Source organism: Rutidosis leptorrhynchoides, chromosome 3, assembly GCF_046630445.1.
Source record: "Rutidosis leptorrhynchoides isolate AG116_Rl617_1_P2 chromosome 3, CSIRO_AGI_Rlap_v1, whole genome shotgun sequence".
Taxonomy (NCBI): Eukaryota; Viridiplantae; Streptophyta; class Magnoliopsida; order Asterales; family Asteraceae; genus Rutidosis; species Rutidosis leptorrhynchoides.
The window spans coordinates 607,914,702-607,986,790 of record NC_092335.1 but is presented as its reverse complement, the minus strand read 5'-3'; the positions used below and the strand labels follow the sequence as shown (position 1 = coordinate 607,986,790).

Sequence of the window (72,089 nt, the reverse complement as noted above, 5' to 3'; positions counted from 1 at the left end):
ATCTACTTTAGCTCTATCCACTTCAATTCCTTTTTTTGAAATTTTATGTCCAAGAACGATGCCTTCTTTAACCATGAAATGGCATTTCTCCCAATTAAGTACTAGATTTGATTTTTCGCATCTAATTAGCATTCGTTCCAGATTAACTAGACATGATTCAAATGTATCACCGAAGACTGAAAAGTCATCCATGAAAACTTCCATGCATTCTTCTATCATGTCGTGAAAAATCGCCATCATACACCTTTGAAAGGTTGCAGGGGCGTTGCAAAGTCCAAATGGCATGCGTTTGTAAGCAAAAGTACCATAAGGGCACGTGAATGTGGTTTTCTCTTGATCTTCGGGTGCTATTGGAATTTGAAAATATCCGGAAAATCCATCTAGAAAACAATAGTAACTATTTCCGGCTAATCTTTCCAACATTTGATCTATGAAAGGTAAGGGAAAGTGATCTTTTCTGGTGGCGTCATTTAATTTTCTATAATCAATACACACACGCCATCCTGTTACAGTCCTAGTAGGAATAAGCTCATTTTTCTCATTTGTAATGACAGTCATGCCACCCTTCTTAGGCACGCATTGAACTGGGCTTACCCATGGACTATCAGAAATTGGATATATCAAACCTGCATCTAGCAGTTTAATAATCTCTTTCTTAACTACATCTTGCATATTAGGATTTAGTCTTCGTTGGCGTTGCACATACGTTTTATGACCTTCTTCCATAAGGATTTTATGTGTGCAATACGAAGGACTTATTCCTTTAATATCATGAATCTTCCATGCAATGGCTGGTTTATGAGCTTTCAACACAGAAATGAGTTGAGATTTTTCATCATTTGTGAGAGAAGACGATATTATTACAGGTAATTCAGATTCACCATGTAAATAAGCGTATTCCAAATGGGTTGGAAGTGGCTTTAACTCTAATATCGGCGGTTCTTCTATCGATGATTTGTATCGATATCGGTCTTCCTCTTTTAACATTTGATGTTCTTCTGTTGTTGGTTCATATCCATTATCCATAAGTGTAGCTAACATTTCAGCTTCACCAATTGGTTCATTACCTTCTCCTAAAGAACATTCTCCTGTTCCTTGTAATTCTGGAAATTCTTCTAATAATTCTGCATGTGCATCTATAGTTTGAATATAATAACATGTATCATCTGCAGATTGTGGTTGTTGCATTGCTCTATCAACTGAAAAGGTAACACTCTCATCCTCTATACTTAGGGTCAGTTTCTTACCGACAAGGTTGGAGAATTCGGATCTCGGGGAGATCTCGTTTGGAATTTTTAGGGAGATCTCGGCATCTCGGAATAATCTCGGGGAGATCTCGGACGTTGACTTACGTTGACTTTATAGTTTTTTTAATAAAAATATACATGAAAACATAAATATATGTATATTTATATACGTTATTACGAGATTTTACAAAAATATTCGAGAAATGAGCGAGAAAATCATAGAAATTACGAATTTTACAAAAAAAATCTTACAAATTAGCAAAAAAATCCGAGAAATTGTGGCTTTGACTAAGTTTGACCCCGTTGACCGAGAAATCTCGGGAGATGAACATCTCGTCTAGGTTGCCTTCTAAAAACGAGATCTCGGGAGAGATCTCAGAGAGATCTCGGGAGATTTACAACACTGCTTACCGAACACGTCTATCATTGCTTTAGCCGTGTTTAAGAATGGTCTTCCTAATATGAGAGGAACTTGAGAATCTTCTTCCATGTCCAGAACAACAAAATCTACTGGAAATACTAAAGTACCAACTTTAACTAGCATGTTCTCCATTATCCCTCTAGGATATTTTATTGATCTATCGGCTAGTTGTATGCTTATTCTGGTTGGTTTCAATTCTCCAAGGTCTAGTTTAGTGTATAGTGAATACGGCATTAGATTTATACTAGCACCTAAGTCTGCCAATGCTTCTATTGAACTAAGACTACCCAGAAAACATGGAATTGTGAAACTTCCTGGATCAGATAATTTTTCTGGTATCTTATTCAACAGCACTGCTGAACAATTAGCATTCATAGTAACAGCCGAGAGTTCTTCCATTTTCTTTCTATTTGAGATTAGATCTTTCAAGAATTTAGCATATCTAGGCATTCCTGAAATCACATCAATGAAAGGAAGATTTACATTTATCTGTTTAAACATATCCAAGAATTTGGATTGCTCGGCTTCAAGTTTTTCTTTCTTCATTTTACTCGGGTAAGGAAGTGGTGGTTGGTATGGTTTAACATAAGGTTTATCCTTAACTGTGTTATCTTCATTAACCTTCTCAACTACCGGTTCTTTTTCCTTATCTTGATCAGGTTGTGGTTCTTGTGGAGTAGGAATAGTTTCATCAGAAGTTACAGGTATTTCCGGTGGTTTAAGTGTTGTACCACTTCTTGTGGTAATGGCTTTAGCTGTTTCATTTCGGGGGTTAGCATTTGTATCACTAGGTAGACTTCCCGGTTTTCTTTCACCTATTAACCTTGCTAGGTTACTCACTTCTTGTTCCAGATTTTGAATAGAAGCTTGTTGATTTCTAAATGCTTGAGCATTTTGTTCATTGGTTTGTTTCTGAGATGTGAAAAACTGCGTTTGAGACTCAACTAGCTTTGATATCATATCTTCTAAATTTGGCTTTTTCTCGTCGGTTTGTTGTGGTTTAATCGGAAAAATAGGTCTTTGCTGATTGTAAGTATTGTTAGATACTTGTTGATTGCTAGGACCTTGTTGGTTGTTGTATGGAACATTTCGGTTATAATTTTGGTTTTGATTGTAAATCGGTCTTGGCGGTTGATAATTATTCTGATAATTATTTCCAGGCCTTTGGTTTATGTATGAAATATTCTCTCTTTGTTCCATTGTTAATTCAATACTGAGACAATCTTTTGTCAAATGTGGTCCTCCACACTGCTCACAACTAATTCGTATAGCATGAATATCTTTAGTCATCTTTTCCATTCGTCTCTCGAAAGCATCTATCTTTGCCGAAATGGAATCTAAGTCATGGCTAGAATCGGCTCTAGCTGCTTTAGATGATCTAACGATGTCTTTTTCTTGATGCCACTCATGTGAGTGGGAAGCAGTATTATCAATAATTTTGTAAGCATCAGTTTCGGTTTTCTTCATAATAGAACCACCAGCTGCTATATCTATGTCTTTTCTTGTAGTGATGTCACATCCTTGGTAGAATATTTGTACTATTTGACAGGTGTCTAAACCATATTGCGGACATCCTCTTAATAACTTTCCATATCTTGTCCACGCCTCATATAGAGTTTCATTTGGTTTCTGTGTGAACGTAACAATTTCTGCTTGAAGTCTTACGGCTTTAGATGCAGGAAAGAATTGTTTAAGAAATTTGTCAACTAAAACGTCCCATGTATCGATCGCCCCTTCAGGTAACGATTCCAACCAATCTTTGGCTTCTCCCTTTAAAGTCCAGGGAAATAACATGAGATATATCTGTTCATCCTCCACTTCTCGGATTTTAAATAGTGTGCAGATCCTATTAAAGGTACGTAGATGTTCATTTGGATCTTCCTTCGGCGCACCACTAAATTGGCATTGATTAGTCACCATGTGTAGAATTTGTCCTTTGATTTCATAATCTGGCGCATTAATGTCTGGATGAGTAATTGCGTGACCTTGGCCAGTGCGTTTAGCTCTCATTCGGTCTTCCATACTTAAAGGTTCCAGATTCTCCATAATTGAATTTGTTGAATCGGTATCACTAGATGATTCTGATTTAATAGTTCGTTCCTCAACAATCTCTGTTTGAATGATTGGTGGTTCCGGAGGAAAGTTTAATGGTTCAGGATCTACGAACCGTTCCTGAATATTCTCCGGATTCTCAATTGTGAGGTTGGGTTCAAAAAATGGATTATCGGAAATTTGAGTTGGAGTTCTTGGTTGACTAGATGATGATTCTAAAGAAAAATCAGCGGCGACAATATTGGCTAGATGTCTTGATCTAGTTACAGGTGGTGAACGTACAAAAGGTGGTGAACGTCTTGCTCGGTGCATTCACTGAATATCCTATTAGTTTTTAAAAAGGAAAGAAAAATTATAATAAGTTATCCAATCAATAGACTTTTCTGATTTTGCCCACGTTTCGAATAGCCAAAAGATGCAGCAGAGGGGCAGGATTCGTTTGGTCTCAATATAATTGAGGACTGTTTGGCTCCAATAACCCGGTCCACGTACAAATCCAACTATTACTACGAACCAGAAAATTTTGATGTCTATTAATTTAACCACTTAAAATAAATTTTCGTAATTTTAAGAAATTTAGATAAGAAGTAGAAAAAATTCTAAGTCCTAAAAACTAGAATGGCGAGAAATAAGAGAGAAAAAGAGTTCGTCGCAAAAGGTCGAAAAAGAAAAATGGTTGAAAAATAAAAGGTGACGGAAAAATAAAAGAAACTTATAAAAACTTAAAAATACTTGACTAACCTAACCTTATTACTACAACTAACTTAAAATTATAATCGCAAATTGAAATTACTAATTGGAATGATAATTGATACATAGTAAAAGGTGTCTAAAAATATTAAAGCTTACAGGAAAAACTAAATCCCAAATGGAAATAACTTAAAAAAAAAACTAAAACTTAAAAAGGCGTCGCAAAATTCTAAAGCACCTAATACTTAATATAAGGAATAAGCACTTAAGAGAGTTTACGGCAAAGCCTAAAAATCTAAAATTACTACGGTAAATACTATGTCTAAAAACTAAGTACGAATAATAAAAATATAAAAATTACGCTAAAACAATTAAAAGATACAAAAATATAAAAGTTATAAAAAGTTATAAAAATATTAGATTTTATAAAAATATTATTTTTATATTTTTTTATATTATAGTATTAAGTAAATAAATAATAAAACTAAACAAAAGTAAAAATAACTAAATAAATTAAAAAATTAATTATAATAATAATAATAGTTTTAGGGTTTAAATAATAATAATTAAATAATATCCGTAATTAATACGGAATTAGGGTTCGTTTGTGGCCTGGTCAACCCCTTCATGCGAGTCGCATGGAATAAGGGGGTGGGTCATGCGAGTCGCATGACCTGCCTTGCAGGTTCAAATCAGGGGGTCAAATGACCAGATATACCTTATAAATGTCTTTTTCCTAAGAAATAATATTCCAATAAGTGAATACAATATTATATCAATAACAACTATTTAAAGTTTACGCGTCTTTTGAGATGATCCTTAACTTACTAATTACTATACTGCCTTTATCGAATTTTTTTGCTCGTAAGGGTGTTAAAGTGAAAAGTAATTACGATAATATAAATTTAAATGTTGAAACAAAACTAAGCACTACAAGCACACACTTTCACACATCATGAATGATTATTTAATCATTCATCACTCGTTTTAATGAACAAATATTCCTTCTGGATAAGGTCTTTGTGGAAGTTTTAAATCGCTAGTTTCGTCAACAAGGTTACAATCTCTTCTCCCAAAATGCTTGGCCTTCCCAGCACCAGCATTAGCCCGAGATCAGTTTCGAACAGAGGTCCAATCATCACCAATGATATTTTCATCAACAAAAAAGAATGGTACTTTCCAATCATGCAGGGAAGATTCCTTCACTCCAACAAAGGTTTTCGTGTTTTTACAATCAAATGTATACCAACATTTGTAATACAACGGGTACGAAAGAGGGCATGAGATCTTTTATACCTTACATGTTTGTTGATGACAATTAAAATACATCTCGAAAAGAATTATTTTTTGGAGACCATGTGGATGGATTTGAATTAGGCCAATATTATAGTATGCTAAAACATTCAAAAGAAAAGTTGAAATTGGAATTCGAAGATTCCCGATGGTTAGTTGAAGAGCATAAAGGGTAATTTTCTCCTTATGGGGTTATTAGCTCTACCAGATGAAGATAGAACTATTAGATGGAAATTATCAAGATTTTTAAATGACGATCGTAGGGAATCTAACCGCGTCTTAGTAGTACAAATTGTGCCTACATCTTTGCTATCATTTCTGTAAACAGTACTCGAAGGCTCGGCCATGGTAAAATCTTAGGGAAAATATTAAAAACGCGAGAACGTAAGGTACTAACCTTGAAGTGGCAAGGATGAAACCTAAAAGCTTAAAAAGTATGTTGCAGGGAAAATGATGATGAAATCACACACAAGGTAAAAGGTAAAAAATTGTGAAAATCACTATCAAACAAATATATGGGAAATTTATAAGGTCGGTGAAAACGCATAAATGATTTAGATGAGGACAAGCAGATAGTTAAGATTAACAAGAAATTTTTGCAAAATAAAACTTGAAATCCAATTTATTTGTTTAAAAGTGAAATGTTTTAAATAATCTAATCAACCACCAAAAGTCATCATTGGTGGTCAAATCAGTTCAGTAAAAAACGACGCCAACAAAAATCCCTTCCCAAGGCAAAAATACTTTAATTCTTTTTTAAAGTTTAATGTCTTTATTTTTACAAGAAGAATGTGACCCGTGTCTGCAGGGATTCTTTCCCGAGCTTAAACATCAATCGAAAAACTCATTCCCCATCACGCCAAGTAGTTCTAGACTTGTATTGGTACTTGTTAGCCGCAAGCCGAAAATCGGTATCCTCAATACCCTTTGGCAAGCTCCAATTAAACGAGTACAAGAGCGAAGCCAAGATGAGCATTGTCATTTTCTCAACTAATGGAATACCCGCACACATTCTTCTTCCCGATCCAAACGGGAAAAACTTTATATTATTTCCATTGTAATCATATTTTATTCGTTAAGAACCTCTCAAGATTGAACTTTAATGGATTATCTCAATACAGAGGATCTCGATGGATTGACTAAACATTCAAAAATATAGAACAACCCTTTGGGACGGTGTATCCGCCTACTATGCAATCCTCGCTTCGCGTTCGAGGCAATAAGAAAAGGGATCATGGGGTGCAAGTAAACTTAGGTGCGTAATTGCATATGATCAAAATTGTAAATCTCGCTACTCGGGGAGTACTCGGTTGGGACTTTTTATGGAGTACTCGGCAACTCGGAAATACTCGGATGTTGACCAAGTTTGTTTTCGCTTCTGATGAGCGTTGACCAATTTTGACTGATTACCGAGTAATTCCTGAGTTTTGGCTGAGTACTCTCTAAGTTGCAAAAACTGAGTACTCGCCGTATAATTCCGAGTTGTGCAACACTGTAAGATGATGTTAGTTATACTGCACCAACAATCAATGCATTGCACCAACCATCAATGCGTTGATGGTTCATTCTAAGATAAAAGGAGTTTGTAGGGATCATTGCATTTGAAATGACGTATAAATTGTGGGTTGCTGATCTGCTAAAAGAGAACAATGACCTGAAGGAGATATTGCAAAGTCATGTTAGCGAGCTAGAGCTTCGTATATTTGTAGACAGTTGATTGAATCATTACTACGAGCATTTTCGAGTGAAAGCAAATGTTGCAAAATCGGATGCGTTTTATTTGATGAACGGTTCGTGGAGAACCCCTATGGAAAGCTTTTTTAGTGGCTCGGAGGATCGCAGCCATGAGAGCTCCTATATGTAAGATCAAGTTCCCCATTTTTACCATATACGAGCATTTCTAATTTCTTCTTTTAAAATTAATTAAAATAATAAAATAACTCTATAAAATAAAATTCCTGAGTACTATGTGTTTGCAACAGAAACTGTTGGTGCATAATCCCGAGTTCTATATTGTAATAAGTTCTATTTGTATTGTCATTTACATTTCAGTCATGTATGAACATTGTCATTGATATTTTTTGTTTGGATTGATTAAGCAATGACGTGAAATGATATAGAGCTGATTGGTTGGCAGCTCAGACCATCGAAAGATGGTAGGGACCATCGGTCGAGGGACAAACACCATCGGCCGAAGGTCAGAGACCACCGGCCGATGGACACTGTAAGTATATATAAATAGGGAAGTAGGGTTTCATTCATATGTTACAAACCCTACACCCATTAGCCGACGTTTTTTGTTCTTGCAGTTGTCTTAGACCAAACCTCAACCGAATACACGTTCCTAGGCGTCGATTCCATCAACATTAGTTGGTATTATTGATCCCGAAGAGTCTAAGTATTCGTTAACCTTATAGATTAGTGATTTCCGCCTCTAATCTTGCTAGTACGATTAATCTAAGATCCTATTACGTCTACAAAGTGGTATCAGAGCTGTGGATTGCTGATTCAATCGTTTTTAAATCGTTTAAAGTGTTTTGGTTTTTAGGGTTTTTAGTCAAAATGGGTTTTGCATCAATAGTTATAATCTTTACATGTTTCTTTCGAGTTTTTGTGTCTTTTTAGCATCTGCGTGTGTTTTCCAAGCTTTCAAATCAATTGTTTGTGTTTTGGATGTCAAAATAGTGTTAAATTCGAAGTTTAGGTGAAAACCCTAGGTTTTTCTGCCCAGATCACGTAAGAACAACCCTCGGCTGAGTGTCAGTGACCCTCGACCGCTCGTCAGAGTCAATCGCCCGATCGTCTCATCTAGAACCGGAGGAGTGTTTGTCATAACCTTGAGCCGTTTGTCTTTACTTTCGGCCGTTCGTCTATAGACCATCAACCGTTCGTCATCACCATCGGCCGACTGTACATTCCATCGACCGAAGGACTTAGAACTTACTGCTACTTAAGTACTCACCATCGGCCATTAGTCAACGACCTCCGACCGACAGTCAAGGACCATCGACCGATTGTCTCACCTTCGACCGACACTCTTTGTGACAGAATTTTCAAGCTTTACTTAATCAAACTTAATTAACTAAAATGTCGGAAACTAATGAACAAGTAGCTAATGAGTACAGTGCTTTAGTTATTACTCATGGACTTCATAAATTAATCCTTTCCGAAAGTGAGTCAGGAACTACCAATAAGGTTCCAAAACTTGATAATCTGAAAGACTTTTTGGACCGGAAGGCCCGGTTTATGATATATCTGAATGGTATTAACTCTAGACTATGGGATTTTATTGAGACGGAATATGCGTGGCCAAATGGAGTAGACGGTGAACCAAAGGAAACCTCACAATTTAATCCTGCTGAGCGTGAACAATATAACTTGGAATGTAAGTGTTATGCACAGCTTACACAAGCACTATCTAAGGAAATCTTTTCACAGTTCAAAAACAGGAACAAAACTTCGTATACCCTTTGGCTTGCTGTTCAATCAGCCACAGAGGGTACAGCAACTTACCGTGCCACTAATGGTAAGGTTTTAAAGGATGAATGGAGAGTGTTTGAGGATCTTCCTTCCGAAACTCTTGGATAGACTTTAGAGAGATATCGCCTACTAGTTGCTGAAATGGCAGATTATGGAATAGAAGTGTCTGATGACAAGGCAGTAAGAGTTTCGAAAGATGGTCTTTCTGAAAAATGGGACAACGAAATTAAAAAGATTCAGAGCAGGTACATTGCATCAGGTCGTACGTTAACCTTGACGGCTTTTACATCCAAGCTGATGGAAAAGGATATTCAGGTTGAAGCTAAAAGAAAGAGACTTGGTACTGTAGCTGCATCTTCCACTATTGGGTCATCTTCAGGAGGTCATGCACCTTTGCAAACGGCTTACATTTCAACCAAGGCATCACAGACCTCGGCACCACAGTCAGAGTCAGGTATTTCAATGCTAAGTCGCAAGCACAGAACTCAACTGCTAAACTGATTAAGTCCTGCACTATTCAACAGACTCAATCACCAATGATCAAGACAGAGAACATCAAGAAGAGGCCGCTAGAATTGATTCAGGAGGATATGGCATTAGCAGCTATCATTGTTAACTCTTACAATGACATGATAAGTGGGCAGATAATTAATGGTCATCTAGAGAATGAAGACTATGATCAGATTGATGAGGATGAGATTGAGAGAATGGACATCTTGTATGCAATGGGTAGTGTTGTGAGACGTGCAAGAAAGTATTTGAAAAGGACAGGTCAGAGTACATTGAGTTTGAATCGTAATACTAAGTTTGGTTTTGATATGTCCAAGGTGAGATGCCATAATTGTGATGAACTTGGTCACTTCAAGAGGACATGTACAAGACCTCCAAAGCCTGGTTTTCATAATCCTTTTCATACTACTTCAATTGATGTGACTCCCGGACATGCTGGTCCAACTGTGAACAAGGATGCTACAACTAGTGGTCAATCTAAAGTCTTGACTACTACTTATGTCGATGAAGTGTGTGATTGGTCGATCTCTGTTGATGCTGAGAAAGCTAATGTAGTTTTTGTGGGTAAGAGTGAAACTGAGATAGAGGAGGAAAGGGTTGTCAGAATGAATGCTGGTTGTATTGGTAAGGATAATCCGAATTGCTATTATTATGTGTGAAAATGTGATGCTAGAATGAAAAGGGTAGAAGAGGTTATGAAGATGTGCCTTAAGAAGAGAATCAAGGATCGGGTGTATGCACGGTTGCAAAACTCGGCCAACTCGGCTGATTTATCAACGATAACTCATCAAAATTCTCCAAGCGAAAAATCGGTGTCTAACTCGCCTAAAACTCGGTCAATTGCCGGTCAATGGCGTCGAAAAAATCAGATTTTGCCGAAAACGAGAAAATATCAGGCAAGAAAGGAAAAGAAGATGAGAGAGGAATCAATAATGTGAAACAATTTGTGTTCTTTGATTTTGTATGTTTTTAACTTGCAAGTGAGAAAGAAAGAGGTAGGTAGAGAGAGGCGCATGTTTAAAGTTGCAGTAGTTGCAGTCACGTTCAAAAAGTAGGGTTTAAAATAGGATATTCAGGGCTCTATTGAAAATTAAAATAAATGGACTTGGACTAAAATATATAAATGGGCCAAGACTTTGATATATAAATAAATAAATAAATGGTCTGGACTCAATAATTTAATTTAACAAAGGTAACTATTATACACTGCAAAATATAGATAGATGTATGTACATATATGTGTGCGTATATATGTATGTATTTATATATCATTTATTTAAAAAAAATTATATTTATAGATATACTCCATATTTTATAAAAAATATATTTATATTATAAGGGTCAATGAAAGTCAACGTCTGAGTTCTCCCCGAGTCACCGATAACTCCTCAAAAACCTCCTGCCGAGAACTCCCCGAGTCACGAGTTTTACAACCTTGGGTGTATGATAAATTCCGTAAAGCTAAGGATTTGTCAGATCTTGAGTTTACCACTGATTCTTCCGATGATGATGAATCCTTGGGAATGAGCTATCATATGGGTACCTGGTTTAGAAAAGAGCTTGAGCATTTGATCAACGGTGATGTGAAAGGTACTGATGAGAAGACAGTTACGGTGCAGAGTTCTGATAGTTCTACTAAAGTTGAGGGCAAAGAAGGTTATGATGCTAATTATTCGGACAGTACAAGTTCAGAGTCTGAACCAGAATCAGATGCAGATTCTCAGGTTTGTAGAAATGATTACGCATTCATGGCTGACACATCCGGTAATGACAAGGTATGTAATGATTCAGCTTCTACTTGTTCTAAATGCATTGACATTGAACAGGAGATAGATAGACTCGAATGTGTAGTTTCTAAGCTTAATGAAATCTCTGCTACTTGTGAGACCTGTCCTAAACTTAGACTTGAACTTAAGAACCTGAGTCGAGAAAATCAGACCAATAAGATTAACTATGATGATGCTCTTTTCTATCTTAATAAGCAGAAAAAGTATGTTGATGTCATTAAGTCTTTAGAGAATCAGGTTGGTCACTTAAAATCAACTATTGTAGATGATGAGAAAGTGATTAATCTGTATTTGAGCCGATAGAAACACTTAAGGCAGAAAAAGATTCATATAAGTTAAAATATGAATCAGAAAAGGCTAGGATTGATAATTTGCAGAGGATGTCATACGTGACACAAACTTTTAATCATCCTAAGAAGCAAGGGTTAGGTTATGATCAGGTTGCCCCACCTCTTATGAATTAATATGTTAATACGCCTGTTGAGAAGAGTAAGAATCATGTTGTAGAATTGCAGTAAAGTAGATCTGAGGAAACACCTGTTAAGAGTACAAGTAAGGTTGTTGAGAGTAAGAAACCCTTAGAGGTTGTCTACGAGACGGAGTCCAACACCGATGTCGACATCGAAAAGGACATCAAACCTTTTGTACTAGTGATTAAACCCATTACGATTTTAAAGAATCCAAAGAACGAGGAGAATAGGAGTGAGAGTTAGAAGACTCCGATAAAGAGTGCAGAAAAGTCAAAACAAATTAGGAAGAAGATCACTTTGTCCATTCCTGTTAAGTTTGTTAAGGAAATCACAGGTTGTTGATCCTAAAGCTGAACATCCACCTAAAGGTGAGAGTTCCAATTCTGAAAGCGTGTCTAAATATGTTCCGCCTAGTCATCGACAGAATGTTAAACAACAAGTCTCGTCACCCCCTACGACTAGAAAACAACCTACACCACCTAGGAGACAGTTTTCATCTACTAGACATTAATTGTTTAATGCTAATAATTTTGATAATGTTAACTGTTTCAATTGTGGGATGTTGGGACACAGGGCTGTGAATTGTAAACCCATTAGACAGACACCACACAGGAAGATTGATCTTAGTCCTAAACATGTTTTCAACAGAAGATCATCTTCACCTGTGTTTAACTCTACTTTTGTTCCATCAAATGGAACTAAAGTTTTTCAAACAAATGATTATTACCATAAACCTTTACCGAAAAATACTGTTTGGAAACGTAAAAGTGAAGTTAAAGGTGTCCAAAATTCTGAAGGTCCTTCTGGATCTAAGGGACAATGGGTGGAATTGCCAGTGGTTGGCATTGATTGGAAACTCACTGCCATTAGGGCATGGGTGACCCTTTCTAACTAATCTCCTTATTTTAATGTGCAGATTGCCTACAATCCTCACTGTAGTACATGGATTGTTGATAGTGGGGTGTCCAGGCACATGACAGGGAACTTGTCCTTGCTTTCAAATGTTAAAACGGTGAATGGAGGACCAGTTTCTTTTGCAGATAGTGAAGGAGGTTTTTATACTACACAAGGGGTGATAGCAAATGAGAATGTCAGTTTTGATAAAGTCAATTTTGTGGAGCAGATGTCGAACAATCTGCTTTCAGTTTCACATGTTGCTAACAAAAAGTATACGGTTGCCTTTGATGACAAATTGTGTTATATTTTGAGGAAAGATTTTGTAATTCTGGAAGACATGATTTTGATGACCGCTCCAAGATGCAAGGATCTATATATTCTTGATATGCGTAAGGCTCATGTTAAAGCAGCAACAGGCCATTAGGCTTTTATTTCCAAGGCTACTGAACAGGAGTCTATTATTTGGCACAAGCGTATGGGTCATCTGAGTCTAAGGAAGATGAATAACCTAGTCCACAACGGACTGGTTGATGGTGTGAATGTTAAATGTTTTCATATTCCTGAGGGGTGTCTTCCGTGTAAGAAAGGGAAACAGACGAAGAAGTCTCATGCTACCAAAAAAACATCATTCTGTTAATATTCCTTTGGAGTTGTTGCATATGGATCTCTTTGGTCCAGTTAATTGCAAGACTATCACTGGAGAGTCATATTGCTTGGTGGTTACGGATGAGTATTCACATTTCTCTTGGGTTGTGATGCTGAAGCATAAATCAGATACTTTCGAGCACATTAAAGTTTTGATTCTGAAGCTTGAAAGTTTGTATAAGTTGAAAGTTAGAAAGATTCGTACTGACAATGGTACGGAGTTCAAGAATAATCAGATGCTGCTGTTTTGTAATGAAAAGGGGATATAGCAACAGTTCAGTCCTGCTTATACGCCACAGTCAAATGGTGTAGCTGAAAGAAAGAATAGGACGTTAATTGAGACCGCAAGAATTATGCTAGCTGATTCGTATTTACCTATTGTTTTCTAGGGTGAATCCGTGAGCACAACGTGCTATGTGATGAACAAAGTTCTAGTGGTGAAAAGACATGTCAAAACCTGTTATGAACTGTTACATAAGAGAAAGCCTAACATTAAACATCTTGAACCCTTTGGCGCTCCTTGTACTATTCTGGTACGAGACATTGGAGGGAAATTTAATTCAAAGGTTGTCTCTGGTATCTTCTTAGGATATGGGAATCTGAATAAGCGAGTGTATAATACTGAATCTAAGTGTGTTGAAGAATGTTTCGAGGTTGATATTTAGCGTAACACTCTGGCTCGTGTTAGTAAAGGGTTCGCATGGCAATTTGAATATGATAAACTTTTTGACTCTTTTAACCTTCCACCGGATGCTACCGACGATGAGGTACTTACTCAGATGTTGTATGATGTTCAGAATTACACAGAGAATGTCATTTCGATTCCTAGTCACACTCAGAAGTAGATTCAAAGTACTCATCAGAGTCCGATTTCGAGTCCGCGGCGAAGTTCCCAAAGTGATCATTCTAATGCAGATCCTAATGTGGAAATAGTGTATGAGACAGATTAAGACAGATAGTCAGAAGAAGATGAGGGAGTTAATCAGACACGATTGATAGAGGAACATCTTAATTCTCTTTATAATCAACCACCAACTGTTACAGTGCCTGACCAGTCGACTGAAGCAGGAGGTATACGTAGATCAAACCGTGTTATCATGCCTCCAAAACGTCTAGATAATTATTTTGTAGATACAAGGGGCATCCCTCATATTGGCATTCCTCATGCCAAGAATAATGAAGCATCTACGTCTGAAGTTCCTACTACATCTGATGTTCCTGTGGTAAGTGAAAGTCCAACGACAGCAGAAGATGTTGAAACAGAGAGTGCAAATGTGGTGACAGCTTTTTATTCCTCGTTAAATAAGACAGGGAGAGTATTTGTGCATGCTCACTCATGCTATGTGTGTCAGATTGAACCAAACGATGCGTTTGAGGCATTGAAATATGATAAGTGGGTTAGTGCCATGCAGGAAGAGTTGTTACAGTTAAAACATTTGAAGGTTTGGAGACTAGTCAATCCACCACATGGTTGTGAACCCTATGGTCTTCGATGGGTGTTGAAGAATAAGAAAGATGAACAGGGTATTGTTATTAGAAACAAAGCTAGGTTGGTGGTAAGGGGATATCAACAAATCCCTGAGATTGACTACGATGAGGTATTTGCTCTGGTAGCCAGACTGAAAGCAATTAGAATTTTCTTGGCTTTTGTGTCCTTCATGGGATTTAAAGTATATCATATGGATGTTAAAAGTGCATTTTTGTATGGAGAGATTAATGAGAAGGTTTATGTTGAACAACCACCTGGTTTCGAAGATCCTCATTTCTCAGAAAAGGTTTATCGACTCGAAAAGGCACTTTATGGTATTCACCAAGCTCCTAGAGCATGGTATGCCATGTTGTCCAACTATATGCTTGAAAATGCTTTTCGGAGAGGTGTCATTGATCAGACACTTTTCATCAAGAAAAAGGGACAACATCTTATGCTAGTGTAGGTTTATGTTGATGATATCATCTTCGGGTCAACGGATCAGGGAATGGTTGATGAGTTTGAGAAGGTCATGCAGCGGAAGTTCAAAATGAGTTCCATGGGAACTATAAAGTTTTTCTTAGGTTTGCAGGTAGCTCAGACGGATAAAGGCATCTTCTTGCATCAGACCAAGTATATTGCTGATATCCTGAAGCGCTTTCAAGTGGAAGCAGATTGACCAGCTAAGACTATGTTGTCAGTGAATCATGGGATCTCTCCTGATTGTGAGGGTGCTAAAGTGGATCCTACGTTATACATGGCAATCATCGATTCTCTAATGTATCTGACAGCTTCTCGACTAGACATTATGTTTGCAGTTTGCCTGTGTGCTCATTATCAGGCGAATCCTAATGTTCATCATATGTTTGTGGTTAAGAAGAATCTTAGGTATTTGAAAGATACACCGAGTTTAGGGTTATGGTATCCATGTGAGGATGATTTTGATCTCACAGCTTATAGTGATTCTGACTATGGTGGTTGCAAGAAAGATTTTAAGTCAACATCTGGGGGTTGTCAATTCCTTGGTAGCAAACTAGTTACCTGGCAGTGTAAGAAGCAGACAGTAGTGGCTCAGTCCACTTGTGAAGCAGAATATATTGATGCGGCCAGCTGTACATCACAGGTTATCTGGATTTAACAGCAACTACGTGACTACGGTTTGCATATTTCTAACACTCCTATTTATGTTGATAATACTGCTGCTATAGCTGTCACTAAAAATCCCGTAAATCATTCTAAAACAAAACATATAGGAATTAAATACCATTTCATTAGAGATTGTTATGAGAAAAAGTTAATAGATGTAGTGCAGATCGACACTACAACCCAACGGGCTGATCTCTTCACTAAAGCTTTTGATAAACCACGCTTTGAGTACTTGTTAAAAGAGATAGGTATTAAATTGTTTACTGATGTGGTTCCTGAAACTAAGGTTCCTAACACAGAGGAACCTGACAAAGAGACTGAGTTGTGAATGTCTTAAATCTACTTGTATAGTTTGTGTAGTTTTGTATAGTAGTTTGTAGGTCATTTGCATGATTAATTTTCATTTGCATGATAGATAATTGTTTTCTGATGGTACTGCATGCTTCTTTATGTTTATTAGTTTTTATGCTTTTGTATAGAGAAAATCGAAAAGCCATAAAAAATCATAAAACCAGATAATCAAATAAAAGTTGAAAAATAGAAAATCCATAAAAATTGGAAAATCCAGAAAATGAGTTGCTTATTATGTTTATGGGGAAGTGATTTCAATACTGAACTGACATGTAAATGGTAAAAAACAAGTAGTACTAAATGATTGATAATGCATTGTTAGACTTTATTGACCTAATTCTAGATAGAGATGATCACACTAATAACGCGTAAATATCATGATGAGGAAATCATGGAAAGGTTTATAGCGGTTGAGGGTAGTCACCTACTTATCACTGAATATGTACTGAGAAATGATTGTTCAGAAACTCAACAGACGGTTGAGGTCTCCCCTATTACGATTTATACTCTGTAGCAAAGGATAATTTTGTGAGTCCCCAAGGTGAGCATACTTTGTCTAGGATGCATACTTGTTTCTATTTACCTTTAATGCTTGGACCGAAAATCAACAACATACATGTCGGGTATCCAAAGGGAGGTGTTCTCTCTAGACGGGTTGAGAAGTGCAATCTTGTATCACAGACAGAGAATGATTAATACAACACAACGTCATCGGGTTATAGATTTCAACATCAGAAGATTGGTTTTGCGTGCAGATACAGCAAAAGTCAAAGACAGTGGTGCATCATCATGTATAGTTTTATTTATTTTATTTGTTTTGTTTATGTTTTGTAATCTAGCATAGAGAAAAGTTCTACATCAGAAAATCAAAAGAAAAAAAAATTGATGCACCACAGTACTGCAAGAGAATCATGGATCAAGAATTGAACAAAGTTTTCAAGGATTCCTAAGTTATCTAAGTCTGAGACAACAGATGTTTCAATCAGAGAACTGTTTGATGATTTAGTTATCTACATCTGAGGGGGAGAGGTTTATCAGATCATCAGATACAGAGAACTTAAATCATTCAGTCCATATCACTAATTTGGTGGACTTTACATCTTTTGTCTGTGGTATGAGATTGTACCTATTGGCCTGGATAGCAGGGGGTATCTCCTGGAGGATATCTTAGCATTCCATCACTCAAGTATATATCACTACCATCCATCCAACATCATACATCATACGATTTCCATTCAAGTATGGGGTTTATAGCGGCCGGTATACGTCTTTTCAAAGTATGCAATAAATTTGAGATAATCAATGTTATCTGAAACGAAAAGTGTAAGTTTAAGGTAGAAGCTCATGGCTGACAGGGTTGCTAGAAACATCGTGAGATGGTTATGTTCAATCAAATTGAAAGTACATTGATGTGATAAGAGGACAGCATCAATAGATTTGTGCTCAATTGTTCTACCTGAAACATCGTGCGATCTCAAATGAGGACTGATTCTTGTTAAAGTAATTAATTCAACGTGGTCATCGAAGTCTAGGGTGAAAGTTGGTAAATGTTTATCGATATATTTGAAAGTTGTTCTGTATATGTTTTATCAAACTTGAAAATGTGTGAATCGTGAAATAGCATGTCAACATAGTTCAGTTCTGATCCCCGAATCAAAAGATTAAATCAATATGGTATGTCAACTTACAAAAACATGAATTATGTTCTTTTTAGTGTTGTTCGTGATAAACAGTATCATTTGTTCTTATGATAATAACATCAAATTCCTGATTATGCTTTTGATTAATGAAACTGATGTTAGATGTTGAATGATTGCAGACCTGTAGGGTTAAAGATTTACTGAATATGTCTGTTATAATATTGTTGATCATGACACACTGGATCTTGTACAGTATTTTGCTTTGTTGATTTGCATGTGCTTATATATCTGAAAAATCTAAAAATATTTGCATTATTTGTTAGTTGCATGTGCATTTATGTTTTAATTATTAAGCTTGGCAACTCAGCTCTCTGAAAGGATCACTGTGTAAGGAATCCTGTGTATTTTTTTAAATCTGGAAAATAAGTTGTTTAGAGCTTAAAGGAACAAAGCGTGTTTAATTTTATAATGTAGAGATCAGTCCCAGGGGGAGTGGACATGAAAAAGAATGTAAATGTTGAAAATGAAAAGCATTAAGTTTAAAATTTTTCAAAACCAAGACTACCGGTCGAGAGTCCAGACCTCCGGCCTTAGGAAAAGATGATCGCCCGATTGTCTAGACCATTGGGCCGTAGGACTAGACCATCGGTCGATGGTCACTGAAAGGGTATAAAAAGGCCCAGACTCTATCGGGTCAGTCCCTTGGTGTTTTTGGAGTGATATTTCAATCGATTTTCAAGCTAAGGCGATAGGAATTTTCGACCGATTATTGTGTGCATCTTTTCATCGTGATCACAGCGCTATAATTAAGGTATTCTAATTCGATCCCGTTTGTTAGTTATCGTTGATTTTAGGTTTGAAAAGGTTAAAACCTTTAGTGCCTAATTCGTTGATATTTGAGTTGTTTTGTTTAAATTGATTGATATGTTTATGTTAATCGGCATTGTCCGATGCCTATCCGCATGTTTTTGATCGATATAACATTGATTTGGTGGAAAAGTGTCGATTATTTGGGTTAAGATCTAATGAACTACCCTCGGCCGACGGTCTCTGACCCTCGACCGATTGAGTCTTACTTTCGGCCGTAGGTCTTCACCTTCAGCCGTAGGTCCCCAAGTAGAACAGATGGTGAAATTTATGAGTTTGTCTAGTCTAACTTCCGAAGGTCTACACCATCGGACTGATGGTCAACTCCATCGACTGATGGTCAACTCCATCGACCGATGGTCATTGGTTTGGACCGATGGTGCAGTTTTATACTTTGTTTGTGAAATTCTTAGATTTCTGATTGGTTTGTTAATGCTTATCTAATGTTAGTACTCGTAGTTTGTCTAAGAATGTCAGGTGGTTCATTTGTTAGGCAATGGATGTTTACCATCAACAGTAGGAGAATCTTAGCTAGGGAACGATCTATCCGAGTGGAACAAAAGGTTATTGCAACTCACAATACCTATGATCTTTGGGAACAGATTGGGTGTCAGGCATTTCTAGACATCGGGGATTATTATTGTCCCCAATTGGTGCGTGAGTTCTATGCTAATGTGGCTTTAGAAGATGGTAAAAAGAAATATGTTCACTCAGGCCTATTTGATCAACAGTATAAGTGAACTATGGAGGAATTTTCAGACCTCTTGAATGTTTCTCACTCTGGTGTTAAACTGTTATATCCTAGTAAAGATCTAAGAAAGCTTCCCAACAAATTCAATCTGTCTGATATAATTACAAAGATATGCAAACCATGACGAGTAGCTAGTGTTGGTAGGGTTGAAATAAGTGACGACGATGTGTTAAATCACCTTGAACTTCGCCTAAGGATAATCAAACGAAATGTGACTTTTAGGATTGACGGGGATAATGTTTTGAGTGGCACTGAGGCTTTGTTATTGTATTTTCTTCTTGATGGCATTAAGGTTAACATGGGTCACTTTCTAATCATTGTGATTAAAGACTTTCTTGAGTCGGAAGAACCATTTCCTTATGCGGCCCTATTGCATAACATGTTTGAGAAATTCGGCGTGGTGCAATACGTCAAGAAGCTAGTGCCAGAAGATCCCATTGTGGGATAAGTAATTCTGAGTTAATGGTTATGTATTTGTTCTTGTTTAAATGTATTTTCAGCTTGGTGTGTAAGTTGATAATGCTAGCCTGTTAGCATTAATACATTATTCTGAATCTGTAATAACTCTATTTAGGACATGTAATCGTGTGTTCGAGACATTAATATACTATGAATAACGATGTAATATTGACATGTGTGTTCGGGATTGGACATGTCTAGAGTGATGGGTGAGGCGGTGTAGTCTCATAAAGAATCCTATAATTGAAGAGTCGCATACTTCAATTGGTCTTCTGGTGTTAGAAGATGGTGGCGATAGAAACCGAGATGGCCCAAGATAGTAACTATGAGATTGGATTATCACTCAGCGGTAATTTTTGGTGTCGAAAGACTTCACTTGCTCGTAGGCTAACGAGTGAAGTGCAGCGTGATTCGGGTGTCTCATCTGACGATATCAAAAGGAGTTGGTAATCGGCTAGTCTAGAGTTTGTGGGTTTGTTTAAACATAGTGACGGGTTGGTGAAGGTTGTTTAATGTCTCCTTCGAGTGAGAGATTGTTGGAGTGTGAAGTTCGAATTAAACAAGGTTTGTTGAATTTGTGAAACTGATGACCGCGAATTTAGAGTTATGGTCGCAAGAATCACATCTCTGCTGAGAAAACAAAACTCGCGATCACCAGAAATTCATTGCGGTAGCGAAAATGGTGCTGACGGGAGGAAACTTCCAGAATCGTGTTTTCTTTCTCGTTAAGTTGTTTCCTTGTTGCGTTTTGCAGATTTAAACACCATATTGTAACCCTAACATGTGTGCACGAAAATAATAGTGAAAATCCACTGGTTTGCGCCCGTGGACTAAACCCTTCTCCGTGTTTTAGAGTTGGGATATAAATATTGATCAAGCATAAAATGGTCCAGAGAGTTCGGTTCATGCGAGATCAACGATAAAGGGGGATTTAAGGGTTTTTTTGAGTTTAACTCTCCAGTCCGGAGTACCGTGAATAACCCTCATACGAGATGATGATCTCAGAAAGGGTGGTTAAACGTAACCCACCATCATTCGGGTTAACCGGAGTTGATGGCCTAAGGGCGATGTTAGGATTTACGTAGTGTGTGCTACCTGAAATCATTAAATGTTCGAGGGAGCTATTCCGGTTGCGCGGGTTTGCTGGAGTGTGATATAATTGAGAGTATTCTTGTAGGTGAAGTGGAATGTAATTCCGGAGTTGTTGTCTTTTTCTTGCCCAAGTTGCTTATATTTATACATGTGAGCTTTTGTCCCTTAGTGCCACATAAGGGGACAAAAGGGATATGTTGATGCCACGTTGTATTGTCTTTGTCCATTTGTTCCAAACAGCTGTAAAAGTGCTGCAATTATTTTAGTGTTGTCGCCTATATACCCTTCTGTCCTTTTCTGGCCGTTATGCTATGGCAGGATTGTACCGTCCTACCACAGGTGTCCTTTCTACTTTAGTGTCGCCATAGTACATTTCTAGCCTTGTTCGTTTCCCAAATATGGCGCTTTGTTCAAACCGCGTGACCAATGTTTGCGAGCTCTTTATTAAAGCGTGATGAGATTGCGCGCTAGCCGGTGTAAGATATGAGCCTGCGATTATATGGGGTGACGCGCGCTGATCTAATGTAGCGCAAACAGATGTGCAGCTATGCGCATCATTAATCACGTTCAATCCTTGTGTCGTTTTATGTTTTTATTTATCGTTCTTATGCTTTAATTATTCGTTTATCGTTCGTAGGTTTGGTGATTGGTTTAAATCACCTGTCTTGTTGGGTCTCAAATTCCTCATAGGGTGCATTACACCATCTTCGGATTTTGACCATAAAAAATTCTCGGGTAGAACTTGATTTTCAATTTTAAAGATTGAACACACCCTAAACAAGTTAGGGTGCGAACACACTTTCTCTCTCGGGTAGACTCATTGGTCATCACTTTATATCATCTACGCCCTTGTGGAAGAGAACACACTTTCTCTCTCACACAGTATCTTCTCACTCTATGATCTTAACACTTAGCCAGGAAGCGCTAAATGAACCAATTTACAGTTTAGTTCCGGAAGATTGATAAAGCCACCACACGGCATCCTGGCCTTGAACCGGGTCTGCAGGGATTCTTTCCCGAGAGTAAACATCAATCAACAAACTCATTCCTCATCACGCTAAGTAGTTCTGGACTTGTACTGATACTTGTTACCCGCAAGCCGAAAATATGTATCAACAATACCCTTTGCCAAGCTCCAATTAAACGAGTGCAAGAGCGAAGTCAAGATGAGCATTGTCATTTTTTCAACTAATGGAATACCCGCACACATCACACATTCTTTTTCCCGATCAAAATGGGAAAAACTTTAAATTATTTCCATTGTAATCATATTTGTTAGTTATACTGCACCAACCATCAATGCGTTGATAGTTCATTCTAAGTTAAAAGGACTTTGTAGGGATCATTGCATTTGAAATGGCGTATGATTTGTGGGTTGGTGATCTGCAAAATAAAAAAATAAAAAAAAAGAACTATGACCTGAAGCAAATGATATCGCAAAGTCATGTTAGCGAACTAGAGCTTGGTATATTTGTAGACAATGGATTGAATCATTACTACGAACTTTTTCGAATGAAAGCAAATGATGCAAAATTTGATGCATTTTATTTGATGAACAGTTCTGAAGAACCCCTATGGAAAGGTTCTTTCAGTGCTTGGAGGACCACGACCATCAGAGCTCCTATATGAAAGATCAAGTTCTCAATTTTTACCATATAGGAGCATTTCTAATTTATTCTTATATATTTATTTAAAAAAATATAATACTCAGTAAAATAAAATTCCTGGCTACTATGCGTTTGTTACTGAAACAATGCATGTTTCAACAATGCGAAACGATAGTTATGGTGTCATACCACGTTGGATAGAGAAAAAAACTGTCAGTTAAAGTAATGATTAATTAATATCTCTCCTATAGTATTTAACTGAACCTGAAAATATTTGGTTAGTTTATTATTTAACTTTGGGGAACATGACATTAGGTCTATATATCCAAGTCTATTATTATTTTAATATGCCAATATCATTTATCCTCTACAACATTAGAGACGGTAACCAAATAATTCGATTAGTTCGCGTATATCTAACGAAAAATACACCTAAACATAAATATCCTCGTATCCCTTGTATGTTTACCAATTCACCCTTTACAACACCATTTATTTATGCATAAAAGGTATATTTGTTATTAATAAAAGGTAACTCTAACACAAAACAGGCAAATGGTAGTAACTTCTATTGTTCAAGTTATTACAAAGCTAAAACTTTTAACTAAAAATTTTTTCCATTTACATTTTGAATGTTTGAATGTCAACACCCATTTGTGTTCTAATGCGCTTGAATAAAGGTATAATATCTGTTAAATTGACTCTGTTTTCTGTTTTTGCTCATGGGTAAATGCTAATGGCACATCTTGTAGACAACCTGAGGATACATTGACTATGGGAATGTAAAAGCTTCAACAGACGTTAACACAAGGCATTACAATCGACGTAACTCGAGTAAACCAAATTTACAGCGGTCGTGTTGTGACGATCGCTCCAAATTCATATGGACAATACGTCATTCATTGATTTCATTGCGAGGTATTTGACCTCTATATGATACGTTTTGTAAACATTGTATTCTTTTGAAAAGGCACACCATAAATGAATATTTAAATCAAAGGTTTTCGACATCTGATGATTTCTACATATAGACAATCACCGTAAATAATAGTTTACAATAGTACTTCCGTTGACAATGCAGTCAAAATAATATACATGGTGATGATTTAGTGAATGCAACGTTTCCTTGATAAGTATGTCATATAAGACTCCATGCACATAGCTTGTCTAACATATAAGCAACAGCGGAAGACTTCTAGTAAACCTGAGAATAAACATGCTAACAAGTGTCAACACAAAGGTTGGTGAGTTCATAGTTTTATTGTTTCGTATAATCTGTATGTAAAGGTGAATCACAAGTTTTCAGTTGTTTCATCCAGAAACGTTTATCAAAATATTCTACAAGATTGAGCACCCTGGTAACTAAACTTTAACGTTATAATAAGTACCCCTGTTTTAACATACATGCAACCAACATGTACAATACACGCAAACCAACGTGTACTAAACTCAAATAGCTTACGTCTGTATTATAGTTCAGGCTAGGGTTTCTATACCTGGAACAGACGGGGATGTCAAGCCCTATGGATCCATATACTACTACTCGCGCCCACCAGTTCTTATAACCGGCAGTTACTAGTTACCAAAGCTAAGGGATTTTCGGTTCAAACTCAGTATAGAATTTATTATGTACTTGTGTCCATTGTTTAAAATAAAGTGCATGTATTCTCAGCCCAAAAATATATATTGCAAAAGCATTTAAAAAGGGAGCAAATGAAACTCACCTTAGCAGCACATAAAGTTGTTCAGCGTAATGTGACCGAAACTCGGTATATCAAATAATCGTAGATCTCAACCTAGAGAACATATGTTGGTCAATAAATGTCTATCAAGCTAGGTCAGGTCATAGTGTATCACAATCCTAATGCTCAAAATTGACATACAAAAGTTATTCAAAGTTGTTTCAAAAAGTCAATTTTGACAATAGTTCAATAAACGAGACGTACCTTATATAAGGATTCATTTACTCGGTTGGTAATATTCAAAAATCCATTTTATCAATCTCGTAAACAAGTTGTTTAAGTATTAATTGCAGATTCAAAAAGCAATTCCAATTAATGTCAATTATAATTCAGTTAACCATATCTTTTGATTCGTTCCTCGAAACTATTCGATATCTAAATGAAAAGTTATTGATTTTTCGCCAGCTTTCCGAAAACATGTATATCATATACCTTTTACCCGTCATATATGTATTTAATTCGTGATTTACTATAAACTGTTTAACAACGAAATTTAGTATACAAGCATGTATAAATATATATACTCGAGCACTAGACATGTATACACTATTAATTTATAAAAGATAAAATATAAATGCTTACGTATCAATATTGTGATTCAATATTTCAGAAAAGTACGTAGACGTAACGGAGATGATAAACACTAGGTTAAATATACCCCCGAACATTACCCATAACCTCCTTGGCAATAACCCATAATTTCCTTAGTTCTATCCCGCTCGAAAAACCATTTTGAAAGTGATACGCTCAAGACCTCGTCGTAGTATTTTATGTATAATATTAATACTACTAATAATAATAATATTAATAATAATATTAATCTTAATAATAATTATAATTATAATTATAATAATAATAATAATAATAATAATAATAATAATAATAATAATAATAATAATAATAATAATAATAATAATAATAATATAAATATAAAAAATAATACAGAGGAATGTGGAAACCAGCTCGAGCTTTTATAGGATTCTGGCCTGCTACAGTACCCCATGCGATCGCATGAGGTTTCAGTGTTTTTGCCATGCGATCGCATGGCCGCCTTATCCTGTTTTTGTTTGCTAGTTCGTCGACATCAAATAGTGTTACTGTAGCAAATAGTGTTTACTGTAGTAAATAGTGTACTGTAGCAAATAGTGTTTACTGTAGCAAATAGTGTTTACTGTAGCAAATCACCGTAGCAAGTCGTTTTCACTGTAGCACTGTAGCAAAATACGGTTTCACTGTAGCAAATAGTGTTTACTGTAGCAAATAGTGTTTTACTGTAGCACAGTCATTTTACTGTAGCAAATAGTGTTTTACGGTAGGAAAGTCGTTTTTACTTGTACATATATATATATATATATATATATATATATATATATATATATATATATATATATATGTATATATATATATATATATATATATATATATATATATATATATATATATATATATATATACATACATATAATTGTTCATGAATCGTCGAGAGCAGTCAAATGTAATTTAATACATGAAACAGTTCTAAAATTTTGAAATTCAACTTCATAGACTTTGCTTATCGTGTCGGAAACATTAAATCATTTAAAGATAAAGTTTAAATTTGGTCAGACATTTCCGGGTCATCACAGTACCTACCCGTTAAAGAATTTCGTCCCGAAATTTAAGTGAGGTCGTCATGGCTAACAATAGAAATGTTTTCATGACGAATATGAGTTGATAAATAGAATTTTATCACCGTTGAATTATATGGATAAAGCAATCCAATTACTCGAAGCGTATGAGAGAAGTTATCGTAATCGAGTGAAATGGAGAATAGAGATTCATCTTAACTTTTGACGTATTAACGATTGATTTTCGGAATTTAAGGAATAGAAAATCTTCATAATCTATATAAGATTTAATTCTTCGGAATTTGCAGAAATTAGGATTTTCTTTGATTAAATGCGTAATCTGTCTCGATTGCTATGTCTGATTTTTCGCTATAAATTGACCTCTTCCGTTTCATTTATTTTCACCACTCCTATAATCTCATTTTTTTTTATTTCATACATCCCAATAGTTTGTGAAAATGCTTAATTCAGTTCTGATTCTTGATATTTTCCTGGCTATCGTATCCTTCATTCTTCTTTTTCATCTGCCACCAGAGGAAGTTATTTTCTTCTACTATTACCTTGGGGTTATAGTGTTTTTCATTCTCCCGTGTCTTTATATTGCTATACGCATTGATATACACGGTTTGTAATTTCGGGGTTGTTATCGGGCTTTATATTCTCCATTATATTTCGGAGCTTCATGCTTTCGTTTTCTCTTCCCGACCTTAAGTCAAGCGGATAATGGTCCAGAATTCGTAGGTATGAAGTTTCAGATGAACATAACTAATGTTCTAAGAAAGAAATGGTAATAGCACAATCTGACTTGTCAAATTACCAGAATATCTGGAAAAGTCCGAATCATCAAGAAAAATATTTTCTTGATATATTTAGAGGTTAAATATAATGAAAGAGTTATGTAACATGGTTCATGATGAGGGTGTGATCTGTGAACCTTTATCACGTTCCATTAGAAACTCAGCATGACTTACTGTAATATAATCACGTTGATCAAGTGTCATTATATTATACTAACCCATGCTTCAATTCCCAACATTACTTCAAAACATTTATATTTTAAACTTGAAAGTTTCAGAATTTAGAACTAAAATAGTTTCTTTTATGGTGTAACACAAATATCGTAAGGAGAAAATTGATTTCTGATAAGAATGATTATGAAATTATCTCCAGAAATATGGAGGATATTTATAATGAAAGATACGATGATATCTTAGAATTTCTAATATCAGAGGATGATGAAGAATATTGTTCGCAAGGGTTTAGATTCGGAAGCAAGGTATTCGTTAATGGCTTCAGCAGATACTGAATCTTTTGGATTCTTTGAAGGCAGGTTTCGTCCTTGTGATTTATCCACAGCCTCCTTCATACTTTGCTCAATCCGTTTTTCAGTTCCAAACTTTCTCTTTTTCTGAGCTTTGCCAGCACACTATCCTTTATCATCAAACTTTTTATTGTTAAGGTCGTTTACAGTTTTTGCTGCTTCATCAGCATTTTTCAAGATTTCGAGAACTAGTTCGTAGTTTAAGGTGTTTTTTGGAAACTTCACATTCGAAGTATGTAAGTCCAGGAGGTAAACGTTATATGTACACATATAACTGGTGGTGTAGACGTGCTGCAAGATTTCAAAATACTGATTGCTAACTCCTGATAATTCGTATAGCAATTCTCGTTACAAGATGCAGATGAGTAAATGATAGGGTTTCAATGAGTATAAGGATTTTTCGAATGGTCAAAGATCAATGGAGTTGTTGGTAAATTTACTGCTAATGTGGTGGAACATAAAAGGTTCCCCAGTAACAAGAACGTATATGTCAAGGTTACAATAAGACAAATCTGAAAAATCAAAGTTTGACTAGTCGAAAGTGTGATAAACTGGATACTTTGAAAAGGGACTGCAAGATTATTTTCAATATTAACAACGCTAAAGGATCTTGCACAGTTTTGAAGTCAAAGTATAGCTTTGAAAGATGTAGAGATCTAAGAATGATGTCACCGCTTCAGAATTATGACTTGGATTCTGATCCGTCAATATCAGAATATGTAATTGAATTTGTATGAAAACGATTGTGTATCACTGTGAAGATAGTGAGTATAATTAATGATTTTTGAATCAAAGTTGAAGAATGTACAGTGTAACATATTAATTGTGAACTTAAATATTTCTCGAGTAGTACCTACCTGTTAAAGATTTCACAATTAATACTTTGTACAAAAAAAATTTTATTACCGTCTTTATGAAAATATATGTATGTATATTTTTTTTAAATCTAATACAGATTTAATGAGTTAATATCATATTAAGCGCATTTGATTTTCGACTTGACTTAGAAATGATTAATCTCTAAAACATTAAAGATTACCTAATCTTTGCGGAGTATTTCGCTAATGTAATCGATACTTCATCATTTATTCTTATTTCTCGGTGAAGGATGATGATGCTTGTGGAATCTTTGTGAACCTTACAAGGCACAGATGATGTTTTCTGGAAAGTTTCGAGTACATCGAAAATGAAAATGTAAAATCAATAATGTAATTGAATAATACACTTGGTTTATTATGAAATGAAATTCATTAAGTTGAAACAGAGATTGTAGTTAACAATGGTTAAGTTGTTAAGGGAGGATGTACATCATTGCATATTAGTAATATGAACTAACCGAGTAGTACCTACCAGTTAAGATTTACACGTAATAGCTTAGTACAAAAAGATTAATTTTAATTTCAAAATTCATATATATTAAATATACATAAAATTTCTTCAGGGAAAATTAGTTAATACTTCATCGGTTATTGTTGCTGGTATTTCTTGGTAACTACGATGCGTATGACGTTGATGTTCAAGGTACATATTGTGATGTTGAGACTTGCGGTGCGGATGTTGTTGGTGGTGGTAATGGTACTGTTGGTGTTGTTGTCGGTGGTACTGTTGATGCCGGAGATTCTGCTGGTGCTTGTAACCTTTGCACCATATTCTCTAAAGCCACTACCCGAGCGCGAAGCTCGTTGACTTCTTCTACTACACCGGGATGATTGGCGGTTCGGACGAGCGGATGAATAAGATCCAGAATTTGAGAGAGTATATGATCATGATGAGATATTCTGGAGATGAGAGAGAAAATGGTATTACGAACAGGTTCGCCGGTAAGTGCTTCAGGTTCTTCGCCAAGAGGGCAATGTGGTGGATGGAAGGGATCGCCTTCTTCTTGTCTCCAATAATTAAGTAGGCTACGAACCCATCCCCAATTCATCCAGAATAGGTGATGGCTGATTGGTTGATCCATTCCTGTTACACTGTCTTCGGAATTCAGGTGAATATCCATATCGGAATAGCTGTCGGAGTTTAAGGAATTTGAACTAGATACGGGATCCATCTTGTATAATTAGAGAGATGATTTTTGATATGAAATAGATTATAGAATTTAGATTGGTACTCTTCAATACATAATTTACATATGTATATATAATACCAAAATTCCATAAATCACGGAGGAATTTTCGGAAGATGTCAGGAAAAGTTTACAGTAACAGATACGCTAAGATATGAATTTTTGTCTATACACTATTTATGCAATAAATGCAGGAAAACGTGTCTAGACTTAAGAATGATAAGCATGTAATTTCTGACAAGAAATGATAAGCAAAACTTTTGACATGCAGACACAGTCGAAGTCCAGACTTACGAATGCATCCTAACAACTATCAGTTAGACACACTTATGCAAGACCTGGTTCACTAGGACCAACGCTCTGATACCAACTGTGACGATCACTCCAAATCCATATGGACAATACGTCATTCATTGATTTCATTGCGAGGTATTTGACCTCTATATGATACGTTTTGTAAACATTGCATTCTTTTGAAAAGGCACACCATAAATGAATATTTAAATCAAAGGTTTTCGACATCTGATGATTTCTACATATAGACAATCACCGTAAATAATAGTTTACAATAGTACTTCCGTTGACAATGCAGTCAAAATAAGATACATGGTGATGATTTAGTGAATGCAACGTTTCCTTGATAAGTATGTCATATAAGACTCCATGCACATAGCTTGTCTAACATATAAGCAACAGCGGAAGACTTCTAGTAAACCTGAGAATAAACATGCTAACAAGTGTCAACACAAAGGTTGGTGAGTTCATAGTTTTATTGTTTCGTATAATCTGTATGTAAAGGTGAATCACAAGTTTTCAGTTGTTTCATCCAGAAACATTTATCAAAATATTCTACAAGATTGAGCACCCTGGTAACTAAACTTTAACGTTATAATAAGTACTCCTGTTTTAACATACATGCAACCAACATGTACAATACACGCAAACCAACGTGTACTAAACTCAAATAGCTTACGTCTGTATTATAGTTCAGGCTAGGGTTTCTATACCTGGAACAGACGGGGATGTCAAGCCCTATGGATCCATATACTACTACTCGCGCCCACCAGTTCTTATAACCGGCAGTTACTAGTTACCAAAGCTAAGGGATTTTCGGTTCAAACTCAGTATAGAATTTATTATGTACTTGTGTCCATTGTTTAAAATAAAGTGCATGTATTCTCAGCCCAAAAATATATATTGCAAAAGCATTTAAAAAGGGAGCAAATGAAACTCACCTTAGCAGCACATAAAGTTGTTCAGCGTAATGTGACCGAAACTCGGTATATCAAATAATCATAGATCTCAACCTAGAGAACATATGTTGGTCAATAAATGTCTATCAAGCTAGGTCACGTCATAGTGTATCACAATTCTAATGCTCGAAATTGACATACAAAAGTTATTCAAAGTTGTTTCAAAAAGTCAATTTTGACAATAGTTCAATAAACGAGACGTACCTTATATAAGGATTCATTTACTCGGTTGGTAATATTCAAAAATCCATTTTATCAATCTCGTAAACAAGTTGTTGAAGTATTAATTGCAGATTCAAAAAGCAATTCCAATTAATGTCAATTATAATTCAGTTGACCATATCTTTTGATTCGTTCCTCGAAACTATTCGATATCTAAATGAAAAGTTATTGATTTTTCGCCAGCTTTCCGAAAACATGTATATCATATACCTTTTACCCGTCATATATGTATTTAATTCGTGATTTATTATAAACTGTTTAACAACGAAATTTAGTATACAAGCATGTATAAATATATATACTCGAGCACTAGACATGTATACACTATTAATTTATAAAAGATAAAATATAAATGCTTACGTATCAATATTGTGATTCAATATTTCAGAAAAGTACGTAGACGTAACGGAGATGATAAACACTAGGTTAAATATACCCCCGAACATTACCCATAACCTCCTTGGCAATAACCCACAATTTCCTTAGTTCTATCCCGCTCGAAAAACCATTTTGAAAGTGATACGCTCAAGACCTCGTCGTAGTATTTTATGTATAATATTAATACTACTAATAATAATAAGATTAATAATAATATTAATCTTAATAATAATAATAATAATAATAATAATAATAATAATAATAATAAAAATAATAATAATAATAATAATAATAATAATAATAATAATAATAATATAAAAAATAATACAGAGGAATGTGGAAACCAGCTCGAGCTTTTATAGGATTCTGGCCTGCTACAGTACCCCATGCGATCGCATGAGGTTTCAGTGTTTTTGCCATGCGATCGCATGGCCGCCTTATCCTGTTTTTGTTTGCTAGTTCGTCGACATCAAATAGTGTTTACTGTAGCAAATAGTGTTCACTGTAGCAAATAGTGTTTACTGTAGCAAATCACCGTAGCAAAGTCGTTTTCACTGTAGCACTGTAGCAAAATACGGTTTCACTGTAGCAAATAGTGTTTACTGTAGCAAATAGTGCTTTACTGTAGCAAAGTCATTTTACTGTAGCAAATAGTGTTTTACGGTAGGAAAGTCGTTTTTACTTGTACATATATATATATATATATATATATATATATATATATATATATATATATATATATATATATACATACATATAATTGTTCATGAATCGTCGAGAGCAGTCAAATGTAATTTAATACATGAAAAGTTCTAAAATTTTGAAATTCAACTTCATAGACTTTGCTTATCGTGTCGGAAACATTAAATCATTTAAAGATAAAGTTTAAATTTGGTCAGAAATTTTCGGGTCATCACAGTACCTACCCGTTAAAGAATTTCGTCCCGAAATTTAAGTGAGGTCGTCATGGCTAACAATAGAAATGTTTTCATGACGAATATGAGTTGATAAATAGAATTTTATCACCGTTGAATTATATGGATAAAGCAATCCAATTACTCGAATCGTATGAGAGAAGTTATCGTAATCGAGTGAAATGGAGAATAGAGATTCATCTTAACTTTTGACGTATTAACGATTGATTTTCGGAATTTAAGGAATAGAAAATCTTCATAATCTATATAAGATTTGATTCTTCGGAATTTGCAGAAATTAGCATTTTCTTTGATTAAATGCGTAATCTGTCTCGATTGCTATGTCTGATTTTTCGCTATAAATTGACCTCTTCCGTTTCATTTATTTTCACCACTCCTATAATCTCATTTTTTTTTTATTTCATACATCCCAATAGTTTGTGAAAATGCTTAATTCAGTTCTGATTCTTGATATTTTCCTGGCTATCGTATCCTTCATTCTTCTTTTTCATCTGCCACCAGAGGAAGTTATTTTCTTCTACTATTACCTTGGGGTTATAGTGTTTTTCATTCTCCCGTGTCTTTATATTGCTATACGCATTGATATACACGGTTTGTAATTTCGGGGTTGTTATCGGGCTTTATATTCTCCATTATATTTCGGAGCTTCATGCTTTCGTTTTCTCTTCCCGACCTTAAGTCAAGCGGATAATGGTCCAGAATTCGTAGATATGAAGTTTCAGATGAACATAACTAATGTTCTAAGAAAGAAATGGTAATAGCACAATCTGACTTGTCAAATTACCAGAATATCTGGAAAAGACCGAATCATCAAGAAAAATATTTTTTTGATATATTTAGAGGTTAAATATAATGAAAGAGTTATGTAACATGGTTCATGATGAGGGTGTGATCTGTGAACCTTTATCACGTTCCATTAGAAACTCAGCATGACTTACTGTAATATAATCACGTTGATCAAGTGTCATTATATTTTACTAACCCATGCTTCAATTCCCAACATTACTTCAAAACATTTATATTTTAAACTTGAAAGTTTCAGAATTTAGAACTAAAATAGTTTCTTTTATGGTGTAACACAGATATCGTAAGGAGAAAATTGATTTCTGATAAGAATGATTATAAAATTATCTCCGGAAATATGGAGGATATTTATAATGAAAGATACGATGATATCTTAGAATTTCTAATATCAGAGGATGATGAAGAATATTGTTCGCAAGGGTTTAGATTCGGAAGCAAGGTATTCGTTAATGGCTTCAGCAGATACTGAATCTTTTGGATTCTTTGAAGGCAGGTTTCGTCCTTGTGATTTATCCACAGCCTCCTTCATACTTTGCTCAATCCGTTTTTCAGTTCCAAACTTTCTCTTTTTCTGAGCTTTGCCAGCACACTATCCTTTATCATCAAACTTTTTACTGTTAAGGTCGTTTACAGTTTTTGCTGCTTCATCAGCATTTTTCAAGATTTCGAGAACTAGTTCGTAGTTTAAGGTGTTTTTTGGAAACTTCACATTCGAAGTATGTAAGTCCAGGAGGTAGACGTTATATGTACACATATAACTGGTGGTGTAGACGTGCTGCAAGATTTCAAAATACTGATTGCTAACTCCTGATAATTCGTATAGCAATTCTCGTTACAAGATGCAGATGAGTAAATGATAGGGTTTCAATGAGTATAAGGATTTTTCGAATGGTCAAAGATCAATGGAGTTGTTGGTAAATTTACTGCTAATGTGGTGGAACATAAAAGGTTCCCCAGTAACAAGAACGTATATGTCAAGGTTACAATAAGACTAATCTGAAAAATCAAAGTTTGACTAGTTGAAAGTGTGATAAACTGGATACTTTGAAAAGGGACTGCAAGATTATTTTCGATATTAACAACGCTAAAGGATCTTTCACAGTTTTGAAGTCAAAGTATAGCTTTGAAAGATGTAGAGATCTAAGAATGATGTCACCGCTTCAGAATTATGACTTGGATTCTGATCCGTCAATATCAGAATATGTAATTGAATTTGTATGAAAACGATTGTGTATCACTGTGAAGATAGTGAGTATAATTAATGATTTTTGAATCAAAGTTGAAGAATGTACAGTGTAACATATTAATTGTGAACTTAAATATTTCTCGAGTAGTACCTACCTGTTAAAGATTTCACAATTAATACTTTGTACAAAAAAAATTTTATTACCGTCTTTATGAAAATATATGTATGTATATTTTTTTTAAATCTAATACAGATTTAATGAGTTAATATCATATTAAGCGCATTTGATTTTCGACTTGACTTAGAAATGATTAATCTCTAAAACATTAAAGATTACCTAATCTTTGCGGAGTATTTCGCTAATGTAATCGATACTTCATCATTTATTCTTATTTCTCGGTGAAGGATGTTGATGCTTGTGGAATCTTTGTGAACCTTACAAGGCACAGATGATGTTTTCTGGAAAGTTTCGAGTACATCGAAAATGAAAATGTAAAATCAATTATGTAATTGAATAATACACTTGGTTTATTATGAAATGAAATTCATTAAGTTGAAACAGAGATTGTAGTTAACAATGGTTAAGTTGTTAAGGGAGGATGTACATCATTGCATATTAGTAATATGAACTAACCGAGTAGTACCTACCAGTTAAGATTTACACGTAATAGCTTAGTACAAAAAGATTTATTTTGATTTCAAAATTCATATATATTAAATATACATAAAATTTCTTCAGGGGAAATTAGTTAATACTTCATCGGTTAGTGTTGCTGGTATTTCTTGGTAACTACGATGCGTATGACGTTGATGTTCAAGGTACATATTGTGATGTTGAGACTTGCGGTGCGGATGTTGTTGGTGGTGGTAATGGTACTGTTGGTGTTGTTGTCGGTGGTACTGTTGATGCCGGAGATTCTGCTGGTGCTTGTAACCTTTGCACCATATTCTCTAAAGCCACTACCCGAGCGCGAAGCTCGTTGACTTCTTCTACTACACCGGGATGATTGGCGGTTCGGACGAGCGGATGAATAAGATCCAGAATTTGAGAGAGTATATGATCATGATGAGATATTCTGGAGATGAGAGAGAAAATGGTATTATGAACAGGTTCGCCGGTAAGTGCTTCAGGTTCTTCGCCAAGAGGGCAATGTGGTGGATGGAAGGGATCGCCTTCTTCTTATCTCCAATAATTAAGTAGGCTACGAACCCATCCCCAATTCATCCAGAATAGGTGATGGCTGATTGGTTGATCCATTCCTGTTACACTGTCTTCGGAATTCAGGTGAATATCCATATCGGAATAGCTGTCGGAGTTTAAGGAATTTGAAGTAGATACGGGATCCATCTTGTATAATTAGAGAGATGATTTTTGATATGAAATAGATTATAGAATTTAGATTGGTACTCTTCAATACATAATTTACATATGTATATATAATACCAAAATTCCATAAATCACGGAGGAATTTTCGGAAGATGTCAGGAAAAGTTTACAGTAACAGATACGCTAAGATATGAATTTTTGTCTATACACTATTTATGCAATAAATGCAGGAAAACGTGTCTAGACTTAAGAATGATAAGCATGTAATTTCCGACAAGAAATGATAAGCAAAACTTTTGACATGCTGACACAGTCGAAGTCCAGACTTACGAATGCATCCTAACAACTATCAGTTAGACACACTTATGCAAGACCTGGTTCACTAGGACCAACGCTCTGATACCAACTGTAACGATCGCTCCAAATCCATATGGACAATACGTCATTCATTGATTTCATTGCGAGGTATTTGACCTCTATATGATACGTTTTGTAAACATTGCATTCTTTTGAAAAGGCACACCATAAATGAATATTTAAATCAAAGGTTTTCGACATCTGATGATTTCTACATATAGACAATCACCGTAAATAATAGTTTACAATAGTACTTCCGTTGACAATGCAGTCAAAATAAGATACATGGTGATGATTTAGTGAATGCAACGTTTCCTTGATAAGTATGTCATATAAGACTCCATGCACATAGCTTGTCTAACATATAAGCAACAGCGGAAGACTTCTAGTAAACCTGAGAATAAACATGCTAACAAGTGTCAACACAAAGGTTGGTGAGTTCATAGTTTTATTGTTTCGTATAATCTGTATGTAAAGGTGAATCACAAGTTTTCAGTTGTTTCATCCAGAAACGTTTATCAAAATATTCTACAAGATTAAGCACCCAGGTAACTAAACTTTAACGTTATAATAAGTACCCCTGTTTTAACATACATGCAACCAACATGTACAATACACGCAAACCAACGTGTACTAAACTCAAATAGCATACGTCTGTATTATAGTTCAGGCTAGGGTTTCTATACCTGGAACAGACGGGGATGTCAAGCCCTATGGATCCATATACTACTATTCGCGCCCACCAGTTCTTATAACCGGCAGTTACTAGTTACCAAAGCTAAGGGATTTTCGGTTCAAACTCAGTATAGAATTTAGTATGTACTTGTGTCCATTGTTTAAAATAAAGTGCATGTATTCGCAGCCCAAAAATATATATTGCAAAAGCATTTAAAAAGGGAGCAAATGAAACTCACCTTAGCAGCACATAAAGTTGTTCAGCGTAATGTGACCGAAACTCGGTATATCAAATAATCGTAGATCTCAACCTAGAGAACATATGTTGGTCAATAAATGTCTATCAAGCTAGGTCAGGTCATAGTGTATCACAATTCTAATGCTCGAAATTGACATACAAAAGTTATTCAAAGTTGTTTCAAAAAGTCAATTTTGACAATAGTTCAATAAACGAGACGTACCTTATATAAGGATTCATTTACTCGGTTGGTAATATTCAAAAATCCATTTTATCAATCTCGTAAACAAGTTGTTTAAGTATTAGTTGCATATTCAAAAAGCAATTCCAATTAATGTCAATTATAATTCAGTTGACCATATCTTTTGATTTGTTCCTCGAAACTATTCGATATCTAAATGAAAAGTTATTGATTTTTCGCCAGCTTTCCGAAAACATGTATATCATATACCTTTTACCCATCATATATGTATTTAATTCGTGATTTATTATAAACTGTTTAACAACGAAATTTAGTATACAAGCATGTATAAATATATATACTCGAGCACTAGACATGTATACACTATTAATTTATAAAAGATAAAATATAAATGTTTACGTATCAATATTATGATTCAATATTTCAGAAAAGTACGTAGACGTAACGGAGATGATAAACACTAGGTTAAATATACCCCCGAACATTACCCATAACCTCCTTGGCAATAACCCATAATTTCCTTAGTTCTATCCCGCTCGAAAAACCATTTTGAAAGTGATACGCTCAAGACTTCGTCGTAGTATTTTATGTATAATATTAATACTACTAATAATAATAAGATTAATAATAATATTAATCTTAATAATAATAATAATAATAATAATAATAATAATAATAATAATAATAATAATAATAATAATAATAATAATAATAATAATAATAATAATAATAATAATAATAATAATAATAATAATAATAATAATAATAATAATAATAATAATATAAATATAAAAAATAATACAGAGGAATGTGGAAACCAGCTCGAGCTTTTATAGGATTCTGGCCTGCTACAGTACCCCATGCGATCGCATGAGGTTTCAGTGTTTTTGCCATGCGATCGCATGGCCGCCTTATCCTGTTTTTGTTTGCTAGTTCGTCGACATCAAATAGTGTTTACTGTAGCAAATAGTGTTTACTGTAGCAAATCACCGTAGCAAAGTCGTTTTCACTGTAGCACTGCAGCAAAATACGGTTCCACTGTAGCAAATAGTGTTTACTGTAGCAAAGTCATTTTACTGTAGCAAATAGTGTTTTACGGTAGGAAAGTCGTTTTTACTTGTACATATATATATATATATATATATATATATATATATATATATAATTGTTCATGAATCGTCGAGAGCACTCAAATGTAATTTAATACATGAAACAGTTCTAAAATTTTGAAATTCAACTTCATAGACTTTGCTTATCGTATCGGAAACATTAAATCATTTAAAGATAAAGTTTAAATTTGGTCAGAAATTTCCGAGTCATCACACGTGTGTTCATTCATTCATTGCTACAAACTAAGTATTAAAAATTAATGAGTAACAATTTATCAACCTACTATTTCATCCTACCAATCAAGCTACTTAATAAACCATATAGAAAACTTGTTGGAGTACTAATAAGTTTGTTACTAATCACCATGAACATCAATATTCAAGCAAACCAAAATTAAAGAGTATGTGCAAAGACAACATTTCAACTAATGCGTGAATTTTAGCTTTGTAACATGACATCTTAGAGTGGTAGAAAATAAGTACATTCAGCTAATGTATAAGAAAAAACTACAACAAATTATCCACGGTTTACTGATAGGATCCAAGCTAAAGAACACCTTAAAGCATTTTTGCTGACTTTTTAGTGCCAAATTGTAATAAATGAGAGGATTCATAGTTCTTTCCAACTAAATTTGCATATAACCAACGCATAAACTAACCATGTAGAGAAGATAACAATAAAAAGAAATGCAAGATGAATCACCTGAATTTTGTAAACTCAAATATAAATTCTTCTACTCTCCGTTTATGTCTTTGAGATAACTTTCATACAAATGCTCCGATATATGCTCCTTATAACGATGCACAACATTCTTCATAAAATCCATATTCGATAAAGATAATATAGAATGAAACTCTTTAACCATCACCCCTTCATCTCTTAAAACCTTATATAAACGATACCTCGGTTTCACCCTTTTCTCGAAACTATACATCAAAACAATCCCACAAGTAGCTAACCGAGAAGATGTATACCCAACTTCTTCCATGAAAAAGCTCAACCCTTTCCTTAACCTTTCTTCAGAATGTGTGAAACATTTTGGTTGACGCTTAGCAATAATCTCAACATCCGAATCAGACCACCCGAAACTCCTAAACAACTCAAACTTTTTCCGTAAATTCAACTTATTCATCGAACAAAGAGCCGACAGACCATGAAAAAACATACCCAAACCAGGTGAAATACCAAATTCCGTTTCAACTTGAACAAGCTTCTCTTCTAACCTAACAGGATATTGAGTTACCAAACCTGGGTGGCTTAATACAACCCTTTTAATACCATTCCTACAAAGCCCATATTTTTCTAACAACATTACATTAACCCTAATGTATTTCCCATAAAAAGGCCAAGGTGACCTAATTATAGCTTTAACAACATTTTCTTTAGTACCCAAAATTCTCAACAAATAATTAATAGTTGGTACAATGAATGTATGCAAGCCTCTATCTAATAAATTACGATCCTTTTTAATAACAGTTAAAATATCCGAACCTGAAAACCCTGCTTCTGATAAAACCCTAAATTTGGGTTCTAGGGTTTTATCAACTCTTTTCGATAAGATCTTAGGTTGTGAAATAACAATGGATTGGATTTGGGGATGTGATAAATTGTGGGTTCTGAGAAAATTGATAACAGATTCCGGGTTTTTGATGGATTTCAAGTGGAGTAATTTAGTTGAAGTTGTTATGGCTTCTTGTTTTGAGAAATGGAGTGAGTTAATTAGGTAATCAACAATGAAATGATGAGGCTGTAAATTAGTGGGTGAGTTGTGAAGGAGATGAAGGAAGATTGAAGATGAATTGTGGAGAAATAGCTTGTAATTCTGGCCATGGCTGCTGCTTCTGCTGCGAACAGTGATCATTTGCATAAATTGCAAAAAACAACCCGTTGCGTTTAATTTGTTAACGGGTGGTGAATTTTAATCTTTTTTTTTTTTTAATCCGTATATATATCTTTATTTATCTTTATCTTTATATCTAAGTTATTTTTTTTAAAAAGCAAGTTGTTGCATCATCACATAGACAGTGGCGAGTGTATGTGTAACCCTGCAAAGTTCCGTGACATCATTAGTTTTCGAAATTTATCACAAATTTTTTTTTTTGTATAGGACATCACTAAATATAATAATGTGACCTCATATACTTTTAGAATTTAAAATTTGATAGTTTGGACTACAAAAATATTTGAAATTAGTCCGCTTATAATTTTATATTATGAACAGTTTAAATATTAAAAAAATTAAATAAAAATAAACTTAGCCCTATCCAATTTTCTATTTCCTTTGTGTCTAGTGACCATCGACGATCATATATGATTTCATTCCGTCATTTCTAATTTCGTGTCATTCCCTCTTCATCCGAGTCATCCATCATTATGTAAGTATTTGTACATTCATGAGACTAAACTATTTCTTTTGTATAGATGTACATATGTATTATTGTTTAATATCAATCAAATTGCCTTTTCTATATAAAATATAGCTTGGTTGAGCTTTTTTGCTACTGATGTATCATGTATATATGTTTATAATTAAATTCATCAAATGATTGATCTTTCATTTAAGTATATATGTTTAGTTTATGTTTATAACTGTAATTTTTTTGGTATTGATCTTTCATCTAAGTATGTATGTTTATAATTGAAATTTTTTTAGTGCCGATGTATCTTGTATATATTTTAATTTTATTGATGTATCATGTATATATGTGTATAATTAGTTTTCTTAAATAATTGATCTTGTATGATACTGATGTAATCAATAAAATTGTCTTTTGGTACTCTAATTTTTTTTACTGATGTATCAATAAAATTGTCTTTTGATTTTGAATTTGACAGCTATTATTAACATGTTAAGATACTTCAATTTACGAATGATTGTCTACTTGCATATATAGGACAATTATGGATGAATTTAATTGTATGAAACTTTTTAGACAAAAGTAAAAGCTGTTGGAATACAATATTACGTATTGTTTATTGAGTTTTCATCAGTACATGATACAATCATATATAGGGCATAACCCTAACATAATAACATGGGCTCATCCCAAATACAAGAACACATGGCCTAATAATGTTGGGCTAACATCCCCCCGCAGTTGGAGCGGGAGTACGGTAAATGCTCAAACTGGATCTGAACTCGTCGAATAGAGCAAATGGAAGGCCTTTGGTGAAGATATCTGCAAACTGATATCTTGACGGAACATGTAGAACCCGGACCTGTCCCTGAGCAACTAAATCTTTGACAAAATGAATGTCTATCTCAATGTGTTTGGTCCGCTGATGTTGGACTGGATTAGATGCAAGGTAGACGGAGCTAACATTATCATAGTATACTAGTGTAGCAGAGGTGAGAGGGCAGTGAAGCTCACGAAGAAGATTACGTATCCAGCGTGTCTCAACAACAGCATTGGCAACTCCTCGATATTCTGCCTCGGCACTGGAGCGAGAAGGAGTAAGTTGTCGCTTCGAAGATCATGAGAGTAGATTGTTGCCAAGGAAGACACAATACCCAGAAGTGGAGAGTCTAGTTGTAGGGCACCCAGCCCAGTCAGCGTCAGAGTAAGCAACCAAAGAGGTAGGGGACGATGCATATAACTGTAATCCCATGTCAATAGTCCCATGAACATAACGAAGAATCCGCTTGAGAGCATGTAAGTGTTGCTCCCGTGGGTCATGCATAAAAAGACAAATCTGCTGAACTGCATAGGAGATGTCTGGACGAGTGAAGGTGAGATATTGTAGGGCACCTGCAAGGCTACGATATAAAGTCAGGTCCTGCACAGACGGATCGTGGGCAGTGAGCTTGGCGCCTAGCTCAACAGGGGTCCTGCACGGCTGACAAGAGATCATACCGGCTCGCTCAAGAATCTCTATGGCATACTGCTTCTGAGACAAGAACATACCAGTGGCAGTGCGTGATGCTGAGATGCCAAGAAAATAATTTAAGGCTCCTAAGTCAGGCATGGCAAATTTCTTATGTAAGGACTGAATAATCCGCTGAAGCAAGCTAGCGGAGGATGCTGTCAACACAATGTCATCCACATACAAGAGGAGGTAAGAAATGTCGGATCCCTGACGATAAATTAATAAAGAAGTGTCACATCGGCTGTGGTGGAATCCAAGGGGTTGAGCATACCCTGCAAAGCGCTGAAACCATGCGCGTGGGGCCTGTTTGAGGCCATATAAAGATTTTTGAAGTAAGCAGACATGGTTGGGACACCTAGGATCCCGAAAGCCCGGAGGCTGATGCATGTAAACCGTCTCAGACAGCTGACCATGAAAAAATTCGTTCTTAACATCTAGCTGGTGAACAGGCCAGTGTCGAGAAATCGCTAAGCTGCGAACTGTGTGTATAGTTGCCGGTTTGACAACCGGACTTAATGTCTCATCACAATCAACACCAATCTGCTGACTGCGACCATTAGAAACAAGTCGCGCCTTATACCTGCTTAAGTTACCATATGTATTAAACTTACACTTAAATAACAACATGGAGCGAACTATATTCGTGTCCGATGGGCGAGGCACAAGCTTCCAATTACTATTGTTAATTAAAGCATTATATTCGTCAGTCATAGCTTGTTTCCAGTTGGGGTCATGGAGTGCGTCAGGGTAAGAACGTGGAACAGGAGAGATAACAGATGTGTGGAGGTTAAGTCGTTGGACAGGTTTCATTGTACCAAGACGAGTACGGGTAATCATAGGGTGAGTAGAATGGGAGGTAGTAGAGGTGGTAGTCTCAGTGGGAGAAGGGCGTGTCTCCGGAAGAGAGGTAGTAGTAGGTTGCGTATTATTAGTAGCCTCATTTGGAGGAGGCTGTGTCTCCGAACGAGAGGTAGTAGTGGACTGTGTATTATTAGTAGCCTCATTTGGAGGAGGTTGTGTCTTCGGAAGAGAGGTAGTAGTGGGCTGTGTATTATCAGTAGCCTTATTTGGAGGGGGTTGTGTCTCCGGAACAGAAGGGGAGTCAGAGAGATGGAAGGAGCAGGAGAAAAGATTAGGAGTAGGATCAAGAAAATCGTAAGAGGGAGGTTGAGTCGGTGTCATAGAGCCGAACGGGAAAGATGTCTCGTCGAAGGTGACATGGCGAGACAAAATGATTTTATTTGTGGTTAAGTCAAGGCAACGGTAGCCCCGATGGTTCGATGGATAGCCAAGAAAGATGCAGGGAGTGGATCGAGGCGCGAGTTTATTTGTGGTGTTAAGGTGGGGATAACAAAGGCATCCGAAGACGCGAAGGTTGGTGTATGTAGGTTTTCGCTGGTAGAGACGGGTGTGTGGTATTTCATGATTAATGGAGGAAGATGGGAGAATATTAAGAAGATGAGCGGCCGTGTGGAGAGCTTCCACCCAGTAGATTGGCGGAAGATGAGCTTGAAAGAGAAGATTACGGATGAGGTTATTAATGGTGCGGAGCATACGTTCGGACTTTCCGTTTTGTTGAGATGTATGAGGACAAGAGAATCGGAATTGAATGTCGTTGGTTTGTAGGAGTTGATGGAAGGCGGTGTTATAGAATTCACCGCCGTTGTCACATTAGAATGCTTTTATCTCTTGCTTGAACTGAGTTTGTACAAAGGTGCGGAATTCGATGAATTTAGTTAGTGCTTCAGATTTATTTCGTTACGGAAAAACCCATACATAATGCGTGTAATGATCAAGAAAAATAATATAATATTTTAAACCGCTAATGCTAGAAACAGGAGAAGTCCATAAATCAGAATGAATAATATCAAACGGTGCAGTAACATTAGTGCTAGAAACAGAAAAGGGAAGACGAACATGTTTGCCGAGTTGACACGCATGACACAAAACAGAGGGCGTAGTTTTATTACAAATAATATCTTTATTGGAAAGAAGTTTGCGAAAAACATCATGCCCTGGATGACCAAGACGCTGATGCCAGGTAACCGGACTAATAGTGAGAGCATGTTGACGAGATGGCGAAGTGACAGGGTAGAGATCCCCGGTGCTGTCACATCGAAGAAGAAGACGGTGCGTCAGATAATCCTTGACGGAAAATTCAAAGGGATCAAATTCAACAGAAACAATATTATCACGAGTAAATTGACGGACAGAAATGAGATTTTTTACAATATTTGGGGTAACGAGAATATTATGTAAGTGTAAGGATCTGTGACCATTAGGTAACAAGCTATGGCCGGTGTTGGTAACATGAATAGTGTTCCCGTTACCTACGGCGACTGAAGGATATTTGCAATTATTAAAAATAGTACTAAGATTATTAATGCAAGATGTAAGATGAGTGGATGCACCGGTATCCATGTGCCACCCGGCACCATTGTAATCCTGAAGAGTCATTGCACTGAATGCACTAGGAGGAATAGTCTGCTGTTGGGCCTGCTGGGCTTGAGTATATTGTTGTTGAGCTTGCATAATTTGTTGATTTAATCCATATTGGTCTATTAAACTTTGTTGGGCATGTATAATATTTAACAACTGGACTTCCGAAAGACTAGAAAGATGCTCTGGATAATATTCCATATACAAAATTGACTTTGCAACTTCCAAGATTATGTGTCGGTTGATTCAACTTGCAAGAACAGCCTAGAAAATAATAAAATTATTTGATGCAATGATGGAATGATGTTGTGGCCTTAAGATGATAAAATATCAGTAGACACTATTTGCAAGATTTCAAGATGGAGTACTATAATGATATTAGTATAATCCAATTGGTGGCTTGGTGGTATATGACGTAATACTTCACAAGCAATCAGCCCTCACAAATGAAAAGAAATAATTGAATTAGATGATGATTACGTCGATCGTTGGAACAAAAAAAAAAAAAAAGAAGAGAAAAATATGAAGAAGGGATAGAACTAGTTTTTTTTTTTTTTTTTTTGTTCGTGACTATGTTAGGCGATTATCACAGCCGTCAAAAAATTGATGAAGATTTCAAAATTGAGAGGTTTTAGCCTTTTAGGTATAGGCTCGGATACCATGCTGGAATGCAATATTACGTATTGTTTATTGAGTTTTCATCGGTACATGATACAATCATATATAAGGCATAACCCTAACATAATAACATGGGCTTAGCCCAAATACAAGAACACATGGCCTAATAATGTTGGGCTAACAAAAGCTTACTTCTAGTATGACCGTTGTTGTTATGACAATAGTAAAAAATATGAACAACGCAATATTTTGCGAGTATTATCCAATTTTACGTTTGTGTTTTAATTACGACCGACTTGACCCGACACATTCAATATTTTGTGCAAGTAAGTTAGTGGATAGTTTTTTTGGGACCCCATTGGGTTTTGATTCTAGAAGCGCCACTGCACATAGATAGGTATTAACCATCTTTGAAATCATTTGTTACGCACGCACACATTTTCTGAAAGAAACCTGAATCTCATTAGGGGAACTCGATCTTTAAACTATCACGAAGGTCAGGCGGGCCGGGTTTGAATCTTAAATGAATCCTAGAGAAAACTCTCCTAAATGTCACAGGTGCTCCTCTATACCGCTAGGCCAAAGACCTTTGGTGATCATTGAATCATTTACAGTTCATTGCATTTGTTTATAACATCTAAATGACAAGTGGTGTTTAATGAAATTAAAATTTGCGCGAAACTATTTATAGTTTTAATTATCCTTTAACCATTAAGTATATTCATTTTATGTAATAACCACCTAAAATTGTATTATGATTCACTTATATTATTTTATTTATTTGTGTAAAAGGTTAACATGGTAATTTACATCATTTTGAGTATTCGTTCAGAATGATTATTTACAAATTAATAAACATATTATATTGAAATGAGATTTTTGAATGATTTAGATTATGAACCGAGAACAAAATATCGCGGAAGCAAACAAGAATTTAAAGAAGAACAAATCGAAAATTGTACAAATGATTAGAAACACGGGGCTAATCAGATACAATTTTATGAACTATTCAACGCCTAATCAGTTTCGAAAGAAAATCTTGAACTTGAAGAGGAGGGATCCATTTAGGACACTAGTTGCGAAAAACTTCACAATACTGTGAGGTTCGTTTGATCGATCAAATAGAAAAGAAATGTAAGATGAAGTATATCAATATTCATTTTAATAAAGGGCATCTACTTATATACTAATTCATTATTTTATAAGCAGAGTCATGGATTGAAAGCTTAACATAAAAACATATTCATGTTCTTTACTTTACTAAACAATCTAACATTTCCTTGCTAACGATTTAACATTATCGCCAGATCATAAATAAGACACAAACTCACACGTTAGTTATAAAGGCTCACATCGCACAACCTTTGAGATGGAATAGCCAAAAGTGGTTTGCTTTTCTTTAGTGTAATGCCCATCTTTTCTGAAAGGTCTTGCGCTTCGATACCTTTTGGCAAGCTCCAATCAAACGAGTGCAAGAGCGAAGCCAAGATGAGCATTGTCATTTTCTCAACTAATGGAATACCCGCACACATTCTTCTTCCCGATCCAAATGGGAAAAACTTCAAATTATTACCATTGTAGTCATATTTGTTCGTCAAGAACCTCTCGGGATTGAATTCTAATGGATTGTCCCAGTACCGAGGATCTCGATGGATTGACCAAACATTCAAAAATACGGAACAACCCTTTGGGACGGTGTACCCTCCTACTATGCAATCCTCGCTTGGCGTTCGAGGCAATAAGAAAGGGATTACGGGGTGCAACCTATATGTTTCGCTGATAGTTGCATGTAAGTATTCTAGTTTAGGGATGTGGGATTCTTCTACTATGTTGTTTGTTCCTACAACTTTTGTTAATTCCTCTTGTACTTGTTTCATCACGTTATGATTGTTTATAATTTCTGCCATTACCCATTCGATAAGTGTTGCTGTTGTTTCGGTTCCTGCAACCATAGTGTCCTGAAACCTCAAAAGTCAGTAGTATGCTCTAAAGTTCTTTCAGGGTGGTATAAATTGGTAATTTTAGTATGTTAATAAAAGCATAAATTAAGGGCTCTAAATAAGAGATTTAAAAAAATAGTTTTTTAATATTCCTCTTATTTCAAGTTGAACTCCGTCTATATAACTTAACTATGAGGTATAAACGAGCAGAAGAATCAAGTTAATTTTTTATAGTTTAGTTTACAAAAACGTAAATGTAAAAAGAGAAATCAATGCCTTTTCCATGTTTTGAAGTTTTTCCTTTTTTCATTACAATTATGTCATGACCAGGAATTGTAATTTGCTACAACAATGTTAGGTCATGACCAGGTCACAAAACATGCAAGTCAGACCAATGTTGCGTGTTGCGATTTGCGATCTTGGTCGTGTCCCGGTCATGGACCTGATTACCACAAGATTACTCGGTCCTGTACACCAATTGTTTAATATAATGCCTCAAACAATGAAAAATCAAGACTTGGGTGTCTCGTCATGAGCTTGTGAGGGCATTACCCGAGGAATAGCTGGTCGCGATTTGCATTCCTGATCATAACTGAGGTATTCTTAGTCGCGACTTGATTTCTCGGTCATGATCGGGACATGTGTTGATGCATATTTTGTATGGTCGTCGCTAGACGAATAACGTTTATTATTACATTGTACACCTAGATGTATACGCATGAAACTGGTCAGTTACAGGAGCATCTGTGACTGTTGAGTCCATTGGTACGAATGAAGCCCAAACCCGTGTATAGCCTATGTATACCAGTGCATAGGGGAGATCATGCTCGATCTCCCCTGGCCAACCATTGTTTCTTTGTTTAAATCATGTAATCTCGACGTTTATATAATAATATTGAGTTAACTTTGATTCATTATGTTTACTCTTCTGGCTTCATTACTTTTGTTCTTGAATGTAAATCGATGCTTTGTTAATGACCCAAAGATCCGTATTGGTGATTAACGGGACCAACAACACGCAAGACTTAAGCCAACCCTTGCGTGTTGCATCTTGCATGTAATAGGGGAAATTCACAACTTTTCATATAAAAGGGCGAAACATTATACGGATAAAGGGGTGTTTGGGATTAATTTTTCATACCAAAAAACGTTGTTTCGATTAATTTCCCATGACAAACCTGTCTTGGTCAAAATGATATATAAGTTGAGTTTTAATTTCAAAACCTTAAGAAAACAAATTTCCGTTTGAGATTGGGTGAATGTTAACTAATTTACTCGAAAAATTCAATCTATATATACGGATAAGGGGGTGTTTGGGATTGATTATATTAGTATATAGATTTCTAATATTGGTCCGCTTTTGGGAGCATGAAAGGGAGCTCCTTTGAATGGCACCAATACTAGCAAGCTTCACTTGAGCTCTTTTGAATGGGCATGCTAGCCCAAGTGGTTGTGAAATATAATTGAGAACGGGACATTTGGCTTTTGTTTTTGGATTATCTATTAAGAGTGTTACACTTCAGTTTCTATAGAGGAGGCTGCAAGCATTGAAGTTTCATTTGGGGAAAACGAAATTTGGGAAGCGGTTAAAGAGTGTGGAAGTTCAAAAGCCCCTGGGCCTGATGGTTTCAACATGGGGTTTTTCAAAAAAATTTGGTATATCATTAAAGGGGACATAGTGGATGCTATTAATTGGTTTTGGGAGAATAGTGAATTTTCGATGGGTTGCAATGCATCTTTTGTCTCGCTTATTCCGATGAAGTTAGACCCGTTAAGTTTTGACGACTACCGACCGATTAGTCTTATTGGAAGCTATTATAAAGTTATTTCCAAATTGCTTTCTAACCGTATACGAAACTAATTCCAAGACTTATCTCTTCGTAGCAAAGTGCTTTCCTAAGTGGTATATATATTCTTGATGGGGTTCTTGTGGCTAATGAGGTAGTGGATGATCTTAAAAGAAATAAAAAAAAATGGGTTATTTTCAAAGTTGACTTCGAAAAGGCGTTCGACTCGATTAATTGGAACTATCTTCTAGAAGTAATGAATTGCATGGGTTTGGGGGATAGATGGAGAAAATGGGTGTCTTCGTGTCTTAGTTCCGCGTCTATATCCATTCTTATTGATGTCTCTCCTACTAAGGAATTCTCCTTAGGTAGGGGAGTAAGACAAGGAGACCCTCTTTCGCCTTTTTTGTTTATCATTGCGGCGGAAGGGCTTAATATTTTAACTAAAGTTGCGGTTGAGAAAGGGATGTACAAGGGAGTCGATATTGGGAAAGATAAGATAGTGATTTCGCATCTTCAATACGCGGATGATACTATCTTCTTTGGTGAATGGAGTAGAGAAATGCTCGGAATCTTATGTACTTATTAGAGTGTTTCGAAAGAGCTTCGGGTTTAAAGGTAAATTATTTTTAAAAGCCAACTTTAGGGTGTGGATGTTGCAATATCCGAGGTAGATAATTTAGTCGGGTGGTGTTCGTGTAAACTCGTATCACTTCCTTTCATTTATTTGGGCCTTCCGGTTGGTAATAAGATGAAAAAATTAAAAGATTGGTCTCCGGTTTGTGAAAAATTCGACAATCATCTTGCGGAATGGAAAGCAAAAATGGTGTCATTTGGTGGTCGTCTAACTCTCGTGAAATCGGTCCTCTCGAGTTTACCACTCTACTACACTCGCTTTTTCGTGCCCCGCCTTGCGTAATAAAAAAAAAATAAGAGAGTGTGCGTCGTATCTTTTTTTGGGGCGGGTCGGGTTCTAATTCAAAAATGTCTTAGGTTAAGTGGGAAAAATCCTTCTTCCTCACGAAGAAGGACGTTTAAATATTAAATCCTTGAAAATTAAAAATTTATCCCTCCTTTGCAAATGGTGGTGGAGGTTTAAAACCGAAACCAACACTTTGTGGAGGAGAGTTATTCGGAGTATATACGGTTCTAATGGTGGGCTAGAAATGGGTGAGGGGCTTGTTCGAAACACATTTCCTAGTCTTTGGGCTAACATTTGTGATGCAGACAAGTGCGTGGATCAAGTTGGGTTACCCTTCACTAGCACATTTTCACGTACTATCGGTGACGGTTCTTTTATTTATTTCTGGGACGACATTTGGATTGGTTCTACAAGGCTTTGGGATTGTTTTCAGAGGCTGTACAGGCTCGATTCCAACAAAAATGTGTTGTTCAGATAGCGTATTTCACATGGTGGTGACGGTCCTGTTTTTAATTGGCAATAGGTGCGAGTTCCGACCGGTAGGACGGGTTCTGAATTGGATGATTTGGTTGAACTCATCATATCAGTGAGCTTCGAGATCAATTCGCCGGGCGGATGGAGATGGAATCTTGATTTGAGAGGTATTTTCACGGTTAAAATCTCAAGGATTTAATTGATAAACGTGCTTTAAGTGTTGATAACACGCCTTTGAAGTCTCTAAAAAATAGCTTAATGCTAAGAAGGTGGAGTTGTTCATTTGGCGGGCAAGAAAAGGTCGAACACCGGTAAGTGTTGAACTAGATAAACGGGGCATCGATTTACATAGTACGAGGTGTCCGGTTTGTGATGATAATCTTGAATCGGTGGATCATATTTTATTTTAGTGTAAATTTGCAAAAGACATTTGGTTAAAGGTTTTTAATTAGCGGGGCATTAATCTCAACATCACAAGGTTAGAAGACATTTTCGAGGGTTCGTTTGCTCACTTTACATCCGATAACAAAAAAATGGTTTGGCAAGGTCTTTGTTGGTGTGTTTGCTATTTAATTTGGAAGAATAGAAATGAATTGGTTTTTAACAACAAAAGGGGTACTAAACTGTCTATGTTTGCGAATTACAAGCTCTTTCTTTTGACTGGATATCACGAAGAAGTAAATGTTTTAATCTCAATTGGCAAAATTGGATCACTTCTCCGGGAGCGGCTTGATGTTGCGATCTCCACAACCTTATTTTCAGGTTCATACTTTGTAATGTAATTGTTTTGTTTTCGTGTTGTATGTTGTTTCCTTTTGGTAACTCTTGTAGAACTTTATATTTCGTTTAATATAATTACCTTGCCTTAAAAAAAAACAAAAAACAAAAAAACAAAAAAAACTTAGTTGGGTTCATTTGATGGATGGTAAAGGAGTATGTTATTGATGCTAGTGTTATGTAATGGATTGCAAGGACATGCTTATTAGAATATGTTAGTAGTGTATAGTTATGGTTCAACTCAATTGTATAGATAGACTCGTTCCATTAGATTTGTGTTAGGGTTTCTAGAATTTTCATATAATCATTATATAGTTGATCAATAATACTCAAAAACCTACGGGGTTTCCACTATCTTTTATGGTATCAGAGCTCAGGTTAGCGGTTTTACAAAGCGAGTCCTAGTCAGGCCCATGTGTGTGCCGCCGTCGCTACAATGAGATCGAGTCAGGCCGCTATCGTGTCGTCATCTCTACAACCGTTCCACGCCTCGATGTGAGGGGCGTGTTGGGAAGTCATCACACATTGGCCATAGGACAAAAAAAATGTATGCATATAAGTCTAAGAGAATTCCTCTATCACCAATTGGTTTTTGAAAAGGATGGACTCTTGGACTTATATGTTGAACATGTTGTTGGGCTATACGATTTATTAATTCTCTCATGGTATCAGAGCCTAAGGTTTTCAACTGCTCTATTTTTTCTTTGTCGCCACCGCCACCGAGTACCGATTAGCCGCCGCCACCGAGTACCGATTAGCCGCCGCTTTTCTTACATGTTTTCTCTTCGCGTTCCCCGTCCGCAAACTACAATTTTCTTTAAATCTTCTTCAGTATTCATAATATCTTCTTCTACTATACTTTTCATACTAAATATATATGTTATTCGAACTTTTGGTCTATCGGTGATCGCAATCTATTCTCATCTGCTGCAACTTCTCTTCAATTTTCTTCATGTGTATTACTTTTATAAATCTTCCTTATTTATATTAATATATATTTCTTTTAGTAAAAAAAAAAAAAAAAAAGACACCAACTCTGTTATTTCTCCTTCTCTTTTTCATGATTCTTCACGGCACCGACTCACTGTATCTCTCTTTATCTCGCTATATCTTCATCATATTAATTCTTAATCCAATCTATTATCTTATTTTCTTATTTACTTCTGAATTAAAAAAAAAAACCGTCGTTTATTGGTCAAGTTTGACCTTCTCAAATTCTCAAACTTTCTTTAATTTGCTACGTAGAGCTATATTTATTTCACACCTCTTAATTTACTTACAATTTTTCTTGAATATCTCCAATTCTTGTTCGTTGTTTTCGTTAGAAAATATATTTCTTTCTTAATCCTTAAATTCTTTCCATATCTCATATTCTTCTCTTATTCTCAAATTCTTTTCGTAATTCTAGTTCTTTTCTAAAGTAATTATAAAAAAATTCCTATGAATCTTCTCAAATCTTCTACTTCTTTTATTGTATTTCCTTTCAAAAAAAAAAAAAAAAAAAAAACAAAAACAAAAAACAACGTATCTTCAATGATTTTTCTTTTAAATCCGTCCCATCTTCCTTTTTTATTCTTTTTATTAATTCAATAAAACGAGCCTCCAAAACTTGTCAAGCTACAAATGAAATCAAGCCAAGAAGTAAAGTCGACAAGCTCCAACATGAAGACTCTAGCTATATTTATAGTTCTACTATGTTCATAGTGTTTATATCTTTATAGTATGTATTTATGTATTTACGTTTCAGTTTGAGCGTCTGTAATTACTCCCGTTCAAACTGCGGGGAGTATCAGAATATATTAGTAGTGTATAGTTATGGTCCAACTTAATTGTATAGTTAGATTTGTCATAGGGTTTCTAGAATGTTCATGTAATCATTATGTATAGTTGATCAATAATACTCAATAATCTACGGGATTTCCACTATCTTAAAGTGCTGAGGTAGCGCTATAGGTTAATCTATTGACAAACGTTATGGATAATGTTAATTTATAAAATTTAGTAGGTGGTAGGTTATTTTTTTTTTTTTTTTTTTTTTTTTTTTTTTTTTTTTTTTTTTTTGAAAGGCAATGTTAGTGGTTAGAGTTAATTCACGAAAATCCCCCCCCCCCCCCCCCCCCCGAGACTCGAACCCTTGGTCTCCTCGAACACCATGTTAACATGGTGACCAATGAGGCAAAGCCCCATTGGCAGGTGGTAGGTTATTTATTTCTAAATGGTGTTTTTTTTCTAAATTGGCAGCCTGTATGTTGTCAAAATAAATACATAAACACTTAACTCAACAATCTTAAAGACCCCAGCTAATTGGATGGATAATGGATCTGTTCTACTTCTAGTCCACAAGTTGGACCATTTCTCAAATATAGATCCATTTTAGTTGATGCAAAATGATCGGATCAAGATCCATTTATATTACTCTTTCCGTTCCTATTGTTCACTATTTAATTTTAAAATGTATTAAATTAATTGCCCACTTTCATAAATAGAAAAGAATAAAAACATTATGTTCTATTATGCCTTTATGTATTTGGATACGATTAAAGGAGAAAGAAAAAAATAAATGTAAAACTGGAAAATATATAGAAAGTACATGCAATTTTTCTTTGACAGATGAAGGTAGTAGTATGTATAATCTTACCAAAAGAAGTGCCTTTAACTTAGTGATGCTAAGTGATGCTGAATTTTTTTGGTCCTTGAGATCTAATAATATTTGTAAGAAATCTTTCTTCCCTTCATGCCCATCTCCATCTTGTGACTTTTTTGAATTATATTTGACCCGATCTTCAATAATGTTTGTTAAAATCCGGTCCATTTTATTGAGTGTCTTCTTCATGTTTCGCTCGATACCTTGTAAATCGAACCACGCAAGCCTTGCAAAGAAATCAGACAAATTTGGTTGTCCCATTATCTCAACAATGTTTGAAGCCACCATCTGTAAGTCTTGTACTAGATGAACACCTTTTGCACCTTCTAGTGATGTATTTTCCCAAACCATGCTCGTTAAAACGTTCATTTCAGTCAAGAAAGTAATCTCACTAATGTTTACTTCTTTACCAATATTGCCAAAAACATTTTTGATAGTTTTTCGAACTTCGTCTGATCTAAAAGAACCAGACGCTTCAAGATTTTTGTTGCTTAAAAGCTCATGAACAAATATCTTACGAAGGTTACGCCAATTAGAGTTGTTGCTAGACAATACTAAATCTTGACCTCCATAAGATATTACCGATCCAGCTATTGTAACATCACGGTTAGAGAACACCTCATCTTGATCACGAACCACAACCTTTGCTAATTCCGGGGTGTTTATCACCACGAAAAGTTTGGATCCCAAATGGAATTTGAAGATGGGACCATAAGTGTACGCCATGTCAGTAATCTGTTTGTGAAAGTCCCGCCTTAGAAATGGGAGGTAACCGACAATTGGCAACGAACGTGGACCGGGTAGCAATGACGATTTGGGGCTCGAAAGTGTCACCTTGTACAACCATAAAATAGTTAATATGGCTAGTGTAATGGTGGCAAGTACCATAGTAATAAGCTCATTGTTGTTTAGTTGTACCATATTGTAAACAGTAAATGATAGGATTTGAATGCAAAACAATGGTTCATTTAACATATATATTGGTCTAGGCACGTTTTCCAATACGTCACAATTAAGAAATATTATAAGTTTATTTAATTTTTTTATTTTTTTTGAAAAGCAAACGAATACTATATATTAATATTAATAGGTATAATAATTGCAAGGATGAGAATGATAGGTAATGCCATAAGTTGCAGACCACCCATACATTCTGGCAATTCAAACTAAATACAATGATGGCTTTTATGAAAAGGGGTTGATCCGTACACCACCTCAAATTTGCCATACACTATCAAATAAATTATTTAGACATTTTTACCCTTTCTTTTACAATATCAAATTTGTCATACACCACCAAATGAAGGGTATAAATGTCCAAATAATTTATTTAGTGGTGTATGGCAAATTTGAGGTGGTGTACGAATCAATTCCCTTTATGAAAGTCTCCATTCCAAATGAGGCCAGCTCTGTTTCTCCATGTTAGGGATTGAACCTGCGAGCAACGGACGCGAATCTTATATACTCGCGACTCATTAGTCAAATTTTTTCTTCTTGGGACCCATTACCTGCCTCCCGGTTAGAAATTTTCAAACATGCCGTAACCCGTAAATACGCGTAACTCGCGGGTAATAAAAATATACAACTTATCAAACAAACATTTTAAAAAACCAAATAATTTTATTAATTATAAATCATATGGCATATAAAATGACGTAAAAATTACATTTTTTTAGTTATATATAATATTATATATTTAATCATTACTCCATTACAATTAAAATCACTTTCAAATTTAAAAATGTATGACTCACGGGTAAAAAAAAAATCTCATAGATTAGTGGATCGGGTTTTACACGTGACGGCTAATATATACCCGCGACCCGTCGACCGGTATAATTTTTTTACCCGAACCTATGCCCGCGAGTAAGATTTAATGATTTTACCCACCCATCGTGGATCAGATACCCACAGTTCGCGGGTTTTTTCGCCCCCATTGACATCCCTACTCAACGCCAGTACACAACTTATATTTATCTGTACACAACCAAACGTGTTTTGAAGTGTTTTACTGTACAACACTTCAAATCATGTTTAGTTCTGTACAGATAAAAACATGTTGTGTACGGATCACTGCCCATAGCAAAAAGGCACAATTGCTTAAATAGTCCGTGTGTCTGGTTCATAAATGTTATGCCGAAGTAGAGCTAATATCGATCAACTGTAACATTAATACAATTGCATAATGTGATTGGTCACTTTAGTTATATTTCAAGTTGTTACACGAGCAGACATAGTATATGTTAAGTAGTGGCACGGGACACCAGTGGAATGCGCGATGTAGTGGAAAATTTTTGAGTTTTTTTTTTTAACAGCAGTACACGATCACCCAGGTGGAACTTAACCACCCACGCGTTCGTCTCCTGCAGTTGCATAACCCGCCCCAACTGTTTCCCGGGAAAAACCCGGCCCAATCCGAAGGAAATGGGTGGTAAAACCTCCCATCCCTTACTGCCCCCACAATGCAATGTGTGGAAGACACCTTTGTGGAATTCAAGGGTATAGGGGAAACCTTGTGTGCAATGTTGTATCACATGGGAGTCGAACTCCCGACTTTTCGCTAAGAGAGGTAGACCATTACCACATGAGCTAAAACACAAGGTTTCATTTTTTAACTAGCGATACCACTTGATAGTGTAAATTTTTTTTAGTGACACCATTAAAATAACTCATGTAGTATATATTTTTTTAAAGTTTTAATTAGTGACGTCAGTAGACTTCCATTCTTAAATCTGTCACCATAATTATATACTTTTTAAAAGACAATGTCTCAAAATGTAACTAGTGAGGATTAAACGTACGTCTTCTGTCACGCATCTAACCATTATATTACCCCTTGAGTTGGTGCATAATTATATTACTCGTACCCCAGGATAAATAAAAATATAAGTGGGATAACAAGCAATTGCTACACAAGCAATATAATTACTAATTACTAATAAAGAATATATCATGTGCACGATAATAAGCAAGGGATATAGTTATAGTCGAGGTTAAAAAAGATGTGAGACGGAGTCGAAATTTTTGAAACTTTTTTTTTCTTTTTTTAGAACGGCAACTTTTTTTAAAACTGCTAGCAAGAAACTAGAAGGAAAAAAGGAAACAATACAAATATCTAAATATATACATGCATGTTTTAAAGCCAAAATATTTTCGTTGACTATTTTTTAACTATAATCGCTATTACCGCTAATGTAATAAAAAAAGTTACACTAAACAGTATCAATTTTGATCAATTTGACTGATTTTAACCGAATTTTTGACTTTTAACCGGCGTTGACCCAGACTTTCCAGCATTTGGCTCAACTTTTGACCGTTGACCCTCTTATTAGACGCCAAGACGGGGTCGAGACAAGGTACTCACCAAAATGCCGCAACGGACGCCGTCTGCAACCATGGTCAGAGCTATTAACGCTAACTAAACTAATTATTTTAATCTTTATTACTAATTCTAAAAAGCGTTACATAGTATTGATGATTAGCTGATGACTTTCTCTTTCTTTTAAAAAAATATAATTCAAATATAAATGGATGTATTGATCTAGTTATAAGATACATATTAAGTTAGGTCAATGACAGGGCTAACCCTGAAAATTTGAATGTTGAGTGCGGGATGATAAAAAATATGTCCCATATCAAAAATTTAAATAAGACGACAAAATATATTTCGAGGTTTTGAGACTTATTCAAGCGATTAGACTTATCCTTACGCCATATTAATAAATAAATACAATATGTTATAATATATAAATATATATATATAAATGGATAGTCAATTATTGATACACAAAAGTAATATTATTGTATTACCTAAACTTGTGATATTTTTGCTATAAATAGCCATGAATGCAAGCATTAAACTTGCACCATTTTCTCACACTTACAAAGTGTTTCTTTCTTTCTCTCCATTATCATCTTTATTCTTACACTTCATTATTAGTATTCTTAATCAAGAATCAAATCACTAAAGGTAGTTATAAGCCTACTGAATTATAACATCAAGAATCAAACCACTAAAGGTAGTTATAAGCCTACTGAATTATAACACGTTATCAGCACGATAATCTTAATACTAATTATGGTTGGCTCTGCCACCTAAATGATATATGGTCGGTTATACCACCTGAATAATATATGGTCGACACTGTCGTCTAATTATCATTTATGTTACTAACATTTATATTTCAATTATCTAACATTTATATGGCCGACACTGTTGCCTAATTATCATTTATGTTACTAACATTTATATTTCTATTATCTAACATTTATATGGCCGACACTGTCGCCTAATTATCATTTATGTTTACTAATATTTATATTTATGTTATATAACATTTATTAATGATTGCTTACATATGGTCGACACTGTCACCTACTTATCATTTATGTTATATTAAATTTATGTTTAATTTTTATATACTTATGAATATAAAGTGACTATAATTTATCATGTTGTTTGTTTTAATAGAAAATGTCGAATCTGGAAAAGCTTAAATTTACTCCTTTAGAATCAACTGGAAACAACTACATGCCATGGTTATAAAAGTAAAAATGCATCTTAAATCAATGGGCATTCTTGAAGCCATAAATGAAAACAACAATTGTTCTGAAAAAGAACAAGCAACGGCATGTTGCTTTATTCATCAACATATTGATGAATGCTTACAAAATAATTATGTGACTGTAGAAGATCCCCATGTTTTATGGGAAGGTCTCAAAAGCAGATTCAATAATCAAAGAGAAATTTTACTTCCAGCTGCTATGGAACAATGGAGAACATTAAGGTTCCAAGACTTTAAGAAAGTAAATGAATATAGCTCAGCTCTGTATAATACATGTTCACAACTTAAATTCTGTGGACATGAAATAAGTGATGCGGACATGATGGAGAAAACTTTCTCCACAATGAATGCTGCAAACATCACAGTGCAAAGAAATTTGAGAATGCTAAAGTTCAAAACATATCCTGAACTTAATTCATATCTCTTAGTTGCAGAGCAAAATGATGAGCTATTAATGAAAAATCAGCAATCCCGTCCTACTGGTACACTTGCAATCCCTGAAGCAAATACTGCAAATAATTATAAACAGGGACAAGGACGCGGGCAAGGTCGTGGTTATAATAACCATCACCATCATCATGCCAAAAGCCATAACTATGGTAGAAACCATCCTTATGGTAATGGTAATGGGCGAGGACGTGGTCGTGGTCGTGGTGGTCAAAGAAATAATAATCCACGAAAATATAAATATCAACCACAAAACAAGCCCACTAAACAAGATGTTGAAGAAAATTCTTCTAAAAATTCTGAAGAATCTTGCTACAGATGTGGTAGAATGGGCCACTGGGCTAATACTTGCCGAACATCTAAACATCTTGTTAAAATGTATCAGGATTCGCTGAAAGATAAAGAAAAGGAAGTAAACTTTGTGGATAACGTCGATCCAACAGTCACTGAGAAACCATCTGATTTATATGAAGATTTCTTGAATGTTTAAGTTGTGTGTCTTTCGAAAAATAAACGATTTAATATCGTCTGTCTTTGTCATTATGTTTGCTAAATGTTTCAGTACTATCTATTTGCATGTAAAATATTGTGTAATATTAATGTACTCACTATTTATTTCTTATATATGAAGTTCAATATGAATTTTGCTGGAATACAACATCAATCAAGTGGTGGAGATCTCTGTATAGCAGACAGTGGAACTACACATACTATACTTAAATCCGAGAAATATTTTATTGATCTAAAACCAACGGAAGGAACTATACATACAATATCAGGACCTGCTAACTTGATAAAAGGGATAGGAAAGGCAAATTTCATACTACCAAATGGTACAAAATTTTTAATAAATGATGCCTTATTTTCTCCCAAGTCAAGCAGAAATTTATTGAGTTTCTCCGACATATACCTTAACGGGTATGATTATCAGTCAGTGACAACAAAAAATGAGAAATATTTAAGTATCACTGACAAGAGTCATGTGGTTGAAAAACTGCCAAGACTTAGTTCTGGATTACATTATACACATATAAATGTACCAGAAATACATATGGTAGTTAACGAAAAATATATTGATCCTGGTGTATTCAGTTTATGGCATAACAGATTAGGCCATCCAGGATCAACAATGATGAAAAGGATTATTGAATGTACTCATGGACATCCACTAAAGGATAGAAAAATCCATCATGATACAATGGTTCCATGTACATCTTGCTCTCTTGGAAAATTGATAACTAGACCCTCACCACTTAAGGTTGAGAAAGAATCACCAATGTTTCTTGAAAGAATTCAAGGTGATATATGTGGACCAATTCATCCACCATGTGGACCATTTAGATATTTAATGGTTCTAATAGACGCATCTAGCAGATGGTCTCATGTTTGTCTGTTATCAAGCCGTAATGTGGCATTTGCAAAATTTCTTGCCCAAATTATTAAATTGAGAGCTCATTTTCCTGATTACACCATTAAAAGGGTGAGACTTGATAATGCTGGTGAATTTACATCTCAAGCATTTAATGACTATTGCATGTCTATAGGAATTGTTGTTGAACATTCTGTTGCTCATGTGCATACACAAAATGGTTTAGCCGAGTCATTGATTAAACGTTTACAGTTAATTGCTAGACCATTGATAATGAGAACAAAACTCCCTGTATCTATATGGGGTCATGCAATTTTACATGCTGCTGCATTGATTCGCATCAGACCAAGTGCAAGTCATAAATATTCCCCCCTACAACTTGCTTTTGGTCAAGAGCCAAATATTTCCCATCTTAGAACATTTGGTTGTGCAGTGTATGTTCCAATTGCGACACCACAACGTACAAAAATGGGTCCTCAAAGGAGGTTGGGAATATATGTTGGATATGAAACATCTTCAATATTAAGGTATATTGAACCTATGACAGGTGACGTTTTTACAGCACGTTTTGCTGATTGTTATTTTAATGAAACATTGTTCCCTAGATTAGGGGGAGAAATGAAAAATAAAGAAAATGATGTTTCATGGTGTGAACCTCAATTAAAGTATCTTGATCCTCGCACAAAAGAATGCGAGACAGAAGTTCAAAAGATAATGCATATACAAGAACTTGCAAATCAATTGCCTGATGCATTTACAGATACAAAAACGGTGACAAAATCATATATACCAGCAGTAAATACTCCAGCTCGAATTGAAATTCCAAAAGCTGGCAATAACGTCACTCATGAATCTTTGCCACGTCAGAAACGTGGAAGACCAATTGGTTCAAAGGATAAAAATCCTCGAAAAAGAAAATCAGCTGATAATGAAGTAAAAGAAAGTGTTCAAGAAGAACCACAAATCAGTACTCCTACTGCAGAGGAGATTGATGATGTCAATACAGAAATTGCAATCAATTATGCATATTCAAAAATATTATGGAACCGAAATGAAATGAAAAATCTTGATGAGAAATTTTCATTTAATGTTGCATATGACATCATGAATAATGATGATGATCCAGAACCAACATCTATGGTTGAATGTCAAAATAGACATGATTGGGCTCAATGGAAAGAAGCAATACGAGCTGAATTAGAATCACTCAATAAAAGAAAAGTTTTCGGATCCATCATTCTCACTCCTAAAGATGTGAAACCTGTAGGATACAGATGGATTTTTGTCCGAAAAAGAAATGAGAAAAATGAAGTTACAAGGTATAAAGCTAGACTTGTAGCTCAAGGTTTTTCTCAAAGACCGGGAATTGATTATGAAGAAACTTATTCCCCTGTTATGGATGCAATTACTTTTAGGTACTTAATCAGCCTGGCAGTTTCTAAAAATTTAGAAATGCATCTCATGGATGTTGTGACTGCTTACCTATATGGATCACTTGATAGTGATATATATATGAAGATACCTGAAGGATTTAAGGTACCAGAAGCATCAAATGCAAAACCCAAAGAAATGTATTCGATTAAATTACAAAGATCTTTATATGGGTTAAAACAATCGGGACGTATGTGGTATAACCGATTAAGTGATTACTTGATAAGCAAAGGGTATACAAATAACCTTACTTGCCCTTGTGTTTTCATTAAGAAAACAACATCCGGATATGTGATCATAGCTGTTTATGTTGATGATCTTAACATCATAGGTACAAATAAAGAGATCTATGAAGCCATTCAACTTCTAAAGAAAGAATTTGAAATGAAAGATCTCGGAAAAACCAAGTATTGCCTTGGTTTACAAATTGAGCATATGCCTAATGGTTTACTTGTACATCAAACAACATATACTGAAAAGATTTTGAAACGTTTCAATATGGACTAGGAAAAACCATTAAGTACTCCTATGGTTGTTAGATCACTCAATGTTGAAACTGATCCATTTCGTCCATGTGAAGATCATGAAGATATTCTTGGACCAGAAGTACCATATCTTAGTGCAATTGGAGCTCTTATGTATCTTACAAATTGTACAAGACCTGACATTTCTTTTGCAGTTAATTTGTTGGCAAGGTTCAGCTCTGCTCCTACCAAAAAGACACTGGAATGGGATCAAACACATATTTCGATACCTTCGAGGAACTACTGATTTAGGATTATTTTATTCTAACGAATCAAAACAAGATTTGGTTGGTTATGCTGATGCAGGTTATTTATCCGATCTACATAAAGCTAAATCTCAAACTGGATATGTATTCATAAATGGAGGTACTGCAATATCATGGCGTTCTCAAAAACAAACACTTGTTGCTACATCATCAAATCATGCCGAAGTGATTGCATTACATGAAGCTACTCGGGAATGTTTTTGGTTGAGATCAATGACACAAATCATTACTGATTCTTGTGGACTAGAACGCGATAAAAGTCCAACAATTATCTATGAAGATAATGCAGCTTGCATAGCACAGATGAAAGAAGGGTATATCAAAAGTGACCGAACCAAACACATACCTCCTAGATTCTTCTCATACACTCAAAATCTCATTAAGGACAACGAGATTGAAATGAGATATGTTCAATCCAGCAAAAACTCTGCTGATCTTTTCACGAAAGCACTTCCAACTGCTATTTTCAGAACACACGTTCATAACATTGGCATGAGACATGTTCAAAAGATGTAACAACCGAAGCGATGTCTACTTGAGGGGGAGTCAACTCCATGATGCACTCTTTTTCCCTTAGCTAAAGTTTTTCCCACTGGGTTTTCTTTAGCAAGGTTTTTAACGAGGCAGTAACTTACAGTTGATCTTCAACAAACAAAATTGCTATCCAAGGGGGAGTGTTATAATATATAAATATATATATATATAAATGGATAGTCAATTATTGATACACAAAAGTAATATTATTGTATTACCTAAACTTGTGATATTTTTGCTATAAATAGCCATGAATGCAAGCATTAAACTTGCACCATTTTCTCACACTTACAAAGTGTTTCTTTCTTTCTCTCCATTATCATCTTTATTCTTACACTTCATTATTAGTATTCTTAATCAAGAATCAAATCACTAAAGGTAGTTATAAGCCTACTGAATTATAACATCAAGAATCAAACCACTAAAGGTAGTTATAAGCCTACTGAATTATAACACAATACAATTTGTTAGGATCCTTGTAAAGGTTGAGTAACTTCTTGGTGTTGTCTTTTGGTTTTTCTATTTTAAGCACAAAATGATTTTATATGTAGAAGCACAGTTGTTTAAGAATTTATTTATATTTAAATATACATGTTTATTAAGTTATATTTTGAATTAGAATTCACTAGCATTTCATTTATTGTTTTTATTAAACTTAAAATACATTATTATATGCTTTTAAAAAAAAAAAAGAAAAATACATTATTATACTTATGAATTATATATGAAACTCGGAAATAGAGTTTCTGAAGTTAAAAATAACTTTTAGATGATATAACTTTTAGTTTCTACTTGGATACTTTCTCTCTAAAAAAAACCCTAAAACAAAAACTCAGCCGCCACTGCTATTCTTCTCCTCCGGCCGTCGGTTTTTCCGGCGGTCCGGAGGATCCCTCTCCTTCATCCGTTGTTTATATTTTCTGTCTCCCTTTTTGTTTTTGTTTTTGTTTTTCTTTTGTTAACTTGTTTTGGTTGGCTCGATATAAACCAGTGGTCTTAATTCGTGGTAATATTGGTTCCGACCTTCCTATCATGATTTCAGTCGGATGTTTTCTGTTTGATTTAGCCATTTAGGTAATGCTGAAATCGATCGAGAAATCCCATCAAGTATGTAAGCAGCAAAATAAATATCAAAATTACTTATTTGGTAACCGTCCTCTCAGGTACGTATGTTTATCTGGTACCATCCTCCCAAGTACGTAAGCTACAAAAATTCGTTCGAGCAGTCCCATCAGATTTCGTAGGTGATTTTGTGTGATGTTCTTTTTGGTTTCGAGCAGAGTATTTGGATGTTTTCGGGTTGGTTCGAGTATTTTCGGGTATTTTCGAGTTGGTTCGGGTTGTTTCGTCGAGTTTTTGGGTTGCTTCGGGCGTTTTCGGGTCGTCTTTGGGGGTTTTGGGTTCAGTATAACATCTGATTTTGTGTGGTGTTCCTTTTGGTTTCGACTAAAGTATTTAGATGTTTTCGGGTTGGTTCGAGTGTTTTCGGGTATTTTCGAGTTGGTTCGTATAACAACCCGGAAAATTTCCGAATTAAATTTAAACTAAACTTCGACTGTTTTTGACGATTCACGAATAACCGGTTATAAAAAGATATGTAAATATATATGTGTATGTATATATATCATTTACAATCATTATTATTATCAGTATTATAATTATTATTATGAATAATTATCATTATTATTATTAATATAATTACTAATATAATAGTAATATTATTAGTATTAGTATTAATACTTAACATTAATATTAAAATAATAAAATATCATTATTGTTGATATTAATATTATTATTATCAAAATTATTATTATTATCATTTATTATTATTATGATTTAATATGATTATTAGTATCATTAACATAATCTATTATTATTATTATTAGTATTATGATTATTAGTATTATTATTATTGTTACTAATATTATTATAAATATTTTTTATCATTATTAATATGTTATTAAAAGTATTATTATTATTAATATTAATTATTTATATAAATTAGGTTTATAACTTTATCTGCTTTTTCATTTTTAATTCTTCTTCTTTACACTATGATTGACCCAATAATCAGTAGAAAACAGATCGACCTAATTCTGGTTCCTGTCTTTGCAATTTTTTTTTATTTCTATCAGCTTTTATTTTTTTTTTATAATTTTCTGTTGATCGTGATCTTCCTGTCGATTCCCATATTCATTACAAAACAATTAGGGTCAATTATAGCCACTACAACATGTGTTAATCACTCTATAAAATTCGTCTTCTGCAACCACAAATGAATAACAGATGTATATATATATATATATATATATATATATATATATATATATATATATATATATATATATATATATATATATATATATTTTTTTTTTTTTACAACGGTTCCTCTGTATTTCAACTTCTTGGCCAAAATTAAAATTCGAACCAAATTTCAAAATCTAAAAACGCAATTGTGTTAGGAATCCTTCATTCAAACTATCTGTAAGTTTTCAGTTTCTAATTCCTTCTATTGATTACGAATTTCTAAGTCAAAGTTTAAAATTTAAAAGTCAACTCTTTTGTTCATGAAGAAATTATAGTTTGTTTTAATGTTTCTGTTTTAATTAACGATTCAGGAAGTTTATAATGAAGTTTTAGAATATAATTCATGTTATATTCATGAGCTAAAAACACTTGGAAACCGAAAATCAAACTATTTTTTTTTAAAAAAACATAACGACAGCAGCAACAAGTTTTTTTTTTTCGTTTTCTATTAATACAAACCAATATAAATGATTAACTATATTCCTAATAATCAAAAATAATTTTAGATATCTGTTGGAATTGATCTGATTGATTATCTTTTTTTTAAAAGAAGAAGAAGAAGATGATTAAAAAAATTACGGGTTATATATTTCTGTTCTTGATATTAAATTAGAAAATGAGAAATGGAGCATTGGTTGAGAGTGTTAGCGGGGTAGCGTGAAGTCTCGTGTTCGAGCCTCATCTGAGGCATTTCTTTTTAAAGGGCTTATTTAAGGTAGTTTTCTTTTTCAACATTATTATTATTATTATTATTATTATTATTATTATTATTATTATTTTTATTATTATTATTATTATTATTATTATTATTATTATTATTATTATTATTATTATTTACTAGTACTAGTACTATTGTATTACTAAATATTATCATTATTGTTAATTATTAATAACATGGACATTAAAATTTGTATCACTAGTATAGTTTATATTATCATTATTATTAATATTATTAGTATTAACATTATTATCTTTAATGATAAAGAAGTATTATTATCATTTAAAAACTTATTAGTATTACCATTGCTAATATTATTATTATTAGTATTATTAATTATCAATATTATTATTATTACTAATATTAAAGTCATTATTAACATGTATATTAAAAACATGGTTATAATTAAAAGTATTATTTTAACTTGTCATTTTATCAAAATTTCCATCTTTATTGAAATTATTATTATTACTATCATTATTATCGTTCATATTATTAAAGGTATTAAAAGTATCACTATATTAAATCATCACTTTTAATAAAGATTGCCATTACCATTAAAACTATCAATTTAATTATCATCAATATAACCATTAATATTATTATCATTATTATTGATATTTATATTATCATTATTATTATTATTACTAATATTATTTTAGTATTTTTATAATTACTATTTTAACAAACAAATGATATATGCATATATAAATATATTTACACATAACATAATAAAATTTATATTTTCATCTATTTAGAATATATAAAATAAATATAAGAAACTTACAAGTTATTAATATAAAAATAACATAACTAATAACTTTATATAAATAAACTTATTCGATTATGAGTATATGTGTTAATATATATACAAATGATATAGGTCCGTGAATCCGAGGACATCTCTGTACTTGTTCAAGTGTTATCATACGCATATCATACAAACTGTCGTATCGTGAGTTTCATCTGCTCCCTTTTTATATATTTTTGGGCTGAGAATACATGCGCAACTTTTATAACTGTTTTACACGTATCAAATATTAATCTATGATATGTTGGGCTATGAACAGCAAGTCCCCAACCGACAAGTATAAACGATAACTTGTACGGGACAAACTTGAAAGTCTAGTCTAAATATCAGTACCAACTATTAAACTGTGATATGTTGGGCTATGACCAGCAAGTCCCCAACCGACAAGTATAAACGATAACTTGTACGGGGTAAACTTGAAAGTCTAATCTAAATATCAGTACCAACTATTAAACTGTGATATGTTGGGCTATGACCAGCAAGTCCCCAACTGACAAGTATAAACGATAACTTGTACAGGGTAAACTTGAAAGTCTAGTCTAAATATCAGTACCAACTATTAAACTATGCTATACTCGGCTATGTCCGACTAAGTCCCTACAGTGATATTTTTAATTGCTGCGGCATTCTTAATTATTGGGGATAGGCCTATCGGGAGTAACGTCCCCGATACATTTGACGAAGTCTTTGTATTACTTAATAATGAAATTAAAACGACAAGGACAGAACAACTTGTCACGGGGCAAACAACGTTCAGTCTAAATATCACGCACTGGCATAACTTTTTGATCCTGCGGGAGATCAACTTTACAAACTAAATCTTGTGGTCTATATCTATTACTGAAATCATTATTTATGACAAACCTATGAACTCACTCAACCTAGTGTTGACTTTTTAAGCATGTTTATTCTCAGGTACTTAAATATTGCTTCCGCTGTATATCTACTGCTTTGATGATGATTGCTTGCTATGCTTGGAGTCTTCATCACATATCATATCAATTAAAGACATATTTATCTTCCGCTGTAAAACTCAACAAAACGTCTCATGTAGAGTCGTTCTCGTTTATACAATTGTGATTTGATATAATTAGACACAAATACCCCAGGCCCTATTTGGGGGTGTCACAGATTGGTATCAGAGCAGGTTGTTGTAGGGAACCAGGATTGCATTTTATGTGTGCCTTATACAATTAGGTACCTTAGCAATGTAGGACTACAACTTTCCTTGACCATAGTGCCTTTAATTGTTGCCTTTAACTGTTAAATGCTACACTATGCCTTAGAAACTATGCTTATTAAATTCTTTAATATTTCTTAGAATGCCGAGCCAATCAGAGAACTCTGTCTAATCTCCAATTATGCCACCACATTCAAATGCGATACCTGTTGATTCTGCTGACTCTGGCTCTAATCACTCACCGGTATATAAACCAACGAGTACTTCTGAATGGGAAGCTATTCAAAGCCTTCCTAACTACAATGGTGACTACTCAGGCTACGAGCCCGAAAAAGAGCCTATTGAGGAATTATCTAAAAACTTATCTCTAAAGAGAAAGCAAACCGAAACCGCTACTGCTGATAAAGCCGGTCCATCAAAAAGGGCTAGCTCACCATCTCGTGAAAACATCGCTCAGATAGAGGCGCGTCTAAATAACTTAGAGAAAGAAAACAAAATCTTGAAAGAAATTATCATAAAATCCTTCGAAACTCGAACCGAAAGGCTAGAAAAACTTGTAAAGTATAACACAGAAAAAGTGATGGAGAAGGTGATGAAAGTGAAGGACGATGAAGAACGCAATACCTGCTGGGGAAAACAATCTCTTACCTATTTGAGAGAAGATGTCGACCTTAGATTTAAAATGGAGGAAGACCACATGAATAGTCAACTTTCTATGAGGGACTACATGTACCATGTAATCAACAATGATGTTTCTAATCTTTATGATAACCTTGAGTATCTTTATGAGGAACAAAAGGAGAAGAACGACAAGTTTGAGAAGTTTATAAAGGAGGTTGAGGACGATAAGAAGAAATATGAAGACTACTTCAATCTTAATATTTCCTAGTTATTTTTCCTATTTTCTATCTATGTAAAGGCTAGGCCTTAAACTATTTCTATCTCCGGATCGTGTAATGAGAAGGCTTGTTTAAAGCCTCAATAAAATAAAGTGTTTCGTTTATATCATATTCATCTATATTCCACTTAATTTTTTTTTTCAAACTTATGACCTATCAGATTTATCAAACTTCTATATGAAGATAACGGTTCGTCCACAAGCTCCTGCTACTACTCCAAATCTTATGTCTTTATGCATCGGTTTGCGAGTCAGAAAATGTCACTGGGTTATCACAGTATACGAATTGAAATTCTTTAATCAATATCTGGTTACAAATCTCAACACGTCATACCACCATTATTACATAAATGGATGACACATCACATCTTATCATATCTTATCATATCTATTCCAGTAAACTTTGTCTACCACTTTTCCTAAATTTTCTCCGTAAATTACGGAAATCTTTTTGCTATAAATACGTATTCAAGGAGATGAATATATCATTCAGTATCCAATACCCATTTCATATCAAACTCTATTCCAAACACATAATATGAATTTCTCGAACTCCTCGAGCTCCCACGGCAGCGTAACCGGAACAAACGAACCAATCAGCCATCATCTATTCTAGATGAATTAGGGATGGGTTCGTAGCCGACTCAATCAATGGAGGCAAGAAGAAGGTGATCCCTTCCACCAACCGAATTCACCTCTTGGTGAAGAACCCGAAGCACTTACTGGCGAACTAGTCCGAAACACCATTTTCTCTCTCCTTTCCAGGGTATCCCGTCACGAATATATAATATCAAAGATTCTAGATCTTATTCACCCCCTTGTTCCAACCGCCAATCATCCCAGAATAGTAGAAGAAGTCAACGAGCTTCGCGCTTGAGTAGTGGCTCTTGAAAATCTGGTGCGAAACCTACGAACACCAGCAGCAGCACCAGCAGCATGACCAGTGTCACCACCAGTACCACCAATACCATCAACATCACCACCAACAGCATCAGCTTCACCAACAACAACATCCGCATCCCACGCCTCAACATCACACTCAGTACCTCAAATATCAACATCATACGCCCATAGATACCAAGGAATATTAATAATAATGAGTTAAGATGTATTGACTCATTCTTCGTGAAGAATTATATATGTATACCTTATATATATATGATTTGGAACAATAATAAATCTTGTCGTACTAAGCAATTACTTGTGAATCTCAACTAGTATGTACTACTTGATTAATTCATATCACTAATATGCTATGATGTACACCCTTCGCTAATGACTTAACAATTGTTAATGTGACGATCGCTCCAAATCCATATGAACAATACGTCATTCATTGATTTTATTGCGAGGTATTTGACCTCTATATGATACGTTTTGTAAACATTGCATTCTTTTGAAAAGGCACACCATACATGAATATTTAAATCAAAGGTTTTCGACATCTGATGATTTCTACATATAGACAATCACAGTAAATAATAGTTTACAATAGTACTTCCGTTGACAATGCAGTCAAAATAAGATACATGGTGATGATTTGGTGAATGCAACGTTTCCTTGAAAAGTATGTCATGTAAGACTCCATGCACATAGCTTGTCTAACATATAAGCAACAGCGGAAGACTTCTAGTAAACCTGAGAATAAACATGCTAACAAGTGTCAACACAAAGGTTGGTGAGTTCATAGTTTTATTGTTTCGTATAATCTGTATGTAAAGGTGAATCACAAGTTTTTAGTTGTTTCATCCAGAAACGTTTATCAAAATATTTTACGAAATTGAGCACCCTGGTAACTAAACTTAACGTATATATATTTTATACCCTTTGTATAATCATCTTAATAATACACGCAAACCAACGTGTACGCTTCTCAAATAGCATACGTCCGTTAAAAGGCTAGTGCTCTAGCTCGGACGGGGATATCAAGCCCTATGGATCCATATACTACTACTCGCTCCCACCAGTTCTTATAACTGGCAGTTACTAGTTACCAAACCTAAGGGATTTTCGGTTCAAACTCAGTGTAGAATTTAGTAAGTACTTGTATTCATTGCGTTTAAAATAAAGTGCATGTATTCTCAGCCTAAAAATATATTGCAAAAGCAATTAAAAATGGATCAATGAAACTCACCTTAGCAGCATATAAAGTCGTTCACCAAAATGTGATCGAAACTCGAATTACCAAATAACCGTAGATCTCAACGTATCAATATTGAGATTCAATATTGTAGGAAAGTACGTAGACGCAACAGAGATGATAAACACTAGATTTGATTCACAAATATACCCTCGAACATTACCCATAACCTCCTTGGCAATAACCCATAATTTCCTTAGCTCTATCCCGCTCAAAAACCCATTTTGAAGGTGACACGCTCATAACCTCGTCGTAGTATTTTAGGTATATATACTACTAATAATAATATTATAATAAGATTAATAATAATAATATTAATCTTAATAATAATAATAATAATAATATAAAAAAAATAATACAGAGGAATGAATCGAGCTTTTATAGTATGTGGCCTGCTACAGTACCTCATGCGATCGCATGAGTTTTCAGTGTTTTTGCCATGCGATCGCATGGCCGCCTTATCCTGTTTTTGTTTGCTAGTTCGTCGACATTATATAGGGTTTACTGTATCAAATAGTGTTTTACTGTAGCAAATAGTGTTTTACTGTAGCAAATCACTGTAACAAAGTCGTTTTCACTGTAGCACTGTAGCAAAATACGGTTTCACTGTAGCAAATAGTGTTTTACTGTAGCAAAAAGTGTTTTACGGTAGGAAAGTCGTTTTTACTTGTACATATATATATTCATACATATAATTGTTCATGAATCGTCGAGAGCAGTCAACTGTAATTTAATACATGAAACAGTTCTAAAATTTTGTGATTCAACTTCATAGACTTTGCTTATCGTGTCGGAAATATTAAATCATTTAAAGATAAAGTTTAAATTTGGTCAGAAATTTCTGGGTCATCACAGTATCTACCCGTTAAAGAAATTTCGTCCCGAAATTTAAGTGAGGTCGTCATGGCTAACAATAGAAATGTTTTCATGACGAATATGAGTTGATAAATAGAATTTTATCACCGTTGAATTATATGGATAAAACAATCTGATTTCTCAAAGCGTATGAGAGAAGTTATCGTAAAAGAGTGAAATGAAAGAATAGAGATTCGTCTTAGCTTTTGACTTAGTTACGATTGATTTCCGGAATTTAAGGAATAGAAAATCTTCATAATCTAAATAAGATTTGATTCTTC

At 34.7% G+C, this 72,089-nt stretch overlaps 2 protein-coding genes across 2 annotated transcripts; both read right to left on the bottom strand.

The window, feature by feature from the left end:
• Window positions 1-39,028: 39,028 nt before the first annotated feature.
• Window positions 39,029-40,156, bottom strand: LOC139902230 (uncharacterized). The gene has a single exon (XM_071884875.1). It carries the CDS (start codon window positions 40,154-40,156, stop codon window positions 39,029-39,031), a length of 1,128 nt encoding a protein of 375 aa, XP_071740976.1.
• A 6,342-nt stretch (window positions 40,157-46,498) lies between these two features.
• LOC139902229 (cytochrome P450 76C1-like) lies at window positions 46,499-54,684 on the bottom strand. The gene is made up of 2 exons (XM_071884874.1): window positions 53,758-54,684; window positions 46,499-47,177 (listed from the first exon to the last, which is right to left on the bottom strand). The coding sequence occupies exons 1-2, from the start codon at window positions 54,682-54,684 to the stop codon at window positions 46,554-46,556; spliced, it is 1,551 nt and encodes a 516-aa protein (XP_071740975.1). The 3' UTR covers window positions 46,499-46,553.
• Between the last annotated feature and the right edge of the window lie 17,405 nt (window positions 54,685-72,089).

What these genes read in the sequence shown, in the direction of transcription:
- LOC139902230 (XM_071884875.1), bottom strand. Translation starts at nt 40,156, where the DNA reads ATGATCACTGTTCGCAGCAGAAGCAGCAGCCATGGCCAGAATTACAAG.
- LOC139902229 (XM_071884874.1), bottom strand. Translation starts at nt 54,684, where the DNA reads ATGGTACAACTAAACAACAATGAGCTTATTACTATGGTACTTGCCACC. An exon ending in AGTTAAAGGCACTTCTTTTG is followed by an intron (nt 47,178 to 53,757) that starts GTAAGATTATAC and finishes TTGAGGTTTCAG; the next exon opens with GACACTATGGTTGCAGGAAC.